The following is a 72,089-nucleotide window of genomic DNA, read 5'->3' as shown; positions in this document are numbered from 1 at the left end:
GAGACAGTCATGTGCATACCCAATGTTTGAAGTTGAGGTATCTCAAAATCATGTGTTCTTGCTGCATCTTTTTGTGTCAAATGTACACTAAACTTTCCTCCATTTTGTTGTTGTATTGAACTCCATATTCCTTAAAGATTGATAATTTGCCATGGATTTTGAATCAACATTGTGATAGGTTTGAAAAAATTTTGGCTTGTTATTTGTTGCATGCAACAAATAACAAGCTGGAATTTAGTGTGTGACAAGTTTCCTATAGCAGCGTTTGTAGACAAGCATTTGCCATCTAGCCTAGAAAAAAAAAGGGTTATAACTGCATTTTAAAAACGTGGCTATAGGTGATAGCTATAGCCGCATTTTAAAAATGTAGATAAAATATGTCTCCCATGCGGCTAAAACACGTTGGATAGGCGGGTAATGTATAACCTATAGCCGCGGTTTAAAGACCTATAGTCACGTTTATAAAACGCAGCTATAGCTGTCCCCTGTAGTCACTTTTTATAATCATGGCTAGAGTATGTCCTATAGCCGCGTTTCTAAAAACACGGCCATTTGTCCTAACCTATAGTTACGGGTTTTAGGCCACGGTTGAAAACGCGGCTAAAAAAAACGCAGCTATAGGTCGAATTGTCCTATAGCCACGTTTTAAAAACACGGCTATAGGACTTTTTTTTGTAGTGCATGCCTCAATTCCATTGCCAGAGGTGGTATTTTGGAGCACGATGAGATTCCTACTAGAACCACCTTCCCCCATGAGCCCAACCCTAATGGGTTTTCCCCATCCAAATTCGATATCATCAAAACCAAACGTCAACCAACAAGCGAAATAAAAAATTTCTGGGTTTTAAAAACCATTGCTGCCTTCTGGTATAAGTACTTGATCCTAGTTGTAAAACCTTCATGACCTTGTCGAATTATCACATCACTGTCAATTTTCGCCACAGCTTCTCTTAAGGTTGCCACGAAGCTTGATCTCTGTTGACTCTACTGAGTTATAATCATTGGCTACAAATGCATACCAAAAGAGATTACCCATAGAATTATACGACATGTGTGGACTTTTTTTTTGTCGAATGTTTGCCGCTTGGACCAGTATAGATGGCCTTAGAGAACCAGATGTTAATCTAGAAGCAACTCTATCATGTATATATTGCGTGGAGGAAAGTATGCTAACAATGATGCCTCAGAAAAATTAGGAGGTACTAATTTGTTACAAGGCTTGGTTGCAATGGCAGCCTAAGTCTTGAGGAATGCACTTAGGGTTGCTCCATTTGTGATCTTATGTGACGCGCATAAACTGATTACTATTCCACCATAATAAAAAATGTTGACTTGTACAGCTAATTGGGCAACTTCCATTGGTTTTGGTTCTTTGCGAAGTTGACAACAAGGAAGAAAGTGGTTTAAAGACTCCGTTTTAGGATGTTGAAGAAAGTCAAACAGAGAGCAATGGACTCGGGACTCATTAAATGGAATGCCCTCGTTGTAAAAATCAATAAAGAGTTTGTCTTGCATCCTTCCAGAAAATGGGTAGAAGCTATTTAGGGTTTCTAAGAGTGAGTTTTTTAGGTGATCAGTTGAAGAGGTTTGGGGACTCTTAAGCTATGTTTGGAAGTTTGGAGAGAGAGAGGAGAGTAGTGGGGAGGAGAGTAGAGGGGAATGATTATCCTCCATCTTGTTCGGATGTTTTTAAAATTAAGGAAGAAGAGAATAATTAGCCTTTTCATAGTTTGTAATTTTGTTAATATAATAAGGATAAATTTGGTAATTCATTTGATCAAACATTTCTATGCTCTACTCTTTCTCTAAATCTCTCCAATTTGGATGAATTAAAAGTAACGGATTAGAAATAGTTAGAACCCCTCCAAATCCCTCCCCCTCCTCCCTTAAAAAATATCCAAATAAGGTAATTTAACTTACTCTCCCTCCCTCTACTCTACTTCCCTCTACTCCCCCTCCATCCAAACAAGCAAGAGTAAAAGAGGATAAGTGGAATATAGGTTGTAGGAGTGAACTGGTCCAGGACAGAAAGTTTGAAGGGTTTTAGATGGTGAATTGCTAGTGAAGATGGTCTAATGATTTCTCTTGAGATGATATTAATGAAAACCATCTTTTTTTAGACAAAATTTTATCTTTAACAATCCGTGGGTTCTATATATGTTTGCTTTACCTTCACAAAGATAGCTTGGACAAAGATCCTATTCCCTTTTATAGAGACTGAGAGTACATAATTTTTATGCACAAATTGCTAGTGCCTAGTTGTTAAGAACCAAATTGGATAGTAGTATTTTAGCTGGAATAATTATTGGGTTTGGCTTACCTTTGGTACTTTTTTAATTGGTTATATTATTTTATTTTAAATATACAATGACAAGTGATAGTGAGTTTTAATCTTCACCTTTTATTTAGTTAGTAGGCGATGTGGTGGTCTCTCATTAAAACAAAATGAGATTCCAATTAAAAAAATATTGGAGGTAAGCCAAACCCATAATTATTAGTTCATAGTTAGCAATTGGTAGTTGGCACTTAATTTAATGAAATTTGGCGAAAATACATTTTTGGTCCCTATATTTTGGATCAATTCCCATTTTGGTTTATAAATTAATTTTGCTACTAATGTAGTTTCTAAAAAAAGAAAATCAATTATATTTTGGCCCCTGTCGTCAACCCACTAACAAAAAATAATAAAAAATACCACGTCAACATCCATGTTAGCATTTTAATAAATAAATAAAAAGCCACTCGGAAAATTAAAAAACAAATAATGAAATAAATTTTTAAAAAAACCTTAAATCTGTTTTTCTTTTTTTAGTTTAAAAAAAATCTGATTTTTTTTTCTTTTCATTATTAAATTTAAAATAAAAAAATAAAAAAAACCTAAATTGAGTTTTCTACTATTTTCGGCTCAGGTCATTCTCAAACATCTTCTACACTCAAGAGAACTTTGGCGCAACATCTCCTCCAGTTCCAAACCTTTTAACGCCAATGCAGAAATCCTCTTCGATTTCGTCTCTCTCAAGGACCCTCATTTTTAGATTTATCACTAATCTCAATGATTCTCACCTTTTCTCTTTTGGGTTCTTATCAAAAAGATGAATAACGCTTGGATTGGTTTAGAAAAAGCTCCTCAAGGAACTCTCAAGAACAAGATGGATGCTAATGTGATATTTTTATTATTATTTTATTAACTATGTTAGCATCTATGATCTAACATGCCACTTATGCACTATGTTTGCCATGTAGGACTTTTCTCTTAGTGGGTTGATGGCAGAGATCAAAATATAATTAATTTTCTTTTTTTTAGGAACTATATTAGTAACAAAATCAACTTAGGAACTAAAATGAGAATCGACCCAAAATGTAGAAACCAAAATAGTATTTTCACCCTAAAATTTTAGCCGGAATAATTATAACGGGTCGGTGTGGCATGAATAAGGTCCATTTGATTAAAAGGCTTAAAGCCTTTTTGCCGTATAAGGAATCCAAACTCCCCTTGGATTCAAAGATTGTGTGCCGTACGGCACCTGTGCAGTAAGTTCAAGAGTACCTATTAATTAGTAGAATTAATAGAATTTTAGTAGAATTTTAGCTGGAATAATTATTAATTAGTAATTGCCAGTTGCCACTTAATTTAATGGAATTTTAATCGGAGTAACTATTTGTTGAGTTGGTGAGGCTTGAATATGGTCTACGTAATTAAATTTAGGCTTAAAGCCTTGTTGCCTTTAGGAATCCAAACTCCACTTGTATTTAGAGATTGTGTGCCTTACGGTACTTGTGCAGCAAGTGCCAGCCGACCTATGCTAATATAAATATACCATTAGAGTAATGTTTTTATTTTATAGTGGAACTTTTTTTTGTCACATATGAATTGTAATGTTGTTATTTTATAGTGGAACTTTTTTTTTGCCTCCACCTATGAATGTAGCCATTTATCTGTATCACGCAAATTCAGAACTTGTTTTTTTTTTTTTTTTTTTTTTTTCTTTAATTTTGTGTAAACATTTATTTTCACAAGACTTGCCTTGATTTATTTTCACAAGACATGTAGTGATGTGTTTTTTTACAGTTTTTTATATTATTTATAAAATTAATATAAAAAATTTCTTAAAATAGTTTATGAACAAATGTTCTAATGGCACATGTTAACCGGGCTTAATAAAAAATACAATTTATTTCAGTGGAAACATTAACTTTTAAATGTTTTAAGGAATGGCTTGCTCAAGCAACAAGTTTCGAATGACGATTTAATATTATTCTAGGAAATGATACAAAATCCAATATTTAACTCATCCAAATGTAGCATAAATTTGGTTTGCATGCTTTGGTTTGTTGGAGACACATTGTTCAATCAAAAAGTGGATGAGATATGAAATACCAGAATTTTTTTTAGGGAATATAACACTCACTACTCTAAGGAATCAACCTAAAAAATACAGCGAAATAAAACTCATCCCCTATCAAAATCCACAGAGGGACTAGTTTTTAACAAGAAGAAATTCCTTCTTCTCACAAGCCAAAGTCTGAAAATGATACTCGACATTCTGTCTGATTTCTATAAACCAACTTGGAACGTTCCAAGTTGGTTTAATATAAGTTCTAGCATGAAGAATGACAACTTACATTTTCAAGACCAAAACATTTAATTAGACTAAAACGCTTGACCAAATAATCAAAAAACAACTAATAAGACCCATTAACAAGACTTAGAAATCGTAAAATATACTTCAGAGAAAAAAAAAAAAAAAAGCCACAACTATAAGTCTCTCAAAAGACCAAATTTATTGTTTTTCAAGAATATTATGCTGCCAAATTGTTTGTAGTAAAATAGCCATAACGCACCCTAAAAATGTTGAAAAGTAATTAGTAATTATCAAATGGCTCTCTAGTTGTCAAAGAAAGAGGCAATTCAGTCTATATGTGCCACCAAAATGAATGGAAGCAACGTGAAACTTACACCTCAAATGGCTGGGTGTCATTCAATGAGAAATTAAGCAAATTTTAGAGTTTGTTTTCCATAGTATTGCTGAAGCTTGAAACCGATCTAGTACTTCTATAGATAGATGTAGTGAAGCAATGTTATATAGAATTCTAATGAAATGAATTAGTAACAAAGAATTTGAAAAAACCTTTTGTTAATACTGTATTTTGTCCAGTTTCAATAAACGTACTCAAGATTTTGATTTAAGTTTTAAAAAGTAAAAATTATGTTTTGAAATAAGAAATTACACGGAAAAAGTCTATTTATCCCGATTGGACGTTAGATAAATCATTTTAATGCTCCAAGAGTTCAAATTCCAAAATTACTAGTATTTTTAGCCAAAATTGATCAACGTTGACTAACCCTAATTAGGACTAGTTAAAATGTTGACCAAAAATATGACCGTTTGATTGAGATAATTTTTTTTTTCCATCCTAAAGATCATAAGACTTCCTTCAAAATGATATTTATTGGGCCAAAATCAAAATTTAAATTGATGAAATTTAATAAAACATCAAAATTCTAATTAAAAATACTATTTCTTTATTTTTTTGTAAAAATGCTTTTTGGGGGCTTTCTCGTGCAATAAATTATACAAATCCAGCCATAATGGGTGCAAATAACCTAGACCACATTAATTTATGATGGATTATATACTCTACAAAAAAAAGGGCTAAACAATTTCTCCTATGGAGTAGGAAAAATTAATTTTTCAAGAAAAGTGCTACATAATTTTTTGCACTACATCACTTCCCTTTTTAACTCGATATCTCAGCAATTGTATGAGGTTAAAACCTATGGAAGTTAGATATCTGGACCTTTCTAGCAATGTCAAGTTTGAAGAAACTAGAGCTTTGGAAGACCTCTAAACAACAACACAAAAAATAGAATTGGATAGAGGGACAAAACCAAAAACTGAGAAAGGAAAGAATAGAGGAGTTTCTAGAAGGCTAATGAGGTGGTGATAGGTACACACCATAAGTAGGACCCCCTCTTAAGGCTCGTGCTCAGATGGTAGACTTTCGCAATGCATTATATCTCCTCGGCCAAGTACCCCGACTAGTTCTCCTTGGCACAACTATCTCTCCTTGAGAGGGATAGTGCAGATGGAAGGACTCTCCTTAACATAATTATTCATGTTATGGACTTGTTTGGGCCTTTCTTTACTATCTATTGGGCCCTAAGCCTTGGGGCAATGATGTAACGTTATTCTGGGCCGATTAATGCCCACCCACAATATTAATGCCCACCAACATATGCTCTTTACATTATGCCATTTAATTTATGCACTTTAAATATATGTCATTTATTTTTCAAGTCATTTAAATTCATTTTCTTTTAAATTATTGCATTTATTTTCTTGTTTGAAGTTTAGGTTTTCCTTTATATTTGATATGGGTATATGCTATGTGTGAAAGTTTTAACCTTCTTTAACACATAGACATACTACATCTCATGGATCTAAAGGAAAAACCAACCTTGCATCTTGTGAATTATTATTTCATATATAGTGAGTGGAGGCTTGTTCTTGTGGACCACCATTTTTATTTATTTATTATAGATATAAGAATTTAATTAAGGTGGGACTTCCTAGTCTAAGCCTATATCCTAAATCAATATGGTGTGTGGAGGGGGAGAGGATCACCTCCAGTTTAGAAATATGTAGTTTTCTCCCATTTTAAAATGGATGAGTGACACATGGAAATAAAATGATCTAACGGCTGGAAAATAAGTAATTTGTTTTATCAAAAATAGAAGCAAAGCAAACCTTTAGGCTACAGTCATCAGAATCGGAGCAAGAAAAAGGCAGTGACTTGTCGGATTAGGAGCCACAGTCAATGACGACGGCGCGTGGATTGACGGTCAAAGTGCATATTGCGCTTGGAGGTGCGTGATGTCGATGATGGAGGCCGGAGTCTTGGTTTTTGCATATCAGAGGTCAACGAAGAGATCTAAGGCAGTGACAGTCTTGGGTTGAACGATGGATGTGGTGAAGGTAGGGGTGGTTCAGAGATGGTGAAGGGAGAGGTAAGTGAGAAATGATAAATTGTTGGTTTTTTATATATATATTTTTTATCAGTTAGATCATTTTATTTCCATTTGTCCCTTATCCACTTTAAAATGGGAGGAAACTGCAGATTTCTAAACTGAAGGTGATCCTTTCCCATATGGAGGCTTGTCCTTGTGCAACACTATAGCGCCCTGGTTTCTAAAGTGTGATTTGGAAGAAGCTTCAGGGGCTAATGGGTAATTTACTCACAAGATATTTTTTTGGCAAAATTGATAATTAAGATTTTTAACTTAAGTCATCCCCCCCCCCCCTTTTTCTTCTCATTTTCACGTTCATATCTCTCTCTCTCTCCCTCTCTCGTTTTTCTTGTGCTACCAACCTCTCCCTTCCTTTCTCCTAAATCTCTCTCCCTCTTCATCTCTCATGATCAGCCACCACTAGATCATCCCTCTAGCCACCATATACTCTCCATTATTTGTGCCCTTTCCCAACAAAAATCTAAGGTAAAAATCTCCAAGACCCACCTTTTAAGGTCATGGGTATTTATCCTATTTTGTTTTTATTGCTCTTTGATTTTATGGATTTTGTTTTGGAGTTGTTTTATTGAGTTGTTGGGATGTTTAAGACTTTATTTGGAGGCTTTTTGATTTAATGAGTTAAATTGGATGTTTTGTTTGGCAACCATGTGAGTTTGGTTTCTTGAGAAATCATATGGGTTTTTGATTTATGCCAAGGATTGGGATTGATTGGGTTCTTGGCATTTTGGAAAGATTTTGACATATGTGAAAGTTGATGGCATTGACTATGAAATTGTTCAATTGATATGAACATTATGCTTGTTGCATGCCAAGTGTTTGATAAATTGCCTATTTGAGTTATGGGATTGAATTTCTCACTTGTGTTGTGATGATTGTTATATGAGGTTATTGGTTTCATTCCTAGTTTTTAATATGTACTAACACATGTAACTTTGAGGTTAATCAAGTCTTGAAGCTTTTGGCATAGTATTAAAATTATAGTAATTAAATTTCTTTTGGGACTCTAAATCTGTCCCTGACAGATTTGAGTAAGCTGCACTACGTGATATCTTATAAATTATAGAAAAATTATTTTGAGCCAAATTTTTGGTGGTACATACTAGACATATAAGGGCTTCTTCCTATTTAATTTCAAGCTTTTTGGATAGCACTAAGTAGACCAAACAAATTTACTAAAAAGAACTGACCTGTTGCAAATTTAATCGGAAAGTATGATTAGAATGTTGGGTTTTAAGGAATTACTCCAAGCTTTTATTGTGTGGTTTATCTTGTAAGTTCATATGTGCTTTCTTTGACAAGTTTTTTACTTTGGAAAATTTTATCACTGAAAGTTCAAATATGTGTATAAACACCTTTGAACGTTTAAACCCCCAATTTACAAATTAACCAATTCAAGCTATATGTCAAACAACTAGTGTGCGGAAAATGAACATAAGCTATAATATGGAATTGGAAAAACTATCTAAGCCAAATTAAAATCACAACCCAAAGCAGATAATAAAAGGCAAAGATAAAAGGGAAGGAAGATGCAAACACAAAGACAACATGCGATGTGTTATCGAAGAGGAAACTGAAGCCCTCGGCGTAAAACCTCTCTGCTGTCCTCCAAGCGGTAAACAATCCACTAGAAAATGTAGTTGGGATATATGGACAGCAATAGACCCTCCAAGCCTAATCTACCCAGTGCACCTAAGCCCTCCAAGCTTCTTGCTCCAACGAGGTTGCGCCGAACCTTTTTCTTTTCTAGCTTCTCGGATTCCGCTACTAGACCATAGCATCAACCAATGTAGATTGGTTCCTTCCTAAGTGCTTCCCAGAAAACCAAACAGCCCTCTCATAGTGATGAATATGGTGAGAACAAGGTTTTGGTAAAATGCGTCTCAAGGATTTAACAATGGAGAGGAAGAGAGTTGAGGAATTTGAAGAGACTCTAATGTATAGATTGTAGGTAAATCAATCTTGTTTTTCTTTGGGGTTTCTCTCTCAAAATTCTCTCTGGAAGCTCTTTTTCATTTGTGGGTATAAGGGGTATTTATAATGGGGAGAGAGGAGAATGTGAAACGACAGGATTTACAAAATAGGGGTGGCTCGCGGCTTGGTCTCGCGACTTGACTGAGTCGCGAGATCCAGTCGCGAGATAACCGCATGGCCAGTTGTACTGTTTGTCCTGTAGTGCTCTATCTAGCATGACTATTCACCTTCTGGCACGCTTGGCATGTGTGCTACGTCTGGTGACTTGAATCCGCGAGCCACCCGCAAGAACAAGCCGCAAGTCTCTATTTTCTTGCACACTCTTGAGCAATCAACACTCTATCTCACTCACTACCTTTACAACAAACCCACCTAAATACAGGGTTACTAAATGTTGAAATACAAGCAAATTGGCACGGAATAAAGTCAATAAAATGGTTGATTAAATTCAACCTTACAATCTCTCCCTGTGGCTATTCCATGACAAAACTCTAAAACAGACTCTAGACTTAACATGTGAGTTGGGAACAGTTGAACAAAACTCACTCACACCTAACTCTAGAAGTTGTGAAGCACTTGAATCATAAGAACATGAAACTCCTAAAACACAACAATACATCATGATCATTGTATGCAGAAAAGCATGAAATGCATATGAAACAAGCTTAAGATGATCAAGTAAAGATGAGGAGAAGTTTCAATACATGGCTTGATCAACCAAGTAATCATCACAAGGTAGTGATCACAGTGCTCATTCACACTTGGAATGAACACTTGAACATACAAGTTAACAAGAACAAAGCAAGATACTTGTATGCCCAACACTCAACCAATGCATAATACACTAAGTATATGCATCTAGGAACAATCCTACAAGGGCATAAGAGTGACAGTACTTAAAAAAAAATGCAAGACATTTAGATAGAAGTATTGATTTAAACAAAGCATAAAAGACTGCATTAAGCAAGGTACAAACCATAAAGCCTACAAATATGCATAAAAACATAACCCTAAAAGCTTACATAAGCAACATGGGTACAAACACAAAATATACTGAATACCATCAACAATGTATATAAAAGATTAAACAAAGTTCAAGTTATGAGTTAGAAACAAATATACACCAAAACCACAGTGAATCAACCCCATAAAAAAAAACACTAAATATCCAAAAAAATATAACCACAGATAGATAATGTCTGATTTTGACTGCTCCCCCTCAACATATTACTCCCCCTTAAGAGCTGCTTTTCTACTTCTCATCAACAAAAATCTCCCCATTTTTGACCGGAATGGCCAAAGGATCACTGTCCATGCTGGATGGTGAAGCTGTCAAGTTTTGCAGACAGAATATCAATCTGGTCCTGCATGGCTGCCATCCTCTCAGAGTGCTCAGTCTGGACCCCTCTGATTCCATCAAGTCGTTCCAGAATGACTTGAAGTGCATCTGGAGGTGTATTTGAAGAAGTTAATGCTCTAGTCCTTTCGCCACTCCTCCTGGGTGTTGAGGTTGATGCATGCCCTGCTGCCTCTGCCTCAGTCTCCATTGGGACACCCTCTCCTTCATCACCTTCATCTTTTTCACCTGGAAGCTGAATACTTATCCTTTTGAAGGTTAGCTTGTTAATTGCAGAGGGTGTGGACATGGGACTGATGTCTCGAGGGATTGGAACACCCTTCTTTCTAAAGATCCTCATCAGCAGACTAGTGAAGATCAGTTTAGGTCTAGAAGCGCTTCTAGTCTCATCCACAATAGTGTCATATATGTGGGAACTGATGTCAATGAATGTCTTTTCTTTGAGATCCATCAGAAAAATTACTCTTGCACAGTTGGTTGTAGTCAACTTCCTTATGGGATGTAGGTTAAACATCATGATTATAGTGAGACACCTCATGTCTACTGGAAAAGCTGTGGTATTCAGACATTTCCCTTCTCTCTGTCCACCTATCCTCTGTTGAACAGTTTCAATAGACACAATCCTATCTTTGTAATTGACAAACTCCTGATCTTCTAATCCTTCAAGACCTAACACATCATCAATGTCATGTGCATCCAAAGTGAACTCTTTACCTCTAACCCAGCAGCTTAGATCATCCTCCCTTATCACAGCATTAGAATGAAACTCCCTAATTAGGGGTACACACAACTGGGAGATCACACAGAAGCTTATCTCATCCTCTCCCTTTAAAGCAGCTGGGGATAAAAGTGTCCCTTAAATCCTCCAAATCCACAAATCTTTCTTGAATAATTCCTGCTTTTAAGAAGAAGTCCTTGTATCTCTCAAAGTGAGAAACAGACCTAAACAAGTTAGGGTCCATTTTCATTCTCTTATCTGCCTTCTTTGCAGGTGTTTTCTTCTTTGGGGATGAAGGTGCCATCTGTGAGCAATCAGAAAAGGCCACAACAACATAGAACAATACATGTGTAGAACTAATCAGTACTATGTAATTAACAAAAAAATTGCAGCCACACAAATGAACTTAAACACTTAAACCTTATGCTACTTAAATCAACCACACGGATGGACAAGCCTAAAAGAGGATACATAAGTTCAATAGGTAAAATGCAGGGTAGTATTAAAGCAGCAGAGATTGAAAACATCCTAAAGACAGATATAGGTCAATGAGACATACATTATGATGAGAATGACATGGCTCAGAGAACAAAAGACAGATTCACACAATAGAGGAACAGGCACATTCAACATAGTACACCATACATCCAAAATAGGAACATTATGAATCAACATATCAACATAAGATCAAACAAGATGAGTAACCAATTAACAAACCCTAGTTAAGCATATAATGAAGAACAAAACCCAACAACTAAATTAAGCTCAAACTAAATCAATAGCTTCCACAGGCTAAGCATGGACAAAGAGTAACTGCCGAAACAAAAACCCATCTCAAAAACATAAACAAATGCTAATAATTTAGAGGGAAAAACACAAAATCAAGTAAAATAGAGTTCAAGAAAGAAAACCTATACCTGTTACTTGAAGATTTTGAGAAGAAATGAAGTACCAAAGGAGTTTGAAAATGGGTACACGGAGTGTTTGGGAAGGAGACAGTTGAGAAAGAAAATGAATAGTCACAAAAGTTCGAGAGAAAACTGAAAAAAATTTAAAAACTGCCCCTATTTTTGCCAAACACGCGTTTTTCGCGACTTAAGTGAATCGCCAACAAGTCGCCAGGTCAAGCCGCCAAAACACTCAAAGACAGAATTTTGAAAAAAATTTCTAAGTGTTTTTCGCGACTGGAAGGTCTACCCGTGAGATAGTTGCGAGCTGAGCCGTGAAAATCTCTGAGTAACCCTCGCGACTAGACCTTCCACTCGTGAACAAGTCGCCAAAATTGACCCGCGAACTCGTGACTGAGGCCCGCGACTTGACTTACCCGCGACTGAGTCGCCAAAACAGGGCAAAAATGAATTTTTGAAATTTTCAGATTTTTCTAACAAAATACTTTCCAAAAACACTTAAAACACTCAAAAATCTTTTTGTGCTTGAATCAACAAAGATTGAGCATGTGAAAACACATTTCATCAAGTACAATCACACAAATGAATATGGTATTTATTGAACATAGACTTGTGTGTTGTGTGTGGATATCAACAATGAGATAGTCCTTAGTCTAATGTGAAGTTTCAACGATCAATTCAACCAAGGCATACACAATTAGCACTAGATCATGTGATCCATCTTAATTATAGAAGTATGCATATATGACCTCCCACAAAGCTTGATAACATAACTTGGAGCTTTACATTTGACTCTACTTTCAATCATAACATTCGATCTTTTTGATCCTTTCAAGACGATCACTCTCATTGTGAAAGTGATGATAGATATTTCACCTTGATGAGATAGCCTTTAGTTTTTTGAATAAATTTTCACTTTAATTTTTGGTCGCTTTCCCTTTTTCCTAGTCAAATACTAGTATGTGCGACAGGTTTTTGCAGCTCAATATCTCTTTTCATTTGGAGATTTACATTTGGTGAGCTCTTTTTAGCAAAAAAATAAAGAGTGGGAAGATATATAGACACAAGTCTATGCATATCTCAAGATCATAATAACCATTCACTAATCATTTATGACAAGTTTGAAGATCTATTTACAACAATCACATAAATTTCAAGATTTCTCCCACAGTGATAAGAGTGTAAAGAAACAAGCTATGCTCGAAAATGCACAAAGCCATTAGCACAAAGGTACAAGGCAAAATAAGTTTTGAGACAAAAACTCAACAATGTCAATCAAACTTTTTGATTTTCTAATTTTTATGTGATTTTTGGATTTTTGATACAGGAAGAAAAAAATTGATCAAAAACAAAAACAAAAACAAAAAATATGCACAAATAGACAAACAAACAACCATCAACATAAACAACAAGCAATCAATCAAACATCATCACAAAGCATAGGAAGTATTAATATATGGACATGTTGTAATACTTATACATGAGTACCCTTTTTCACCCACACGTCACTTGTGTTTGGGGTGATTTCCTTATAGGATTGGGTATGGGAGTTAGGGCTTTCAAACCTTCGCGTGAAGCTTTCCAAGCAGTTGGTGAATGCACCAATCATCTTCATCACGTTCATCGTTCTGGGATCACCATTTTGATCTCTCGATGATTCTACTGGCCAATTTCTTCTATCATTTTTGGGTCCTCGTGACCTTTGAGGAGTTGCACTATTCTTTGCTCTCAGCTTTTGACAGTTTCGAGTATATCCTTGAAGTCTGTAATGATGACACACATAATTTGATTTAGGACCTCTTTGTGGTCGTAGACGAGACTTGGTTCGAGATTCAGACCTGCCCACAGATTGATTACGGGAATTCAACAACCGTTTATTCCCCCACATTTCTCTTCTCCTCTATCTTGAGCTTCTCAATAGTAGGACCAACATCAGCTGATTCTTTGGCCTTTATAAACTTCACTTCTTTAGTTATATTTTCAGATGAGTTACTTCCTCCAGCATATCCCAACCCGGATTTGTCTAAAAAGCTCTTTTGAGATGAAATAACATCATCTAGCTTCTTGGTAGTAACCCTCTCTATTTTAGCATTTGTTTGCACAATCTCTTACTCAAGAAATCTCACTTTTGTGTAAGCTTCTGACAGCTCACCATTCCGTGTTTCTATCTCACATTTGGCCTCCCTATATCGGATTAGGAGACTTTTATAATCCTCATTTGCCTTCTTCATTTTTCTTACAACTGCCTTAGCCACCCTTGTGTACTCACCCGACTTCTTCAAGAATGAGTTATAATTCTCTTAAAGGTTGGCTGTGCTTTCATCTTCTTCAATATCTGATTCTTCAACAGTTCCCAGTGATTCTTCATCACTGTGTTCTCCAAGGTCTCGTACAAGCAGATTCAATTCGTCTGAAGACTCAACATGGGCAATAGTCATAAAATCTGAATAGTTCCCCTCTCCATCATAGCTTTCTTCAAATTCTGAGTCAGATGACTCCGAGTCACTCAATGTCGTGGCATACACTTTGCCTTTCAATTTTAAATAATTCTGACATTCTTTCTTAAAGTGTCCATATCCGTTACATTCGAAACAAGTGACACCTTGTGTAGATTGGGATTCTTTTCCATCTTTCTTTTTGAATTCCTTTTTCTCCCATCCTGAACTTTGAAATTTTCCTTTATCACCAAATTTGCCATTATTTTTGAATTTCAAGAATTTTCTGAAATTTTTTACAAGGTATGCAACATCTTTGTCAACCACATCTTCTCCCGATGAGTCATGATCTTCCAACTTCTCATTAATGGTCTTAAGAGTAAGAGATTTACTCTTCCGTTGATTAGACAACGACATCTCATAAGTTTGAAGAGAATCAACCAGCTCCTGGACTTTGATGTCATCAAGGTCCTTGCTCTCTTTAATCGCTGTCACTTTAGCATGAAAACTTTCCGGCAATGATCGAAGAATCTTCCTTACAATCTTAGAATCCTCTGTTTTCTCTCCCAAATTGAACTTGCTTACAATCACCTCATTCAGCTTGCTATAGAAAGAGTCAAAGGACTTATCCTCACTCATTTTTAACTCCTCAAACCTAGTGGTTAGCATTTGCAGCTTGGTGTCTTTTACCTTCTTCGTGCCTTCGTAAGTGGTCTCCAATATCTCCCATGCTTCTTTAACAACGGTAATGTGAGAGATCCTGTGAAATTCATCTGGAGACACACCACAGAAAATAGCATTGAGTGCTTTACTGTTAGCATTAGATGCAGCAAGTGCTGCCTTATCCCATTTGGATTTGGCTTCCTCAGGCCTGGTCCAACCTATCTCAACAGCATCCCAAACAGATTCATCAATAGAACACAGAAACGCTCTCATGCGAACCTTCCAAAAAGCATAATTACTACCATCAAAATATGGAGGTGCATTTAGGGATTGAGACCGATCCATCTCAAAAGGGAGTCAAGGATCACACAATAGTAATGAAACCACTAGGAGTGTACTCGCTCTGATACCAATTGAAAGTTCAAATATGTGTATAAACACCTTTGAACGTTTAGACCCCCAATTTACAAATTAACCAATTCAAGTTATATGTCAAACAAATAATGTGTGGAAAATGGACATAAGCTATAATATGGAATTGGAAAAACTATCTAAGCCAAATTAAAATCACAACCCAAAGCAGATAATAAAAGGCAAAGATAAAAGGGAAGGAAGATGCAAACACAAAAACAACATGCGATGTGTTATCGAAGAGGAAACCAAAGCCCTCGGTGTAAAACCTCTCCGCCGCCCTCCAAGCGGTAAACAATCCACTAGAAAATGTAGTTGGGATACATGGACAGCAATAGACCCTCCAAGCCTAATCTATCCAATTCACCTAATCCCTCTAAGCTTCTTACTCCAAGGAGGTTGCGCCGAACCTTTTTCTTTTCTAATTTCCCGGATTCTGCTACTAGACCATAGCATCAACCAATGTAGATTGGTTCCTTCCTAACTGCTTCCCAGAAAACCAAACAACTCTCTCATAATGATGAATATGGTGAGAACAAGGTTTTGGTAAAATGCCTCTCAAGGATTTGACAATAGAGAGGAAGAGATTTGAGGAATTTGAAGAGACTCTAATGTATAGATTGTAGGTGAATCAATCTTGTTTTTCTTTAGGGTTTCTCTCTCAAAATTCTCCCTGGAAGCTCTCTTTCATTTGTGGGTATAAGGGGTATTTATACTGGGTGAGAGGAGAATGTGAAACGTCAGGATTTACAAAACAGGGGTGGCTCGCAGCTTGGCCTCACAACTTGACTGAGTCGCAAGATCCAGTCGCGAGATAACCGTATGGCCAGTTGTACTGTTTTGTCCTGTAGTGCTCCAGCTAGCATGACTGTTCACCTTTTGGCACGCTTGGCACGTGTGCTGCGTTTGGCAACTTGAAGTCACGAGCCACCTGCGAGAACAAGCCGCAAGTCTCTGTTTTCTTACACACTCTTGAGCAATCAACACTCTATCTCACTCACTACCCTTACAACAAACCCACCTAAATACAGGGTTACTAAATGCTGAAATACAAGCAAATTTGGCACGGAATAAAGCCAATAAAATGGTTGATTAAATTCAACCTTACAATCATGGTTTGGTAGTGACATGCTTTGTATCAAGTTGGTAAATACACATTATTTGTAGTAGGGAAATTAAAGGTTTTGGTTGTGTCATAGCCCTGTGAGCTTCTTGTATGCTTGTTTGGTTCCCATTTAGGTTGGGGTACTTGTCTTGGGACGGTCAAGTTAGGCTTTAGGGCATTAGGTTTGATTTTGAGGGGATCCTTTCTTATTTATGGAGGCAAATTTAATAGTGTAATTTTTAGTAGACCTTGTTATTAATAGGCTTGATACTTGTGTTTCTAGGTTCCAAGGTACTTGGTGATGGATTAGTAACTTGATTGGTTGAATGCAATGCCCAGTTAAGGTAAATTTGGATTGGACTTCTGAGGTAAGTGACTTCTTAATGAGATTCTTAAAAAGAAATCATTATTGCACTAAAGTATTTTATGGTTAAACCCATTTTGGAGCATTATTCATGGTTTTCCTAAAATGCACTGTGTGTACTATTATTGTTAATCATTTATGTAAAACGCATAAAGCATTCAAAGTGCGTTATATTTCTTATTACATATGGGGAAATGCATGGTTTGTTAGTACGAAAAAGACTAGTATCTTTGATTAAATTCTTGAGAATGGATTTTATGGATAATTGGAAAAGTTGATACAAAATCTTCTTGACAAGGAATAAGTTTGAAGGCTTTGAGAACCTTGTGATATTTTTTGATATTAAAAGGTTTTGTAAAATTACTTGGAAATTAACTGTGTTTTGATTTCATGTAAACTGTGAGCTCTTTATATTTTACCTTTATGCTGTGACTTGTGATTACCTAGCTAAATACTATAGTATGTGTAACATTGGTATTTTAGCACGTCTTTGTAATTATTATTTAGTTCAGGCTGGTTTTGTTTGTGTGTCGGCTATGAGTTCTGTTTTTGTGATGGCAGATGAATTTTATCTTTGTGATGGCATTATCATGTGGCCATGGGTTGGATTTTCTAGTTTTGGAATGGTGTTTTATAATTGCTTACAGTATGTACATTATGTAGTTTCAGGTTGGAATATTTTGAAAAATTATACTTATGTAGTTTCATGTTGAGATATTTCGAAAAAGCTTTTTGCTATTCTGTTTCAAGCATTCTTGTCATGTTATTACTAATATTGATTTTTCATAAATCAAATGGAAATTCCCAAAGTATAACATGTTTTGAACAATGCTCATTATCATGAGACTTGCATTCCCCCCCCCCCCCCCCAAATTAATTATGCTACTTATTGGGTTTTAGCTCATTTCACTCTTTCACAATCTTACAGATTAATTAGCTACATCTTAGGAATAGAGTTTCTTTATGTTGGTGGTGATTGGAGTTTTACACTGAACTGGGAGACTTACATTATTAAGAGTTGGTGATTCAATCTAGTTGTTTTTTATGGAAGCAATAGTTCGAGATTTGTTAGCCAAGAATTTTATTGGGGTTGCATATTTTGAGAACATTGGAGTTTTATGTTAAATCATTTGGTGTTTAGAATATTCATGTAAATTTTGGAGGCACATGATTTGTAGTTCGTATTGTTTGTATAAATGTTATAGAGCTCTGACTTCTATTGTGGAGAGATCAATATGTTTATTTATTTATCATATGAAAAGAGAAAAAAAAAATCCCCCACAATTTCTCTTGAAGGCTTGATTTCTCATGTTTTGAACTCTTTTAGGTTTGGGGCGTGACAACCACTATATTTATTTCCCACAAGTATAAATGTTTACACAAGGAAAATTTATATTCCTCTATGCCTTTAAATGTATGTCCTACCTTTAATTTATATCTTTATATTCCTTTACTGCTTTAAGTCTTTAATTTATGCCTTTATATTAAGTTTTATTTATTCGCCTTGTTAGCTTCTCATGGGTGCAAAGGTTCAAAGGCCCTAGCTTTCTAACTAGCACCATGAACTTTATTTTTAATTTTTTTTTAGAGAATTTTAATTTATGGCGTTCGCTCTTAATGATAGCATTTTACCATCAAATGAAAACAAAAATTAGTTTTTAGTGTAGGTGAAAATTGAACCCCAAATCTTTTATTTAACTATTAAAGATTTTACCAGTTGAGCTAACCAGAACCTACCAACTAGCACCATGAACCTTAAACCACCATACAATGAGAAACTTGATTAATTTAAGTAAACCTTTAGAAAAATGTGTTGTTGAAAAGATTTTTTTTTTTTTTTTTTTTTTTTAAAAGGCTCTAATGGCCATCCCTTTTCAAAATAAGACTTTTTATGTAAAAAAAAAATGCAAACTTTTTAAGTTTATCCTTCCACCGCGAGCATTTTTAAATCTTCAAAAAATGTTATTTTCAAACTTTTTTTTTTCAAGCCAAGTCTTAAGAAGTTAAAATAGAACCTTTTTCTTTAAAAGATGAACAAAACTTATGGTTTTTCACTTCCAAAACTATCAATTTTTTTTTTTTACTAAAACCATGTAAACCATTTTATTAAAATAAAACTCTATCTATTAATAACCTTGATGATAATCTTGAATATGGTTTAAAATGCATAGAAACCTCTTTTTCTTGATATAAATTGCTCTCTCCTCATGTTTTCCCATTAAAAATAAATAATTAAAAAAAAGGCCTTTCCATAAAAATTAAAGAGAGAAGCATTTTTTCAAAACTCTTATCCCAAAATTTTAGAGCCTTTGTTTTAAAAATAAGTATTTTCCCAAAGAGTAATGAGGCTTTCCAAAGGAAAATACTCATTTTTCAAATTTAAATAAATGGTGTTTTCTATCTTTTGTTTTCAACCAAATTCCTTTTAATAGCACAATTTTTAAGGAGGTTGCTATGTATCCATAATTCATTTCAATTGAATTAATGGCATATGGTCAAGGTAACATATCCCCTCCCCCTTACACTAACCATTTTGGTTTGTTGTGTTTATGCATGAGAATGAAAATTAGAGAATAAATTGGCTTATTGCTTTAAAGTGCATAAGGTGAGATCTTTCCTCTCCATTTCTTTTTCTATCATGTTGTAAAGTAGTATATATTCACATGCTAGTTATATGTTTTCACATACTATTTATGTATATATTCACATATATGCTTGTAAATATTCTTTGTAATAATATTCACATGTTATATAAATATGTAAATAAGATATTCACATGTATGTATATGTAATGTTTGTACAAAAACTCTTTCAAAAATCACATGCCAAGCATCTAATATATTTTTCTAAAATGTGAACATTGTGATTAAATAAAAATAAGGTACTATATTTTGAATAAGTGATGTGGGTTGCCTAATACTTTTCTCACCCATAACTGAATTTCCGAATCCAAGAATCTTTAGTTCAAGACATCAGTGGATGTGGTACATTATAACTAATAAGATATCATTTGAGATTATCATTAACATCACTTTTATTATACATCAATCACAAGCTATTACTTCAACGATTGTGAAAAAGTTGAGAAATTTATTGTCTCATTAGACTGCTTATTGATTAATTTTAGTCCAAAATTAATACTATTATTTGATCGGGGCCAAAAGATACGGATGGCAAGATACGCGTTTACAAAGGCTGTGGGAGAAATGATGATCGAAAAATTGAGAGGAGAAATATATAACGGTTGACATTATTCGACCTAGTGTTATTGAGAGCACTTGCAAAGAGCCCTTTCCCTGGATGGATAGAAGGAAATAGGTATTTCTTATTCAGAATTTGTATTAACCAGTAGATTAATTACAAAGGCACTGATACAAGCAGAACTGATCATATATATCTCTACTGTCTCTCACCAGATAATGGATCCTATAGCAATGTACTGTGGAAAAGGGCAGCTCACAAGTTTCTTAGTTTGGCCCAAATGGAGTACTTGATGTAATATATAAATATTTGTATCTTTTTTTTTTTTTTTTTTGGGGTGTTGGGGGGGGGGGGGGGGGGGGGAATGTAAATAGTTGTATTACTAAACTATTAAAGATGAATTTGGTTGTGGTTTTTGTCTAGTCTGCCTGTTCATTTTAGTCATGGAAAAGAGAGATTAAGGGAGATGTTTGAAGAATATTATTTACAAGTTCAATTTGATTCATAAAACAAGTTAACATGTTGCTCCTTTGACATAACTGCTTGCAACCCTGGTTGCTCTATTCAATTCATGTAACATGCACGGTTTTTAATGCAACCTCGGCAGCCATAGCCTGGACATCGATGTGTGCCAGATTGCTTCATCTGTTGTAAATCCACTAGTTTTCCATGACCTGGTGAAACTGCTTTATGAACACTACAATTCGTCTCCGTGCATGGACTCAAAAGGATAGGCCAAGCAAAGTTCCATCTATGGAGCTATTTAGATCATATCCATGGAAGAATTCTCCACTCACCTTTGGGGAGATGCTATTTGGCGAAGTGAGTTGACAGCTATACCCCCTTCAAAAGGGAAATCGTCTCAGAAACTCGAAACTATTTGCAGAAAATCAGAAGAACAAGCGAAGTACCTAGCGAACATGTACGAGCCATACACATTCTATGGTGGAAGTATTTAAGTTAGCATTCATGACTAATGATATCGCACTGTAACTATTACATGACATTAATTAAAGTCAAATAAACACATTTTTAACAAGAATATCAAGGAGCACATATCATGTGAAAAAAAAAAAAGAAAAAAAAAAAAGAAAAGAAAGATAGTAAGATTGTTGAGCATATACTTATCTAACTAACTATTGCGAAGCAGGTTTGATAACAGCAATACGGAAAGATTGATGAAGAGCACGTCCGAAGAAGAAAACAAGAAATTTGGGTTTGCTGTGAGCAGCATAGATTGGTGTTGCCTTAACGGTAACCTCTTGGTGTACTTTATCTATAATCAACGCCCATGCGTTCTTCCAGTTCTTTAATTCTGCATGGCATCAGTTGGGTCTTTTAGTACTTCAAGATCCGGTACAAAACTTAGATAAAGTATTAGAATTTTTGTCTTGCACGTGTTTTTAATTCTTCTTTTATGTAAATGAGTCTGATGAATGTATTATATCCCTACGTCATATATTAATAATTCTAGAATACATTTTATAAAAAATTGAAAAATTTGTCAATAAAATTAATTATTTATTTATTTATTTATTTATTTATAAAATAGTTTATTAAAATTCTATATAAATCTAATGTTTATTAAAAAAAAATACACTGGAATCTTTCTCTATTTATTCTTTAAAGGTTTTTTTTTTTTTTAGAATTCTTTTCTTTAAAAAAGATGAGTATTATTAATAGATGAAAATGGAAAAATTACCATCAATTTGCTAAAAAAGATATACAAATGAGTGACAATGAACGTGATTGATAGATTTTAACAATATGATAAATGGATGTCTAACTACACACAACCAGCTCAATATAGTTTGAGGCAATAAATTTTAGTGTAACTTTTTATATTTAAATACTAATTAAATAAATTTATTCCAATACTAACCAAAATAAAAAAAATAAAAAATAAATTTGGAGGGGAACTATAACAAAGTTAATGGATGAACTAAACACATAAATTTATGAGTTTATAATAAACGAACCGATGAAAAAACTATTTTTCACCCCGATACAATAGTGTTGCAGATTAAAAATTAATTACCAAATAATTTAGTTATGTCAATTATCAAGTCAATCAACAAAATTAGCAAGTTGCCAAAGAAAATCAATGGAGAACATTCCATAGAAAAAACCATTACAAGGGTATCCTTTCCTCCAATGAAGCATATACATTAACTAATTAATAGAATTAAATTTTTACATTATGAGATAAACCTACTCAATACATAAACTTATTGATGTGACCCAAAAATTTGCTTCAGATCTAATCTAAATTATTCTATTATAAATATCTTTTACGAACCGCATCCATGATCACAATCAGTCCAACTAACCAATTCTAAGGATCAACTTGAAGGTTTCAGTTTTGCAATAACAACAGGGAATAGGATCCTATGACTTTGATGTGAGATGCAGAAGAGTAAAAAAACAGAACATGTCTACTTTCAGAAAACAAGAAACAAAATATATTTGCTTCTGAAAATAACTTCAAATTCACGAGAGTTCCTTGAATTCACAAGGGTCATTGAATCCACAAGAAGAAAGGATCTAAAATCCACAAAAAAATAAAGAGACAAAAATTCTGAAATTTATTAATTGAATAATTGTTGAAAAACTTGTACAAACTTAGGAGCCTATTTAAGGGCTTCATAAAACTTGACAAATAAAAAATATATTCTAAAATAACTTTTAATTGATATTTAACCATAACGGGAACCAAATTTGACTTAACAAGCATTAAAAGCACCGAAAAAAAAGGAAATAAATGCCCTAAACCTAAAATAACGTTTTTTTTATACATAAAATACCAAAATTAATAAATTAAAAAAATTAAATACTAAATTATGTCCTACGTCAAACCCCTCCACTTGAAACAAACTCGGCATCGAGTTCATTTTTGAAATCTGAAATCTTCCGCTTCAAATAAACAAATACTTTGAATTCTTGAGCCCCTTGATCTTCATCCCATACTTGCAACTCATCAATATATGGAATAAACAAATCAATTTAAATTTCTTTTTCCTTAGTCTTCATGTAATTGATTATTTTTTGAATTACATGAAGACTAAGGAAAAAGAAATTCAATTGATTTGTTTATTCCATTGATGAGTTGATATGAGTAGATTCGGGAAAAAGAAATTCAGTTGCTAAAAAAGGAGAGAGCTAATTATGTCAAGTAGTATTGATTGGGCTAAAATAAAAAATTGTCAGTTTTGATCTCATTTAAAAATGACATTAAATTACTCACAATATACCACGTAACAATTATGAAATTAACTGTGAAATACGCCAAAAGTTGGCTTGTCGTGAGCACATTCTAAACTTGTTTGTAACTAGTTTTTTTTTTTTTTTTTGATAGAAGGTTTGTAACTAGTTATCATGCATGTAAAGTGGAAACATTATACAATAGTGAGGATGTGGTGGTTTTATTTAAGTGAGTCAGTGTCGGCTCAATGGGTGAAGCAAATAGGAAACCACTTAAGGAGAAATTATAGAGTCCTCTAATGGACCACGTCACTTGTCCACCATTCTACTAAAAAACTTCCACTTGTTTAAAATTGCTGAGTCAGTAATTAATTTTTGTTTAAAACTTTTTTCTAATTAATAATTTTAAACAGGTGAAAGTTTTTTAATAAAATGGTAGATCACGCCACTTGTCCACCATGTGAATCTTATAATTTCTCCCACTTGAGGCCCCTAAATTTTTACCAATATAGATATTCATGTATCAATGGAAGTATTAATTAATTAAGTCCCAAAGATTCACCAATAAATAAAAAATAGTTTTTTATCAATGAAAAATTAGTTAAAGAAAAATCTTTTCATTGAATGTGGCAATGACTATTTGTTTTTCTTAGTTTTAGAGTGTAGAACTCATTAATCTCTCACACACAAATGCGGAAAGAACTCGTTAATCTCCCACTAGTAAATAAATTTATACTCAAATTTTATTTAGAAAGATCAAATATACAACTTAAAAAAAAAAAAAAAAGAATCATAGCATTTTTAGTATTTGGTTGCTTCACTCAATAAATAATGGTTATTTAAGTTGAGTAGTCATTGAGTAATACAATCGATTAGTTTTAATTCGTAATTTTACATCTAAAAAAATAGATTTTAATTAGAAAAACCAAAAATTAATAAATCTTTTATTAATATTCAAAATATAATAATAGACCCCGCTTAAAGTAGTCGCTTAAGCCCCACAATGTCTTAAGCCAACACTAAAGTGAGTAAGGTGGTCATCTTGGTTTTTAACTGCAGATTATGAATGGATCACTAAACACTAAAATTAAGAAAATTAGACAACAATTAAAAATTAATTTAAATTCTAATTATGTTTTGACTTAAAAAAATAATATATATATATACATACATATATATATATATATATATCATAGGATTCCAAAACGAGCTACAACTTTGTGGGAATACAAATCCAAATAGTCACTAGTCAGTTAGGTGATTTGCTGTAGAAACTATTCAAACCGGTGCAACACCTCTTGTTAAAGCCACATGCATTAATGCATACGCATGAACAGGTCACATTTTGACAACTACCAGATCCTTGAATTGTTTGTAGCTAGAAAGATAGGTTGTAAAGTTAATGAATATTATACTAGTGAGATTTAAAGCCACGCATAATGAACAGGTCACATTTTGACAACTAGCTAACCTCGTTATGTTTCTAGTTAGAAAGATATAGGTTGTATTGTTAATGAATATACTAGTGAGATTTATAGCCACACATCTCACTATATAGTTAATGAATATACTAGTGAGATTTATAGCCACACAGGATCCTTTGTGGCTATAAACCTCACTAGTATATTCATTAACTACAGTTCTAAAGCATCTTTGAAGTTGCGTTTTTTGAGATTTATAGCCACACAAGATCCATGAATATACTAGTGAGATTTATAGCCACACAGGATCCTTTGTGGCTATAAATCTCACTAGTATATTCATTAACTACAGTTCTAAAGCATCCTTGAAGTTGCGTTTTTTGAGATTTATAGCCACACAGGATCCATGAATATACTAGTGAGATTTATAGCCACACAGGATCCTTTGTGGCTATAAATCTCACTAGTATATTCATTAACTACAGCTCTAAAGCATCTTTGAAGCTGCGTTTCAAGCTAAATGTCTAAGCTGCGTTTACCAAACGCAGCTCCAGACTTGTAAACCAACTGCGTTTAACTAAATGCAACTCTAAAGCATCTTTGAAGCTGCGTTTTTTAAACGCAACTCAAGCTATACTACCAAAAAAAAAAAAAAAAACGGATGGGACTGAAAAACGCGGCTTTAGTCCTTGGGAGCTAAACATTGCCTCACTTGGGCAAAATGCGGCTTCATTGCAGGTCTATAGCCGCGTTTAGTAAACGCTGCTATAGGACTAGGGGTGGAGCCATGTTCTTCAAAAATGCAGCTCAAAGGAAAAGCTGTAGCCGCGTTTTTGAAAAACACGACTATAAAACGCATCTTCAGAACGCATTTTTTGTAGTGGCAACTGGTCTCATTTTGATAAAACTACCATAGCTAGCCTCGTTATGTTTCTAGTTAGAAATATAGGTTGTATGGTTAATAAATACTTGGGAATGTGCCTAGTACGAGAAAACCTTTTAGTGAGTGTTTGGATCCACGGCGCATTTTCAAGTTTGCATTTTTTTTTTTTTCTTCTTCAGCGCATATGAACAGTAACGTCACATGGATTTACTGTGTAGAAGACAAAGTGTACTGTTTACACACTATTCATGTACTGTTCACGCACTGTTCATGCACTGTTCACGCACTGTTCATGCACTGTTCACGGGTCCCACGACACTATTCACACATTTAAAAATTATTTTGCTACAGTATTTTCAGTTTTCATTTTCAACAAAAATAAGTTGTATCCAAACGAACTCATAGTACGAGAAAACCTTAGATAAAGTATGAGAATCTATGTCTTGCACGTGTTCTAATTCTTCTTTTATGTAAATGAGTTTGATGAATGTATTATATTCTTATGTCATATATTAATAATCCTAACAAATATTTTATAGAAAATTAAAAAAATTGTCAATAAAATTAATCATCTTTCTTATTTATTTATAAAAAGTTTAATAAAACTCTATATAAATCTAATGTTTATTAAAAAAACACTAGAATCTATCTCTATTTATTCTTTGATTTTTTTTTTTTTTTGAGAATCCTTTTCTTTAAAAAAGATGAGTATTATTAATAGATGAAAATGGAAAAATTACCATCAATTTACTACAAAAGACATACAAATGAGTGACAATGAATGTAATTGATAGATTTTAACAATATAATAAATGGATGTCTAACTACACACAACCAGCTCAATATAGTTTAAGGAGGCAACAAATTTTAGTGTGACTTTTTATATTAAAATACTAATTAAATAAATTTATTCCAATACTAACCAAAATAAAGTTTGTTTTTTTTTTTTTTTTTTTTGAGGGGAACCACAACAAAGTTAATGGATGAATTAAACACATAAATTTATGAGTTTATAATAAACGAACCGATGAAAAAACTAGTTTTCACCCCAATACAATTGTGTTGCAGATTAGAAATTAATTACCAAATAATTTAGTTATGTCAATTATCAAGTCAATCAACAAAATTAGCAAGTTGCCAAAGAAAACCAATGGAGAACATTCCAAAGAAAAAACCATTACAAGGGTATCCTTTCCTCCAATGAAGATAACATTAACTTATTAATAGAATTAAAGATTTACAATATGAGATAAACCTTGGCTCTATACTCTACTCAATGCATAAACTTATTGATGTGACCCCAAAATTTGCTTCAGATCTAATATAAATTACTCTATTATGAATATCTTTCACGGACTGCATCCATAATCACAATCAGCCCAACTAACCAATTCTAAGGATCAACTTGAAGGTTTCAGTTTTGCAATAACAACAGGGATTAGGCTCCTATGGCTTTGATGCGGGATGCAAAAGTGTCAAAAAGCAAAATACATCCACTTCTAGAAAACAAGAAACAAAACATGTTTGCTTCTGAAAATAACCTCAAATCCACGAGGGTTCCTTGAATCCACAAGGATCATTGAATCCACAAGGAGAAAGGGTCTAGAATCCACTAGAAAATAGAGAGACAAAAAGTCTGAAATTTATTGATTGAATAATTGTTAAAAAAAAACTTGTGCAGACTTAGAGGCCTATTTAAGGGCTCCGTAAAACTTGAAAAATAAGAAATATATTCTAAAATAACTCCTAATTAATACCTAACCATAATAGGAACAAAAATGGACCTAAAAAGCATTAAAATCACCTAAAAATAAGGAAATAAATGTCCTAAACCTAAAATAATGTTTTTTTTTTCCATAAAAATACCAAAATTAATAAATTCCAAAAATTAAATAGTAAATTATGTCCTACATCAGACCCCTCTACTTGAAACAAACTCGTCCTCAAGTTCATCTTTGAAATCTAAAATCTTCCACTCCAAATAAACAAATACTTCTAATTCTTCTACTCCAAATAAATAAAGACTAAGGAAAAAGAAATTCAATTGATTTGTTTATTCCATTGATGAGTTGATTTGGCAAGTAGTATATAAGAATAAGTATATTTAGGACAAAAAAAAATTCAGTTGATAAAAAAGGAGAGTGCTAAATATATAAGAATAAGTACTAAGATGGCAAGTAGTAGTGATTGGGCTAATATAAAAAATTATGTTGGTTGTATTCTCATCTAAAAATGAGATTAATTACTCACAATATAGCGTGTAACAATTATGAAATTAACCGTGAATAACGTCGAAAGTTGGCTTGTCGTGAGTACATTCTATTTGTTTTTTTAGACCCCTTAAAGCAAATTATTTAACCTAATATATTAGCCAAGTAATTACTTAGGTTAATTATGAGATCTAGGTTAAACAAAGAGAGATCATATCATGCACAACAGTGAAAAAATAAAGAATACATCGATATGATTACCTAGGAAAACCAATAAAACAAACCGTCTCAATGTAAAAACCTAGAGAGGATTTTACATAACTATCCTCAAGGTAAAATAAATCTACTATAAAAGAATTGAAGTTTTTATAAAAGATTTAACCCTAAATCTATTGCTATCTCCAGTAGTAACTTACTAACATGACCACATGCAAACTTTGAACTCACGAACTCCTTCTCTCTTGGATTTGCAGAACACAAACTCTCATGTTTGTGACTTTGAGATCTTACTCAAAGGTTTTAGATCACAGCTTGTTGATCTTGCAACAATTAGATTCCACCAGCACTTGATTGTAAATCTTGTTCCGATAGACACTTGTAAAATTAGAAGGTATAAAACCTCTTAGATCTCATAGGAGTAACTCACAAGTCTTCCAAGAGTCTTCAAAATGTAGTTAGAATTTTCATTTTATACTTAAGAATGTTAGACTGAAATCCTAAACGTTTTCGCGGGCTTGGGCCTGATTTAAAATTCTACATAAATTATTTTTCTACGATATTCGATTGGTCGAGCCTTATTCTTCAATCGATCGAGCTTCACAAAATTTCAATTATTTTTCCTGTAGCTTGAATATTCTTGAGTCTTGACTTGAAACACTTTGAGCAATGTTTAACACCTATCCTAGGCCTAGACATGTTTTTGTTCTCGGTTTTCCAACATATACAAATTGAGACTCTAAATATTTAATCCTAAATTTTTAGAACCTAACACATTCTAAACTGGTTTTGTTTTCTTTTTCTTTTCTTTTTTTGACAGAAGGTTTGTAACTAGTTATCATGCATGGAAAGTGGAAACATTATATAGTAGTGAGGATGTGTTTTATTTAATTGAGTCAGTGTTGGCTCAATGGGTGAAGCAAATAGGAAACCACTTAAGGCCCCCAATGAAAAAGGCCCCCAAAATTTTACCAATATAGATATTCATGAATCAATGGAAGTATTAATTAAGCCCCAAATATTTACTAATAAATAAAAAATAGTTTTTTTATCAAAGAAAAATTAGTTAATGAAAAATCTTTTCATTGAATGTGGCAATGATTATTTGTTTTTCTCAATTTTAGAGTGTAGAACTCATTAATCTCTCATAGACGAATGCTGAAAGAACTCATTAATCTCCCACTAGTAAATAAATTTATACTGAAATTTTATTTAGAGATATCAAATATATAAATTAAAAAAAAAAATTGAATCATAACCTTTTAGTATTTGGTTGCTTCACTCAATAAATAATATTTATTTTAGTTGTATAGTCATTGAGTAATACAATTGATTAGTTTTAACGTAATTTTACATCTAAAAAAATAGGTTTTAATTAAAAAAATAAAAAATTAAATAAATCTTTTATTAATATTCAAAATATAAGGATAGATTCCACTTAAAGTAGTCGCTAAAATCCCACAATGCCTTAAGCCGATAGTAAAGTGAGTAAGGTGGTCATCTTGGTTTTCAACTGCAAATTATAAATGGATCACTAAACACTAAAATTAAGAAAATAAATTCGAAATTTCAAATAGGTAGTAGAAAATTAGACAATAATTAAAAATTAATTTGAATTCTAATTATGTTTTGAGTTTTATAATATATATATATATATATATATATGTCTCATAGGATTCCAAAACGAGCTACAACTTTGTGGGAATACAAATCCAAATAGTCACTAGTCAGTTAGGTGATTTGCTGTGGAAACGATTCAAACCGGTGCAACACCTCTTGTTAAAGCCACATACATGAACAGGTCACATTTTGACAACTACCAGACTTGAATTGTTTGTAGCTAGAAAGATTAGGTTGCAAAGTTAATGAGTATTATACTAGTGAGGTTTAATTGTTTAAAGCCACGCATAATGAACAGGTCACATTTGACAATAACTAGCTAGCCTCGTTATGTTTCTAGTTAGAAATATAGGTTGTATGGTTAATAAATACTAGGGAATGTCCCTAGTACGAGAAATCCTTATTGAATGTGTTTTCTATAATTGTGTCGTATTAATGTATATAAAAAATCATAACTAATCTATCATTTTTAAAATAAAGCTGGTATAAACCTCGGACTAAATTAGACAACCAAACACAAACAAATCGCTTCTCTAAAAAAATTAAAAAAAAAATTCAGATTTATTAACTAATTTTAAATGTAATAAATTATAAGAAAAATACTTTACAAATCATATTCAATGAATATGAAAATAAGCATCAGTAAGTAAATTGCAAAGCATAACATTTTAATACATCATAATGATTTTTTTTTTAAATTTAAAAAAGTAAATGCCAGCTAAAATTATACATTCAATCTTCAATTTAATTAACAATTAATGTCCATGGAATGAAGTCATGAGTATCAACCTATTTTTCTTGCAAGAAAATTATTATAAAAACGTTCAAAATCATATGGTACATTGATACTACAATAAATTACATTAAAAAACACAAATTTATCTTTGCAGTAGTGTCGTCAATGTGTGAGAGTTCGAAAACGAAAAAAATAATAATAAAAAAAATCATTAAAAAAAATTATAAAAAAGAAAGCCACTAACAGGTTATGCTCATATGTGGTTTCTATTCCGCACTCCATCACTATTATATGTTCTCAAGCTGTATATCTTCTAACATATAGTGTTCACAGCTCATTATTTTGATATTAAATTCAGTTCGGGTGTTAATGGCTAGCTATGTGTTTTCTTGTACAAGATTTTCAAAGTTTTTTTCATAAATGAAAAACAACAAGATTCGTAAATAGATTTGGAGAGGCAGAAAATTTTACACATTTCAATGTAGTACAAAGATGTCACGGAAGCTTGAAGAAAGCACACACGATACTCTCTTAATGGAATAGAAATTAGACTATTAGCTTCTAGTATTAAACCTCAAATCCATGAGGGGTTTCTTTGAATCCATAAGAAGAAGAAACTAAAACCCTAATTTGCATTAATTACGCAACTAGGTGACAAAATACCAAAATTTACCAAAATGGAAAAATTGAGTAAATGCAGAATCATAAACTACCAACTTTAAGGGTCGTCCCGAAACAAGCAGGATCTTATTCTTTCTTTTGAGTAAAAAGTTTTTAAGGAAACAAATATTATTATAAACGGCAAAATCACAGTTTTCGAGGCCTAAATGAAGGAATTCGCCATTTTCAAGGGGTGTCTCGTGGAAAAACAACGACTATTGCTCAGAAGGCCGTTTCGCTTCAGCTTGCCAAATTTCATTCGATTCTGAGTCCGAGACCCATGATTTCTACTAGTGCCTTTTTGCCTTGTGTATTGATTTTAGGCGCACGTGAAAGTTCAAGAAGGTCATGGCGGTCTACATCATACAAAATAACAATGTTGTAAATTTGATTATATATAGCATTGGGTTCTACATAACTCAATTTGTAAAGATTTTTGTGTGGGGTTCAAACCTCAATTACACTAAAAACCAATTAGCGTTTTGGCTTGATAATAATGAGCAATCATTATGAAACGGACGTCATATGTTAAAATATTATTATATCTATAAAAATATAATGATAAAGGAGTAAAATCTATCACAACAAACAAAATATACAAAAAAAAAAAAAAAAAAAAAAAAAAAAAACAAAACAAAAAAAAAACAAAATGTAATTAAGAAAATCAATATATATCAAATCAGGCCATAGGGCTTGAGCGTGGACAAAAAATCACAAAACCTCTGAAGAAAAAGAAAAAGAAAAAAAAGGATCAGGAAAAAAAAACTCACCTTAGGTTATTGCTACCACCAAAACACTATTTATCGCTTGAAGTATCCATTGCAGTTGTGGGGTTGTCACAATTCCCATGTCAATGGCAACCACTCCAAGAATTGAACTGATTCCCTTAAACTGAATATAAAACATAAACAAATAAAATTTATTGACTAATTGAAACACCCTAGGGAGAAATATTACCTTTCCTCAACACTTTACAAAAGTTTAATTAATGAAACCATTTGAAATAGAGTGACCCTAAAATTGAAACAGGCACACGCATACACACACACAAAAAAGGACAATTTTTCAACTAAGAAGCAGAACACAAATAATATCACAAAAACACTCATACAATAGAAGATTAAAACTATATATATATATATATATATATGTGTGTATATATTGTGTTGTTTAAGCAATGGAATATTTACTTTTTTTGTTGAATAAAAAAGGAGTCTTCGGTGTGGATTCATTAACCTTACTTCACCTTGCGATAGTAGAATATTAACTAACTCTTAAAAAAAATTATTATACATGTTTGGAAAACATAGTGTTTTTTTATATGACAAATTTGTTTTTGTTCATGCAAATTGAAACATTTTTTGCTTTATATTCAATCTTTTTTTCTCTAATACCAATTCATTTGATGAAAGTAGGGCTCACAATCATCCATTTTCCGAAAGGAAGAGCATTCCACCTATAAGTACTAATTTTAGTTCCAATTTCTAATAGAAAATTGATTGTAAATTTTATATTTTAGGAAATTAAAATATCTTAAGACGTGTTGTGTTGGTCGCACATTCAACATAGCGTTCAGGCTCATGTGCCTTCCAAAACCAGGGATCTTCAAGCCTGTTACGTATGATTAGCCAGTGCCATGCTCATTAGGTTAGGGAGTTGGGAGATAATAGCTCCTCTGCATCCGAAAGCGCGCTGCCCTCCTAAGCATACAACACTAAGTAATCCAACCTAACCCACATTACTGACTAATGGTGGATATATATATATATATAAATATATATATATATATATATATTTATATTTATACAAGATAGAAATTCTACTCTAGCATAATTTAAGTGTATATGTGTGTGAAGCTCCCTCTTGGAAACTTAAACTCTGGCCCTTACCCCCCCAACCTCACAAGCACTTATACTTGTGGAGTGACCATCGCACCAAGGGTTTGAGGTGGTACTAATGGTGGATAATTAGATTTCTTAGAGGTAAGTATTTTTTTAATGAAGTAGTAATTATTGGGTATTCCTTTCCCATTAATGAATACAATTAAAGCCTTATAAATAGGCATTTTTTAAAATAGTTTGATAGTTTTTGCTCAAGGGTCCTTCCACATAAGGAGAGAAGAAGCCTCCTCAAAAAAATTGAGTGGGTTTCTTTGAAGAGTAATTTGGTAGATTTTTGGGTTGAAATATACCATTGATGTGTTGAGAGTTTGTTTATTTGTCACTGTGAGAGAATTATTGGGGTGTATTGAGGGTTTGGGATTGTGACTTTATATTTGTGAGGTTTATGAGTATGTGAATTTTTGAGGTTTCATTGAAAGTGGTTGTAATTTATATCGTTGATATTGAGTTTTGGACCTTTTGATTGATGTTGCCTGTGGGCATTGGCTTGGAGGTACTAGAATAACATAAAATATTAACGTTTTGTGTCGATGTTTTATTTTATTGTTTGTATGAATGCGTTTTCATTAGCCCCATATTAGAACAATTGATATTAGAACTTTCGCTATTGCACAACATTATTGAATAACATTTCATTTAATATAAATACAAATGAACTAATAAATAGTAAAATTAACTTGAGGTTCAATTGTTGATCAAATAGACCCAATTAAATACCTTGTACAAAATACTTGCTTTGGTACTAGATCAATTCTACCTTTGGTAGAGAATCAGAGATATAACTAACTAACTGTGCCGCAAGAAACTTTTACTATTGTAACTATTATTTCAAGAATTTATCATATAAATTGTTAAGTTATGATTTCTTACATAACATTTATGTTGCCTTTATTTCATAACAAAAAAAATGTTGTAATTGTATTAATTTATTTCTTAGTATTTTGTGGGATTTATTGTAATGGGTTTAGTATTAAGTTGGTGAAGATTGCTCAAAACAGTAAAGTTTGCGACTTGCTCGCGACTGACTTGTGAGTGGATGACCTGCGAAAGGTCATATAAGAAACACATGTTGAAAGCTGAAGAGTCAAGTATCAGGCTATATTTTGTGAGTCACTTCGCAACTTGGCTAACTCGTGAGTGACCCGCGAAACTCTCTCTGCCTAGATAATTTTAAGTATGACTCTAATACTCTTCATCCATACTATATATACCCCTATAACTTACAAGATTGAAAGGAGGCTATTTAGAAGAAAACCTAAAAAAGGTTTCTACAACATATCCACCTTGTTAGAGAGAACTACTCATTCACAATAGAGAAATCCTTGTAGTCTCTTCTCCTCCCCTCTCCCAATTTTATACCTTGAGAAGATATTCATACCCAAACATAACCCACACCTATTCAGAGTGTAGAAAGTGTTTTGGGGTTTGGGAAGTATTGGGTATATGCCAAAAGAAGCCAGTGAGGTTTGGTAGTGTAATCGAGCAGTATTGTGGGATCTAGATAACTAGTGAAGACAAGACTCCGAAAAATCCATTTGTAATTGGAGCTTAGAGAGCTCAAGTACTTGAGGTAAATTAGGCTTGGAAGGTCTTTTTGATATCCTTGTAGTCCAACTTACTCACTAGTGGATCATTTCGACTTGGAGGGTCGTGGAGAGGTTTTTCGTTGAGTTCTTCAGTGTCTTGTTCGATAGCACATCACTGTGTTATCTTGGGTTTTCTATTCTTTTACCCACTACCCTTTCCATTTTAGCATTGCACTTATTTGGAGTCTGAATACAATTGTTGAGTGTTTTGATTAATTAATTGGTTAATCACATATATTCCGCATCAAGTATGTTTAGATTAAAATTAATCAAGCCGTAATTAAGAATTTGGAATCTAAACAAGCTATAGTGCTTCGCCCTATTTGAGAGCTTTCATAAATAAAAATTACTTAATTAATTAAAAGCTAAATGTGATCTTTAACTAAATATGTAAACAATTCTAAATATCTAAAATAATGTACAATTATCAAAATTTAAGCAGGATATCTTAAGTCAGACTATCACAAATAGTATATATTATTAGCCTCATCTTTGAAGAAATGTTACAAGATAAATGATAATGAAAGCAGAATAATATATTTTAATGATACCAATCAACAATCAAATGCACGTTAACTAGTAAAGTTTCTTATCGTCTAATACATAAGAGATCTGAGGTTCAATTTCTGCTTACATCAAAAACCAATTGGTGTTTTGGTCTAATGATAAAGAGTAATTATCAAAAGCGAACGCCATAGGTTGAAAATATCTCTAAAAAAAAAAAATACACATTTTAACTCTACAGTAATATTTGGCTCACCTTTAACACTGTGAGTCCTACTAAATCATTTGTTGTTGGAGGAAAATGATGAACATGAAAAAGGTACAATACTAAAGTTCTCTATGATAATTTTTTAAGTTAATATATATCTAAAACAAACCCTCTCTCTGCAAATAATTATTATTAAAATAGAATATCCTTAAAAGGCCACTATTTCCCTCTCTTTGAAACCTAAATAGTTATCTTGCTCCCACCAGCACACACACACTTGAGAAGCAAAAATACTTTCTGTGTTATTTTTAATTTTGATATGTTTATGGGATTACACATACTTGAGACGCAAAAATGCTTTCTTTGTTATTTTAAATTTAATATGTGTATGGAATTGAAAAGATATTGAAATTCTTTCAAATTTAAGGATAATTGTTTCTACAACAAGTGTAAAAGCAAAAATTCTAAAAAAATTATTTCTTTGTTATTTTAAATTTTGGTGCATATGGATCACACACACAAACACTTAGAGAAGCAAAAAAGCTTTCTTTGTTATTTTAAATTTTGATATGTATATCTATTTGAAAAGAACTTGAAAAACATTCAAATTTTAGGATAATTATGCCCTAAAACAAGTTTAAAGCAAAAAAATGATTTCTTTTTTATTTTAAAGAGAAGTGCTATATTCACAAATAATTTTATAACACTTTCACAACAAATCATAGGTGGTAAGTTATTATTAGTTCTAATTTGAAAATATTATTGAAATTACTTTTTAGTCCACTAATAACAACCTATTTCTTAGGATTTGTTGTGAAATATTGTGAACATAATATTTCTCCATTTTAAATGTTCTGGATTTGAAAAAAACTTGAACAATATTCAAATTTTAGGATAATTTTATCCGACAACAAGTGTAAATATAGTTATATAAGACCCACAACCAGCTGTTATGCAAATCCATTATTATTTTTTCAAGTTTTAAATTTTTAATATGCATAATGGTTTGAAAATGAATAACTTTAAATATTATCCAAATTTTAGGATAATTGAGTCCTCACAATATAGGTATATATATAATTATATAAGTAAGATATTTCACAAATACAATTTGTGAAACATATATATATATATATATATATAGAGGTATTATTCCAATTTTACAATGAATCATATAACTGTTGGGTTATAAATTAATCCTGATTAATTAATTCAATTACCCAAATTAATTAATTAATCAAATTACATGTGAATCACGTGGAGGCACAATCAAATCACCAAACTAAATAGAGTGCAACTTAAAATAAATTTCACACGGCAATTTGATCACATGAAGAAAATCATTGCAGACAAAAATCCCACCAAGTGAATTTCAAGTCACTACTCTCAAAAAGTCCACTAATTAAGAAACAAATAGTTACAAGTATAAGGAATTTTATCCTAACTAGACTATCCCAAAATACCAACCTATAGTTGAATCTACTGACCTATACTAGTATCAGCACTAATACCCAATTGGATTTGTTTTTGTAGAGACTTCTCCTTTGCGCAAATCCCAGTATGTGACTAATTAATAGCACAACAACTTGATTGTTGTTGTGTGACAGAGTTCTTCAATCCACACTTGTAGATCAGGAAGGAGCTTAGTACAAAACCCTAAGGTGCACAAAAAGTTGCAGTAGCTCCTATAAATTAAACGTGTATCTCTGTAAACTCTCTAAATGTCTTTGTGTATCTGATGGTGGCTATGAAATATAGCTTTATATGCCCTAGAACCCTAGTGCACGAAACCTTAGGAAAGCCATGTCATCATGGGTTGAAAATAGATCTAAAAATTCAAAATCCTCATAGCAAGATAGATTCAGAGGTGTTGAGCTAGGTATTAAGGTTCATTAAATCTTGATAGATCGATAGGTATCGAGCTAGGTGTTGAGATCTATAGTTCCATTTTTTTTGTACTATTTCTTGAGTATTCTTCATGACTTCAATAATACTAATTTTTTGACACTAAATTAAAATGATATTCTTGAATATATTAGAACCAAAAAAATCAATTACAAGTAAAAGATGCATTTTGTCTCTGGATATGCCAATTACAAATTTACCCTTACAATAACTAACAATACTTACTTTTAGGCGAAACTATACTGTTGTTCCCTCAAATTTATCATGTGTGCGCAATTGGTCCCTTAGATTTCAAGTGAGCACATTTGGTTCCTCGAGTTTTCAAAGTGAGCAATATAAGTAATTCTATTAACTTTCATTAGTAGTATTTCTTATGTGACTAATGGAATAATGACCTGTCATTTTTTTTTTTAAATGATGTGGCTTTTCTTTTTATTTAGAAAAATGATTTTACACGGAAAAAAAAAAATGTAACCATGGCAAATGCAATTGGGTACAAGAAGCAATGGAAGGTGAGAAACTAACAACACTAGTGTGCACAGTGTTACCCATAAACCACAATTTATGCTACAAGGTTTGCTCTGTATGTGGTAAAGGGTTCAGTTTAACAAGTGATTTTAGGCTGAAGTTTGCCAAAGGACCTCAAAGGTTGGTAGTGGTGGATGAGTTTAACAACAGAGACATTCTCATTCCTGCTAGCCCCACCATTCTTGCTATTCCTCTTGATATTCGTTGTGATATAGGGGATAAACCTCGCTTCAATTTCGATGTTCTTCAATTCAATCAGGTTTCCCTTTTTTCCTTTTTTATTTTCTTTATTTATTTACTTTGTTGGGTTCTAAGACTTTAGGTTTAAATGTACTAGAACTTCAATTTGTAATGTTGGCAAATTATGATCAAAACGTTTTGGTCTTTGTTTTAGACTTGCCCAAAGTATGTTTATATATAAAGTTGGAATCGAGTTTTCTGTAGGATTTACTGTGTAAATCTACTTGGCTCGATCGATTGAAAATTAGACTCGATCGATCGAAGCTCATGCAGATTGTTTTTCATAGAATTTTCCAACTCAACCCAAGCCCATTTGACATGTAAGGTTTTATGTTTTGTCTTAAGTATAAAAGGGAAAATTCTAGCCACGTTTTAGGTTGCTCCTTATGTTGTGTGTTTGAATCTTTTATGAAATCAAGAGGTAGTTGCCTTCACACATACTTAGGGTTTCCAAGATTCAAGATTATGTCAAGAACTTGGTGATCGATTCAGTTGTTGCATTCAAGAGCTTAAAGCGGGTGTGCTTATGCTTGCTAGGAATTCAAGAAAGAAGTAGTCCGTGGACTTGGAGCTATTACGTGGTCGTGGTAGTAAGTTTCCTACTCGAGATAGTAATAGGATGTTAGTGGTCTAAGTCGCTATTGTGTAAACTTCAATTCTTTCATAATAGATTCAGTTTTACCTTGAGGATAGCTAGGTTAAATCCTCCCCAGGTTTTTTACCGGTTTGGTTTTCCTAGATTATCATATCGTTGTGTTCTTTATTTTCCACACTTGTCAATGATATGATTTGTATGTGTTAACCTAGATCTGCATAATTTACTTAAGTTAATCACTTGGCTAAATAACTAGGTTAATCTGGTTGTGTTTTAAGGGGTCTAAAAACAAACATACTTTACCATGGCATTGGCAATATGATAAGTCTGTTCTTCTTCTTCTTTTTTCTAATCAAAAAATATCTAAGTAAAAGCAATGCTCCAATTATGAAATTAGAGGACATTTCTGGATAGGATTCTATGTACAGTTAATTAATTTTGATTATGGGTCTGATGATTAATTTTTTGGGAGGGTAATCGTATATTTTTTGTAGGAGCCTTTTACGATCCCACTTGTCTTTGCAAATTCTGCAACGTCAATGCCCTCAATTCTGTCTCCTCTGATTCCAAACTCTTCTTCCGTGTCCTCGTAAGTCACCTCTCAAAGGACCCAAACCAATTTCCTATTTGTTTTCAGTGAAAATAGCCAAATACTACGTTTTGGCAAAATTTGTGGCAAACTAGCACTGTTTCGAAAATATTTAGCAATCTACCACTTTTTTAGTACTTGAGTTCCACAAAATCGAGTTCTAAATAGTACTCGAGTTCAGTGAACTCAAGTTCTTAGTAAGTCACCAGCATGGCACTGCTGACCTGGAATTTGTGTAATTAAAAAAAAAAAAATTAATGTGGTACTCGATATTACTAAAATCGAGTATCTCTTTATAGTAATCAAGCTTACTGCAGCCTAGTACTTGGATTCCCCCCCCCCCCTTTTTGTTTATGTTGGAATGACTTGAATAGTCAAACTTAGTGACTTGACATTAGCCAAAAAACCATTAAATGGCTTACATGCCCATGTCAAGACGATGCATGATATTCAAGAAGTTTCATGCGTGAAGAAATGCAAGAGCTTGTATTAAATGTTCTTCATGAATTGTCAAAGAAGATGGCTAGGAAGAACACCTGACATACAAACCAAATTCATGCTTCTTTTCTTTGGCCATAAATGCTTGCCATTTTCTTTGACTTGACAAGTTTCTTTGTCTTGCAAGAGTGAGTTCCTACAGGAGATAAAAAATATTTTTTTAAAAAAAGTGTGCCTCTATGTGAGACAGGGAGATAGAAAAGAACTGGACAGTATGAAAAGTAGAAAAAGGGGAAAAAAAAAAAAAAAAAAAAAAAAACAAGGTACTTGATTGTATGAAGCTTGAGTACTATAAAGAAGTACTCAATTTTAGTAATATCGATTACCACATTGTTTTTTTAGTTACACAAATTCTAGGTCTGCAATGCCAAGCTGGCGACTCACTAGGAACTCGATTACTCTTTAGAACTCGATTCTGTGGAACTCGAGTATTAAAAAAGTGGTAGATTGTTAAATATTTCTGAAACAGTGCTAGTTTGCCACAAATTTTGCCAAAACATGATATTTGACTATTTTCGTCATTTGTTTCCATTGAAATTACTTGAATTGGAATTGTTCAGATTTTTATTTTTAACGTGTAAACTCATTTTTGTAATCTTTTAATAAAAAGAAATGCCACATCATTTTAATAAAAAAAAAAAAAACAAGTCACTATTCCGTTACCCACGTAAGTAATACTACTAACGAAAGTTAATAGAATGACTTATATTGCTCATTCTAAAAACTTGAGGGATCAATTACGCTCACTTAAAACTTGAAAGACTAATTATGTACACATAATAAACTTGAAGGATCAACAGTGTAGTTTCGCTTTACTTTTATAAGAGTATCTTCTATTACTAATAAAACTGATTTTAACTGTTAGCACAGTTTTCATTCAATGTAGCAATTAATGTGCTCACAAATTATTTTAGCGAGGGCAAAATCTGTTACACACTGTGTATTCGTAAACTGAAATCGTGAGTTGATTTTAGTTATTGAAACACGCTACAGATACTAGTATAGGTCACTATTACACACTGTAATAACCATCCTCCTTTTAGTATAGCTCACTAGCTTTATTAGCTTGATTAGAATACAATCATCAATGCATAAGTTACGCAACAATATAGATACTAGTACAGATCAGAGGTGGATATTATCAAAGTATAGCCTCATTGGCTTATCACACTTGGGTTTAAAGTAGCTAAGGCGAGGAATTCAGCATCGTCCTCCAATATAGCCATAACGTTTTCATCTAAGGTCACCCATGCTTCAATTCCTTTGCCATAGATAGCATTTTGGAGAATAGTGAGTTTCCTACCGGAGCCTACTTCCCCCATCAGCCCAACCCAAATGGGTTTTCCCCATCCAAAATCGATTTCATTGAAACCAAATGTTAACCAACTGGTGAAAGCAAAAATTTCAGGGTTTTCTCTGGAGAATACTACCGTTGCAGCCTTTTGGATTGCGTACTCGATCAAGCCTATAAAACCTTCGTGACCTTGCAGAATTCTCACATCACTGTCGATTTTTGACACAGCTTCTTTGAGGGTTGCCACCAAGCCACGCATCTCGATCTCCGTCGACTCTGCTGAGTTATAATCGTAGGCTGCTAATGCCCACCAAAAGATATTACCCATAGAAGAATCCGACAAGCGTGGCTTTGCTTTTCTCCGGATGCTTATCGCTTGGGCCAGTATAGATGGCCTTGGAGAACCAGATGCTAATCTAGAAGCAGCTCTAGCGTGTTTACAAATGAAACCAGACAATGATTCAACTCGGGTTGGGTTTTCCACTCGTTCACTCCTTGCTTTTGCCCTTAAAGTAGCTATGGCCTTGGCATCAAACACAAATCTCCTTGTCTTGTACTTGCCTTCCCTGAACCAAAGCCTTTCCACTAAAGGTTTAGCAATATGAGGCAATATATTTTGTGGAGGAAAGTGTGATAATGATGATGCCTCGGTAAAATTAGGACTTACTAACTTGTTACTGGGCCCGCCTGTAGTGGCAGCCCAAGTGCTGAGGAAAGCACTCAGGGTGATTCCATCTGTGATCTTATGCGACGCGCATAAACCGATAGCTATTCCACCACAATCAAATATGTTCACTTGTACAGCAAATTGGGCAGCTTCCATTGGGTTTGGTTCTTTGCGAAATGGAGAGCATGGAAGAAAATGGTTTAACGACTCCGTTTTAGGATTTTGAAGAAATTTAGACAAACAGCAATGGACTCGGGCCTCATTATATGGAATGCCCTCTTCATAATAATCAATAAAGAGGTTGTCTTTCATCCTTCCAGAAAATGGGTAGAAACTATTTAGGGTTTCTGAGAGTGAGTTTTTTAGATGAGCTTGGGGATTCTTGGAATGAATATGGTTCTTGGGGTAAAAGAGGATAAGTGGAGCATAGGTTGTAGGAGTGATCTGGTCCAAGAGAGAGAGTTTGAAGGGTTTTATACGATGAATTGCTGGTGAAGATGGTTTGATGATTTCTCTTGAGATGATATCAACGTCCATCATCATTTTTTTTTCAAACAAATGTTTATCTTTAACTAAACCACTGCCTCTAGATATGTTTGCTTTACTTTCACAGAGATATCTTGCAAAATGATCCTATTCCCTTTTATAGAGACAGAGTACATAATTTGTACGAACAAATTGCTAACGCTTGGTTGTTAGGTACCTCAAACTTGCTAGTTCAAATTTAGTTGGAGCAATTAGTAGTTAGTAGTTGGAAGTCTTTTTTTTTTTTTTGTGGGTAAACAGTAGTTGGAAGTTGGCACTTAATTTGATTAATGGTGATGTTTCATGTTTGGTTGGTTTATAAATGTTGGAATGTGTTTTGAAGTTTTCAACCATCAATAATCAGTATACGTACGGCTAAATCTAATAATAATAATAATAATCAGTTATTTCATTGAAAACATTAGCTTTAAACATTTTTAAGGAATGGCTTGCTCAAGAAACAAGGTTTCGAATAACGATTTAAAACTATTCAAGGAACGGATATAAAATCCAATATTTTGCTCATCCAAATGGAGCATAAATTTGGATTGCATGCATTGGTTCGTTGGAGACACTTTGTTCAATCAAAAATAGAATGGAATATGAAATATATATGTACCCGATTTTTTTTTTTTTTAGAGGGAATATAAGTACACATTCACAATGATAAATACTAATAGACTCATCCCCAAAAGAATTCACGCAAGAAATATAGAGTAAAGTATAGGAACACTCACTACTTTAAGGAATTCGCCGAAGAAATATGAACAAGAAACTCAGCGCCTATCAGAATCCCCCGAGAGATAAAAGTTTTTAACAAGAAGAAATTCCTTCTTCTCACAAAGCCAAAGCCTAAAAATAATACCCAATATTCTGTCTGATTTCTATTCACACGTGAGCTAGAACTTATGTTAAACCACTTGGAACAACCCTCTGAGCATGAAGAATGAAAACTTACATTTTCAAGACAAAAACATTTAATAAGAAAAAAAAAAAAAAACTTGACCAAATACTCAAAAAAACAACTAATAAGACCCATTAACAAGACTTAGAAAATGGAAAATATACCTTAGAAAACAAATAGACAAAACTATAAGTGAGATTCGAAATTCATTTTTTCTCAAGTATATATGCTAGACCAAACAATTTGTATTAAAATAGTCATAACACCCTCTAAAAATGTTGGATATATTTCATAAACATTTTTTTTTTTTTTTGGTGTGATTATGTAAACAAGAACAACATATAGATCTAATCATAAAAAAGAAAATTTAAATTTAATATACAAGAAGAAATCTGTACAATAATTAAATAACTCACAAACCAAATGCGTCAAAAATATTAATAAATAATACAAAACTAATCAAGTCTTATGTTTGACACAATTTTCTTAAAGCATATATTGCCCATTTCACATTCAATGGTGCTTACAAACCCAGGAACGTCTCTCAAGATAAATTGATTAACAGCATGGAGAAGAAGAAATGCAATATCCGTGCTCAATGAACTCAACTATATTGCTTTCTCACTCTTTTGACTCCATGCAAAGATGTATGCACGAAAATATTGTTCCGGAAAAATTGTTGGGCACAGATTTAATTATTAACTCAAAAAATAAAGTAATAAAATATTTTATTTGGACAAGAGTGCCAACTTCAATATTCTCAAAATATATATATATATATATATATATATATATATATATACTACAAAAAAAAATCAGTTACAGTCTTAGACGTATTAGTATTAGATTGCACATGTCCTTTTGTAATTTATTGCTATATATATATATATAGTTATTAGCAAGGTTGTTAAAATCGAACCGGACCGTATGGTTAGACCTAATCAAAAACTGGTTTTTTTTACATAAAAAACCGGAATTCTCTCTTTTGCAGTGAATCCCGATCCAGCCGTATGGTTGAACCATGCACGGTTTTTCCGATTTTCTTCCCACAAAATTTTGCTAAAAAATCTCAGTCTTGATCTTGTTTGTCCACCACCAAAAGCTCCACCATCACTGGATCTGACCGTTAGAATGATCGATCTGTTTGTTTGGAGATGAAAGACCGAGAGAGGCGAGAGTGATAGAGAGAACGAAGTAACAGAGAAATAGTGAAGGGAACTAATAAAGAATAGGCGGAGTGAACAAAGTAACAGAGAGAAGAGAGAACTAGGATTTGATATAGGGAATAGAGGAATGGTTTTTACTTTAAATTTTTTCCCTAAAAAGTCACGCCTCGCCCTCTTTTTTTTTTTATAATCATTCAACAATTTCTCCAGCTCTTTATTATCACCTTTCCCATCACTTAGACTAGTTGACTTTTTTCTTTTCTCCCTTCTTTATAAGAGATATTTTATAATCTTTGTATTAAATTACAAAAAGATCATCTATCTATGTTTTACCCTTTTAAAATATTAGGGTAAATTTTATTAACCATCCCTGAAGTTTAACCAAATACTAAAGAGGTTATTTATTTTATTAACTATCCCTGTAATGCCGTTATTAATTTTAGTTCTCTCTCTCTCTCTCAAACCTTTCTACTCTCTCTCCTCACTCTTTCTTCTCACTCTTTCTCTGGCTCCCTCATCCCTTTTTCCACTCTCAGACCACTCTTTCTTCTCTCACACACACACTTTCTCTCTCTCTCTCAGAAAGAGAGAACCAAAAAAGAAGAAGGGAGAAATGGCTACGGTGACTTCCTTCTCCAGAGGATTCGCTTCGGGATCTGAGGAAAACGAGGTCACCGGCAGTGGCCCTGGTGGCTACATGGCCACCATCAAAGCCGCTTAGTTGGGTCTCGAGACCACTTGTATTGAGAACCGTGGTGCCCTCGGTGGCACTTGCCTCAACGTCGGTTGCATCCCCTCCAAGGTTCGATTCAGTTTTACATATTTTTTTTCGTTTATGGCCTGTTTGGATGTTTAAAAAAGGAGGGAGAGTAGAGTAGAGGGAAGGAGAGTAATTCAATAATCTTGTTTGGAAGATTTTTAAGGTAGGAGGGGGAGGGGTTTGGAGGGATTTGGAGGGGTTTCAACTACCTCTAACCCCTCATTTTTAATTCCCCAAAATTGGAGAGATTTGGAGGGAGAGTAGAGTAGATAAATTATTAACCATATGAATTCTCCAATTTACCCTTTCTAAATTAACAAAATTATAAGTCAATTATATAAATAATTTTTGTTTGTTTCATGAGAAAATAAATAATTTAATGCTAAACTTTTAGAAAATCAGAACCGGAGAAGCCACCAAAAACAAACTCACAGAGCACCCAAACAAAAATTAAAGCCACAAAATTTCAATTCCTTTCCCTTTTCCTCCATTTTCAGAGCACCCAAACAGAAATTACTCACCAACGCTCTGCTTCAGCTACCCATTTTTTTGGATTTTATTTCCGAATTTTTTGCTATATTTTGTTGGCAAATTGATTAATTATTTATTATTGATTCATAGTCAAAGATTCCGCATATGCTAAAATTTGTGTGGTTCCTAGTTCCACACAGAAATACGAGCTGTCAAGCTGGTCTCTGGATGTGGTTTCTGGATCTGGACCTGGGTTTCACCGGAATCGGCGTCGATGAGCACGCATTTACACCGGCATTCTCCTCTCCGCGGCGGCGGAGATCCGAGACACTCGCTGGTTCTGGCGACGAACTAAAACGACGACGCTATCCTCCGTCATCTTTTTAGTGGCTCCTCTGCTTCCCGCTCGGCACGTACCTCTCGCGTTTCCTCCACCTATTCCGCACATTCTTTGCTATCCTCCATCGACGGAAACTCACTTTCTTTCATCTCTTCAACCACTCGATCCTAATCTTGATGACCTTTCTCTGGCTCGAGTTTTCGCAATCGTTTCAAGTTCTCACGATTCTACTAACGACGTTGCTGTACTCTGTGGTTTACGGGTACCGTTTCTGGACCACGATTGGGCTACCCATCGCGTGCTTCCTATTCGTCATGAGCTGTTTGGTCGTTTTGCTTGGCTGCAACTTGTGGGAACTGTTTGTTTCTCAGGAAAGTTGAGGGAGGTTTTTGATTTTTTATTATAATTTTTTTTAGGTAATAAAAATTATTTTATAATTCTCCGTAGTTAATAGTAGTTTTATATCACTATTAATGGTATTAGATGGAATGAAAATGTTTATTAAATAATTATTTAATCTAACAAATTAATTATAAATTAATGTTACAAGTTTATTTTCAAATAGGGATAAATTTGTCTATTTAAATCATTTTCTCTACTCTCCTTCCTAATTTTTAAAACATCCAAACAAAAAAAATGGCTAATTACTCCCTTCCCCCTTACTAATTTTAAAAACATCCAAACAAGGTAAAGGGGAACCATTCCCCTCTACTCTCTTCCCCACTACTCTCCTCCCCTCTACTCCATTCTACTCTCCTTTCTCTCTAAACTTCCAAACAGGCCATTAGTGCTTCTGAGATCTAATTGGTTAATTTGTTGTAGAATTGTAATTTTTTTCGGTGTGAATATGTGTTGGCTCTCGTGGTCTTTGTGGTGGCGTCGTGCTGTGGGTTTCTAGTGGTTCGTGGGTGTGGATCGGCGTTGGAGGGTTTGGGTTATTTGTGGGTTGGCGATGGACGTTTGTGGATTTTGGTTTGGATTGATTGTGGGTTGGTAGTGCGGTGGAGGCTTGTGGATTTTGGTTTAGATCATTTGTGGATCGGCGGTGGAGGTTTCTGGATTTTGGTTCGGATCGGTGGTGATGGGTTTGCTTTGGGTTTTTTTTTTTTTTTTTTTGAGTAAAAAGTTTGAGTTGGTTTGAGCAAAGGTTTTGTGGGTTCTTATGAATGGTTATGTTAAGTGTAATATGGGTTCTCAGGCTTTGAGGGATATGTTGGTAAGTGGAGTTGAGCTTGATGAATTTTGTGTAAACTGTACTTATTGCTTGTGCTCAAACTGGGGCGGTTTTGCAAGGGAAATAGATTCATGAGTATGTTAGGAAGAGGAAAGGGGTGGAGACAGTCTGACAGATGTGTTTGAGGGAGAGAGAGAGAGACTAAAATAAATAACGGCGTTACAGCCCGTTTGGACTAAAGTACTCAAATGGCTAGTTTTGAAATCTTTTGGACCTCCTTGGTATTTAGTCAAATCTCAAGGGTAGTTAGTGAAATTTACCTTAAATTTTATTTTGGTTAAGATTGTTGAATTTTCTTCATGTATTATATTTATTTTTATATTAATAAATTAATAAAACAATTGTTACATCATCACGGTCTGACCTTGATCGGACTTGAATCTTAAAAACCTTAAATCTCTTTTTTTTACCGTTCATTGAACCGTCTGGACCTAAAAACCATGATTATTTGATTAACCTTTCATTATTTGTTTTTTCATTTTGCACTTGTTTTATGTTTTGTAAGAGCACTCACAGCAGTGGTGCTATATAGGTATAATGCTATTTTTTAGCTCCAAATATCAAAAATCCTTCACGCAGCAGAGGAGCTAAATCTAAAAAATTTAGCTCCTAGATTTAGCTCCTCAGCTACAGTGCACATCTATCTTTAGATGTGTACTGTAGCTCAAAGCTAAAAAAAAATATATTTTTTTATTACACTCTCTCTCCTCTCTTTCATTAAAATATTCAATTCATTTTCTCTCTCTCTCTCTCTCCGGCTTCTCCTCTTTCTTCTTTCTTCCTCAAATTTTTTTTTCTCTCTAGCTCATTGGTCTCTCATCTCCCTTATCCCTCAGCTCACCGATATCTCCATCTCGCCAGTCTCTCCAGCTCGCCGGTCTCTCCATCTCGCCAGTCTCCCTCATCCTCATCTCGCCGGTCACTCCTCACACTGGGCTGGGCTGAGCTTCGGTGGATTTTTGTACTCGTGCTCATTCCTTTTGAAAGCTCATCTCGCCGGTCTCTCTCTCTCCAGCTTCGGTGGATTTTTGTACTCGTTTTTTTTTTTTTTTTTTGCTGTGGATTGTCGGTAGTGGTGGTGGTGGTGGTGGTGTTGGTGTTTTCCGATCTGTTGTGGGCAAGTGGGCTTGTGTCTGTGTTTGTGGCAGTGGGTTTGTGCTCGTGTGTGGGTTTTTTTTTTTTTTTGCTGTGGACTGCCGGTGGTGGTGGTGGTGGTTGTGGTTGACGGTACAGGTGGTTGAGATTGGTGGTGTAATATTTTTGTTGGTAGGGGAATATATTATTTTATTGTAGTGGTTATAATATTTTATTGTGATGTTTATATTATTTTATTATGTTGAAAGAAAATAGATCCACTGCTGCAGCATGTGTGTAGGTAAAATAGATAAAGTAACTTTTGGTGGAGCTAAATTGCTAAAAATTTAGCTCCACTGCTGTGGATGCTTTTGCTATTCATTTTCGTTTGGGCATTGGTGTAACCCATGGCTATTCATTTCCTTTTGCTTTTTAGTTTACTAGTTTAGTTCTTTGTGTAAATAAAACAAGCCTTGAAAATTAGGAAAATAAGCAGTGCCCATCGTCCTCTGCTCTTCTTTTGTATCAACCTTGAAGTGAAGCATCAACTATTTCTCCTTCAAATTCGTATTCCAATTCTTCAATCTATTTTTTTTGTTGGTAGATTGCTTAGAGCATCCACAGCAGGTGTGGCAAATGTGTCAAATGCCAAATATTTGGCACATTTGCCACAACAAACACCAAAAATCCCTTTTATCAGATGTGCTAAATCTTATAAAATTTACAACATGTGAATAGTACCGTTGCAAATTTGCAACGGTACGGACGAAAATGCTAAAAGAAAAAATAGTTTTTTATTCACTCTCTCTCATCCTTTTTTACTTTCTCTCTTCTCTCTCTTTCTTTTTCTTTTTTCTTTCTCCGCAACTCCATCTCTGTCACTCTCTTTTCCTCTTTTCTTCTTCCTCTTTTCTTCTTCTTTCTCCAGAAGCTTCACTTCCGTTGGACTTTTCTTCTCTTGCTTTGTTCCACGAGTCAAGGCGTAATTGTTCCCAGAAGATTATTTTTTTTAGATATTAATTATTTTTTTTTAATTTTTCTGGGTTCTGTGGACTAGAAGAATCTGGTGGGTGATTTCAAATTTGTCTTTTACAGCTTACCGAATCTGGGTTTTGTTGCTTGGACTGAACAAAGAAAAAGGGTATGTTCTTTTGCTTCTGAATCTCAGCTCTATTGAGATTTGATATTTTGTTGCTTTTGCTTTTGCCAATCTCGCCGCCGATGGTTGGTTGAGTTTTTTCATTGATTGATCTGTTGGGTTGGAGTTTTGTTGAAGATTTTGAGTTATTTATTTATTTATTTATTTTATTTTGTTGAGGTTTTTGGATTTGGAATTTGTTGGAGGATCCGGTGATTGTGGATGTAGTTTGTGGCGGTGGTTGTAGCGGTGGTTGTTGTTGTGGCGGTGGTTGTAGCGGTGGTTGTTGGTTCTTGGGTGGTGGCGACTGCCATTGGTTGTGCATTTGTATATTTGCTGGGTTTTGGATAAATATATTATTTTAATGTGTAGTAAATATTATTTTAATGTATAAAATCGAATGATAAAACATCTGATAAATGGGATGTTGTAAAATGATGTGGTAAAATAATAAAGTAGGCTCTTAGTGTGGTAAAATGACATAATTTATACAACAGCTGCTACGGATGCTCTTATATGAGCTAATGGAAATCAGTTTCATCTTACTCCAAGTTTTCGACGAAATGGGTTAGGCTTGGACACAAAAAAAAAAAATAAATAAATAAATAAATAAATACATAAACAAATGTTGTGCCGCATCAATGGCTAAAATTGCGCTATAACCTTATGAAAGTGGTCATTATCCTCATCGTGAAAGCAAGGCTGGCTAAGCAAAGAGGAAGATCTCACCTTCCGCAAAGGGTTTTTTTGGTTTTTTAATAGCTATTATTCAAAGTTCTTTCCTTCATACGTATTTACCTATTTGTCTTTGCAATGTTTTTCGTTCTATTTATCAAGTTTCTATACTTTTGTTCAATCAAAGAAATTAGGGTGCATATTGGAATTCATTAAGCGAAATCAAAGTTGAACATTTTCAGTGATCATGCTCAGGTACAAAATTTGTACTATTTATTTATTGATGCTATCTGCATGTTGTTTCCTTTTTATTTTTGTTGGTTTACCAAATTTCCATTGTAGGTAGCAGCCTCTGGTTTATTAAAATTTTGCTTTCCATATGCTCCGCAATTTATGTATGAGAAAGAAATGAATAGTTATCGGTTTACGCCATGGAAAGTTATAGATATACACATGTCCTCTAAAAAAAGAATTATACATCTTTCAAAAGACTTAAAAATCCCATTTTCAATTCATTTTCATTTGAATTATTATATATATTATATTACATGCATGAGACCACAATGGTGAAACCAGGTAATTTCTCCAAATAAATTCTTTTAGTAGTCCAAATAAAAATAAAAATAAAAATAATAACAATGACATGAAAAATATAAAATCTAATGTTTTTGGTAGTTCAAGTAAAAACAGTATTTACAATGAAACTAGAAATGTGTAATTATTTTTTAAATGGAAAATATGAGGATGCATGCATGCAATGATGACACCCATGCTTTTCTCAAACCGTTTTGCTTTCCTTGATTATACTTTTAAAAAAGTAATCCTTGATTATAATTAAGTTTGAGTTATTTACGATTGTTACTTCTACTCAATATTTTTAAACAACACTACTTGCATAAGATTTTCCAAGCATCACAATAATAATAATAGTTATAGTAACAGGGAAAAAACTATAAAAACAATAGTACTGCAACACACAGGCTAAATACTAGTTATATAAAACAATGGTTAAGGCAAATTTAAACTCACATATTAATTACTAGCCTCTATGCATACGTGTTGTGCATGTTTAGAGACTCTTTTAATTTTTTTTCTAAAAACATAATTTTCATATATATTAATATGAGGTTATTACATTATCCAATTACCAAAATTCCTAGGGCCGGGAGTGAGATGTGAGAATTTTTTTTTTTTTTTTTCAAAAAAAAAGAAGATAAACGTGGTATGTGTGCGTGCGTGTGTGTATATATATATATTTTTTCAAACAAATAAAAAAGATAAACTTTAGAGATAAATAATAACTGTAATTTATTTTTTAAACGTATATTTAAAAGTGATGTCCTGGGATCTATAATAATAATAGAAGTGATACACACACACTAGGCTTATCACATGCACGATTTTGTAGCAAAAACAAAAAATGTGTTTTTATTTTATATATATAATTTATATTATGAAAATTTAATTTATAAGTGGATAAAACAATTTGAAAATCAACAGGAAACTGACCCAATTTTTTTGGCAATGTTTTAGTAGGAGTTAGAGTTGTATTTTTACCGAACTGTCCTTTAATTTTGTCTCTACTTAAAAATAGGGACTTATGGGCATTTTAGAATCATGAAAATGAGAAATTCAAACAGAGAAAACCCCTTAAATAATAGTATATGAATATAGAAAATATTGGGATAAGGCTAAGTAATTCTTTTTTGAATGAGTAATATTTTTTTTTTAAAGATGCTACGTTTACAACATGTTTACAATAAATTACAAGTGGTTAATTGTTATAAGTTCAAATTTAAACCTAATACTAAGATTACTTTTTTACCCCAACAATAACAACTAGTAACAATCTGTCACTTAGGATTTATTGTAAAAATGTTATAAAAATATTGTGGATATATCTTTTTTTAAAAACAAAAATAATCTAGAGGTATTTTATTTTGGATGAAAAAGGAAAACAAAGGGCTAAATTTTTTATTTAACATTAACGTACCTATTTTTAAGAGAAGTTACTGTTTATTTATAAGGGTATTTTTTAAATCACATAAATATCCAGTTCAATAAAGAGATATTTTTGGAGAATAGTGTGACATTATCGATGATAATGACCCTATTTCTAAACTATTTGTAAGAGAAGTTATTAAATACTGGATGAGGGTATTTTTTTACCATAAAAAAGTCTAGATCAAGTAGTTGAATCCTCTTATAAATAATATAAATTACACAAACAAAATATATAAACAATTTAATTTTGAAGTGCTTAAAAATATTACATTACAAGCCAACATTATAATGTATTACAAATATATACATGTGCTTTCAAAAACTTTCCATCATAATGTTGAGTAGAATTGATGTCCAAATTCGATAATGTACACAATATGAAGTTCAAGGTGAATATCATTTGCATAGAAACTCCATATAGTGGACATGTAAATAAATCAAGGCCTTTCACATGAATATCTTTGAACATTAGAAAGATAAAATGATAAAGGTTTTTATTCATGGTGTGGCTTCTATTTCCCACATAAGGATAGCAACATTTCTGTTTCTCCAACACCACTTGTAAAACCACAGTCCCCACTTCCTCTGCTGTACCCCAATTCAAATTAAAAGTTGTTCTAAGATTCAAAGAAAATAAAAGGAAACGCATGGACATATAACACTTTGTATTCTTTAAATGAAACCACATATATACATACATGCATGCATACGTATATATATGAGCATTTTGTATACATTCTATATATGAAAGGTCTCTCCATGTTTTTTAATAAATTTTAACCATAAAAAATATTGCACTTTGAACTTCAAATTGCAATTCAAAATGGTAGCCTTTTGCATACATCATCTCTCTCTCTCTCTCCCTCAAAAGTGAATCAAAATTTCTTCCTAGAGTGAGCTTGTCCAATTGGAATTTATAAGAGTAATCTTTCCAAATCTAAGAATGTAAGCAAATACAGAATGGCAAAACTCTTAATTTTCCATGAACCTACACGAAACAATTTTCTCATAAAACTACAAAATTCGTATTAAAGTATATAGAAACTAGAAGGACCAATCACCATATAAACATTATGAGTCTCTAAAAAGCAAAGAAATTGTAACATCACCAAACTTGTGCATGGTAAGAATATGAACAAATCCTATTGCTATTTCTTAAGTAAATTTTACGCCTCTTCAACGTTGGATTATAACAACTAGGACAAATTACAACTTACCCACCTGTGGTGATGTGTATGACAATGATAATGCCTCAAAAAAAATTAGGATGTACTAATTTGTTACAAGGCCCGCCTGCAATGGCAGCCCAAGTATTGAGGAAAGCGCTCAGGGTGATTCCATCTTTGATCTTAGGTGAAGCACATAACCCAATTCCAATTCCACCACAATCAAATATATTGACTTGTACGGCTAATTGGGCAACTTCCATTGGTTTTGGTTCTTTGCTATATGGACAAGAAGGAAGAAAGTGGCTTAAAGACTCCATTTTAGGGTGTTGAAGAAAGTCAAACAGACGGCAATGGATTCGGGCCTCATTATATGGAATTCCCTCGTTGTAATAATCAATAAAGAGATTGTCTTTCATCCTTCTGGAAAATGGGTAGAAGCTATTTAGGGTTTTTGAGAATGAGTTTTTTAGGTGATCAGTTGAAGATGTTTGGGGACTCTTGGAGTAAAAGAGGATAAGTAGAACATAGGTTGTAGGAGTGAACTGGTCCAAGAGAGAGAGTTTGAAGGGTTTTAGATGATGAATTGGTAGTGAAGATGGTCTGATAATTTCTCTTAAAATGATATCAATGCCCATCATCATTTTTTTCAGACAAAAGTTTATCTTTAACAAACCTTGGGTTCTATATACGTTTGCTTTACCTTCACAAAGATAGCTTGGAAAAAGTATCCTATTCCCCTTCATAGAGACATTGAGAGTGCATAATTTAAGGTGCCTGAGTAGTAGAATTTTAGCTAGAATAATTAATTAGGTGCCTGAGTAAGTTCCAGCCGACCTATGCTAATATAATTATACTATTTGTGTGCCGCATATTAGGTAAGAGAAAAATTGGAGAGGTGCCCCCACACAATAGGTTTAAATACAAATAGAGTGTCTGTGTTTTTATTTTAAGGTGGAACTTTATTCCTTTTTACCTTTTTTTTTTTTTTTTTTTTTTTTTGCCGCATGTGTATTTAGTCATTTATCTGTATCACATAAATTCTATCTATTTTTCTTCTCTTCTTTAATCTTGTGGAAACAGTTTATTTTTACATCACATGTCATGATGTGTTTTGAAGTTCTTATCCATCAATGATCAGTTTCATCTAATTCTAAAAATAGAAAAATAAAAAAATTAACAAATGTTTTAAGAGAGTTGGTTTATGAGAGATTTTTTCGAAACTTTTTTCTACAATTTTTTATATTTTCTATGAAAATAGTATTGAAACTTACTTAAAATAGTTCATTAATAAATATTGTAATGGCATCTATTAACTCAACTCATATGCCTAGGTGGAAGACACCAACTCAAGTTGCCTACCTATACTCATTTTTTGTTCATCCCAAAAATAAAATAAAATAAAATCTCTCAACTCAATAGAAAAAAAAAATACAACTTATTCATTCAATGGAAACATTAACTTTTAAATGTTTTAAGGAAAGGCTTGCTTAAGCAACAAGGATTCTGTAAGGACTCAATTTGTAACGATCCCAAATTAGTGTATTGGGTTCGAACGTTAAAAGCCCAAACAATAAATTTGTAGAAAGTTGGCTAAAATGCTAGGCTTTGGTCACCGGATAGTTGTTAGTCATGGTGTTCATGATGGTCACGTAGAGGTGAACTGAGTTTGTCCAAGAAAACGTTCTCCTCAGCACGGCCTCAATGGCTCTAGTTCTTGGCCCTTGTCCAAGGAGTTTTATGTTCTTATTATCCCTTTGTGCTGCCCCCCCCCCCCACCCCTTTGGCGATACATCATTTTCCTTTTATACTAGCTTTTCCCTCCCCTCGAACGTCCACGTGTAGGTTCAGCTTTATAAGGCTAATACTTGTCTTATCAGCCCATACTCAAAGTGGTTGGAGGTGGTTGTAAAAGCTGAAGAGCATAGCTCTGTCAGGCGTAGAGTATTTAATTGCAGTAATGACAGTTTTTCCCTTATTCTTCGTCGCCGCACTATTCAGGGGTCCTTTCCCCATTAAGGAGGTCAGGGCGTTTGTTGGCGCATTCAATGCGGAGGTGACAGTTTTTCTTGAACTGCTCCTACAATGTACTCGCCCTTTCTTCTGGGAGAGCTCTGGGGGCCGCCTTTGATGGCATGCCGTCCCTTCCTTCTAGGTTTTGGGACGCCGAGGACAGGATCATCCTGGGCTATAACTTTAAGCCATTTGGACTTTCGTTGCATGTCCTCGGTAACACCTCTCCTCGGCGTGGGCCTTGGGCCCTAATGGAAAGTGGGTCAGGATCACAAATTCTCTGGCCCCACAGATTCCATTGACGATTTAAAATTATTCAAGGAACTGATAGAAAATCCAATATTTAATTCATCCAAATGGAGCATAAGTTTGGATTCCATGCTTGGGTTAGTTGGAGACACATTGTTCAATCAAAAGAGGATGGGATAAGAAATACCAGAATTTTTTTTAAGGAATACAACAGTATAACACTCACTATTCTAAGAAATCCACCTAAGAAATACAGAGAAAGAAACTCATCCCCTATCCCTGTATCTGATCTAAAATACGTGTCTAAAACAAAATAGATGCATAAAGATGAAAGTTACATATTCATAAAGCCCCCCAAACCTTTAAAATGACTAAAATATCCTAAAATCTTATGTAAATACCCATTAATGTAAAGCCAACAATAGTATGATAGTATCTCTTTCTAATACCAGTAGTAGAAAATACAACAAAGAAGCACAAGGAGAGCTACCCCTATTTTTTGTCCATCCTAAAAGTTAATTTGATAACGAATTTTACAAAAGCATTTTAAAAAGACAAAAAATTCAAGAGCAAACAAAGTCAGAATAGATAAGTATAATCACATATTAAACTCAATGGGTCAATGAGAGAGCATTCTATACTCTTAAGGTAATAACCTTAGAATTTAGAAATTTGAGAAAAAGAAAGAAAGAGAGATAACCCCATCTTGTCTGTAACTAAATTTCTATTTCAATAAGCATCCTTAGTACATTTTACCCAGGAGTCATCCTTAGTATAAATAAAGTTGGACCTTAAATTTTTTTTGTGATTGTGTCAATTTGACTATTCTATCTTTCGGCAAGTGTACCTCTTTATTAAAGGATTTCAAATTATTTTTTTTTTCTTTTCTTTTTTCTATTTAATTAAACTTAAGTATTAATATGGGTTTCAAAAGCAGTAACAATGCTACGAAACTAATTTGTCTTTGCACTAAGTTTTAAGAAAAAAAATTCATAAAAAGTAAGTTTTAATAAATTTAAATTAATGCTAATTAAAACCTATATACTGATTATTAACAAATTCTAAAGAATTACATTAATCAAAGCTCAATTGCCAAAGGTACTAAGAAATTTAAAAGAAGACTTATTATTCATTTTAATTTATACCAGTTAATAGAGTGGACCTTAGCCATTAAGCCAATGCCTCCTGAATATATTAATCATCCAGCATAATTTGTTTTGTTTTAACAATTAAATTTGGCTCGTGCATATCGTTTGTTCTAGCAAAACTCTATTATAAATGTTTGCAAGCAATTCAAACACTAACTTGGTTAAAACTTAGTGGACCTAAGTTTTAAGAAATTTAAAAGAAACTTATTATTTTTTAATTATTTATATAACTTATTATTAATTTTTAGGTTTGATGCAAATTTTGTTTTACAAAATGTTCTGTCACCACTTTACATAAAATAATTTTTGTTCTTCTATTTTTAATTACTTAATATTTTATTATTTTATTTTAATTATATCATTAATATTGTATTTTTTATTATTATTAAACCATGCATCGCACTGATATATAACTTCTTTATTAAATTGTGCATCAAATGAATATATTACTGGTTATACTAAAAAAACTAAGGTGGAATTCTATCAGTTATACGAGGAGGTTTAAGGAGGGAAACAATATTATTACTTTCCTATTTGTATAACCTTGCCTTAAAGGGAATAAAAGCCTCTCTTTTTTAATGAACAAAAAAGAAGAGTAATGGGCGCGACTGGAGGTAGCTTTCCTACCCAATAGTAGCATTCTACTCACAATGTTTAGTAAGTGCCAATAATCTATAGGTATGCTTCCCGTTGCAAGAGACAAACCCAAGACTTTTTTGCTTATTGCCCTCCAATAGGGAAATCCTAGATTGTTTAATTAGCTTGAATTAATATACTCTTAACATCACATTGACAAGAACGATAGATGCAAAAGCAAAAGTGTCTTGCATACTACTACCATACAATTTTAACTTGTAAACATGAAGATTGGAGATTCCATACTATATATCTTGGGGATCAATCGGTGTCTTGAACCTTATGATAAAAAGTAATTATTATAAAGCGAACACTATAAATTGAAATTCTATTATATTTATCAAAAAGTAAATTTTTGGGAAAAATATAACCAATTATGAATCACCCATTCACCAACCAAACAAATAGGAAAAAAAAAAAAGCACAAATAGGGAAAAAAAAAGCTCAAAAAAATAAAAGGAAAAAATCTTCCCACTATTGTAGATTTGTAGTCATAAATTAAAATATCCACTTACCTTTATAACTAAACACAAAACAAGGCGAGCAGTTTCAAAATATCCAACCACCTATTGTCTGTTGATGTGTGCTATCGTGAATGATAGATTTTGGTTAGAGTGGTGTCCATACATAGCGAGTCACCTAACTGATTTCGGTTTAGCTTTGGATTTCTATTCCTACATAGTTTTGACTAGTTTGGATTCCAATCACTACCTAGAGTGGTGCCCATAACGAGTCACCTAACTAATTTAGATTACGCTCCACGAAGTCAACTTTGCAGTACATTGTGCATTAGCGTATGTATTTGGCTCACTATTCCTTCCTTAAGTGTAACCTTGTTCACGCTTTCTTTTTTTTTTTTTTTGCCCTCTAAAACCTCAAACACACGAGTCAATAAAAATTGAAAATTTTAGCACAGGTCATGCCACAAACAACAAGAGAGCCCAAACATAAAAAGACCATATCAAAAGGGGTCCAATGGAAAATTTAGCAGGTTCAAGTCTGCCACAAATCAGAAATGGGCCACAACACAAATATATCAAACTCGCAAAGAGAATTTATATGGATAGCCCAACAAAGTAGCTCAAGCCTGCAAAGGAGCACTACCCGTACCATTCAAAACCCACAAAGCTAGGAAGTAGGAAGGGGAGCCAAAAATACTTAGAAGTAGTTGTTTGCCACGCCTTTTGAGTGTTATGTTTGTAGGGAAACACATACACACCAAAAGGACGTAGGTAAGTCGGTCAATATGTGCACATCCAGTCAATTTACACATTCTTGAACCGATCACCCACTGAGTTGGCCCATGTCATGTACATAATCCAAGCATGATATTTTTAAATTATTACCAAAATGAAAAAAGTTATTAGATCATGTACTATTAATTAAAGTTAAGCTTATATTTAATCCCCATCCCCACCCATATACAAGTAAAACTGACATATATACTTGCCTATCTATATCACCCTTTCTTCAAACCATGTATTAGATTTGCTTCTCTTTGAGACTTTGACTATATATATCATATCATGGCTGATTGCATGTCCAGTTGAAATGATTGTAAATGCTAGCTTTAGCTTAGCAGCCAATGCAACGCATGGAAAGGTTGTAAAAGGAGACCTTAACATCTACTAGGTTGCCTCTTCAATAGCTAACCCTCTAATTATACAAGACCTTGTTACATTTGGTATGAACATACTTCATTTTTTCACCTTTCATTTTTCAGGTACCTTCAGTTGTTGGGCGTGTGGGCAATTTACTCGCTAACAATTTTGTGCATCATCAGTTACATTTTGGGATGAGCACTTCATTTCTTCACCTTAAGATGGACGCCATATAGCGATGTTAGGTTTTAAAGATTTAGGATTAAATGTTTAGGATTTCAATTTGTATGTGTTGGCAAACCAAGAACAAAAACATGTCTAGGATAGGTGTTAGACATTGCTCAAAGCTGTATAGGTCAAAAGTCAAGAATGTACAAGCTGCAGGAAAAAGAATTAATTTTCTGTGAAGCTCAACCAATTGAAGGATGAGGCTCGACCGATTGAGAATTGCAAAAAAATAATTTCTGCAGAATTTTTAAACAAGCCCAAGCCTGCGAAAACGTTTAGGGTTTCAATCCAACACTCTTACGTATAAAAGGAAAGCTCTAGCCACGTTTTGAAGACTCTTGGAAGACTTGTAAGTTACTCATGTGAGATCTGAGAGGTTTTGTACCTTCTAACTCTACAAACATCTACTGGAACAAGATCTGCAATCAAGTGTTGGTGGAATCTAGTTGCTACAAAGATGAACAAGCCGTGATGTGAAACCTTTGAGTGGGATTTCAAGATCACAAGCGTGGGTGTTTATGTGTTGCAAATTCAAGAGAAAAGGAGTCCATGGATTCGAAACCTACACGTGGTTGTGTCAGTAAGTTACCACTGAAAGTAGCAATAGATTTAGGGTTAAATCTTTTGTAAAAATTTCAATTCTCCATTAGTGGATTTTTTTTACCTTGAGAATAGCTAGATCAAACCCTCCTCATGTTTTTACCTTGAAATTGTTGATTTCATTGGGTTTCCTAAGTCATCATATTGTTGTGTTCTTTACTTTCCGCTACTTTCCATGATATGATATATTATTGTTTACCTTAAATCTGAATAATTAACCTAAGTAATTACTTGGCTAATATATTAGGTTAAACAATCTGCATTAAAGGGTCTAAACTAACTAACAAGTGGTATCAAAGCAGGTTAGCTCATGTTTGGGTAGTTTACCTTGATCCTTGACCCCGTCGACATGAATTCTAATGTCTTTCCTTTGCGTTCAATTAAACTGAAAATTGAATGTGTTTGGTCTTGGACTAAGTGGATTTTTAAATATGCTAACCCTATTCTAACTACTAGTTCTAGTGGTCCAATCACTGGACCTTCTACACCAATGGTTTCTATGTTGAGCCATTAGTTTTGATGGTTTACTTGAAATATTTTACTTGTCATACTAAACACCTTAAAATATTTTAATGAAAATGTTAACATGTAAAATATTTTACATTTAAAGATATTTTACTTCAAAACAAAAGGAGTGTTAGTAAATAATGTTTTCACATGCGATAAATGTATATATTGTCATATTTTCTTGTAAATATTCTTTGCCATAATATTCACATGTTATATAAATATGTAACTAAGATATTCACATGTATGTATATGTATTGCTTGTACAAAAACTCTTTCAAAATCAAATTCCAAGCATCTAATATATTTTTAAAAAAATTTGAACATTTTGATTAAATTAAAATAAGATACTATCATTTGGATATGCAGTGTAGGGTGCCTAATATATATCTCCCCATCCGTAACTGAACTTATGAGTTTAAGAATCTTTGGTTCAAGATTTTGGTTGAGGTGGTAGATTATGATTAATAAAATATTATTTTCATATGGGCTACTATTGACATCACTTTTATTATACATCAATCACATGTTGTTACCTCAATAATTGTGAAAAAAAATTGAGAAATTTATTGTCTCATTAGACATATTGATTAATTTTAGTCCAAAATTAATACTTCATTTGTTGGATTTCTAATATGAAGCTAATTATTATATTATGAGGGCCAAAAGATACGGATGGCAAGATACTTACGTGTTCGTACAAAGGCTGGGAGAAATGATGACCGACAAATTGAGAGGAGAAAGTTATACCGGTTGTCATTATTCGACCTAGTGTTATTGATAGCACTTGCAAATTAAGAGCCTTTACCTGGATGCATGGAAGGAAATAGTTATTTTTATTCAGAATTTGTATTAACCAGCTGTAGATTACAATGGCACTGATAGAAGCAGTACTACTAATCATATCTCCACTATCTCTCACCGGAAAATGGATCCTATAGTACTGTACTGTGGAAAGGGCAGCTCAGAAGTTTCTTAGTTGGCCCAAATGGAATACTTGATGGTAAGTAGTGACTAGTGTAAAATAAAAAATTATGCTAGTGATCATCTCATTTTCACAATCTACCACATAACAATTATGAAATTAATTGTAAAATACACTAAAGTTAGATTGTCATGAGCACATTCTAGAGTGGGTTGTAACTAGTTATCATGCATGGAAAGTGGAAACATTATATACAATAGTGATAATAAGGTGGTCTTACTCTTATCCAGGGACGGAACTAGGATCAAAATTTAGGGGGGGCCAAAACCTCAATAAAAAAAAAATTCTTTAAAATACAAATTAGCATATATTTAGTGTTAAGAAAATATCAACAAAAGAGATGAGAAACAAAATAACCATTTATTAATACATTTTAAATTAATAATTTAAAAATAGAATTCAACATTCTTTTAAATAAATAAAAAATTATCTATAGTTGATTTTGTACTAAACTTTACAACAATCTCCCTTTCAATCTTAATTTCTTTTGATTAATGATACATGAATTTATAAAATTTATATAATAAAATTTGTAATACTAATGACTATACACTACACATTAGCACCAATTTATTAACGCAACTATTCAATTCTATAATACCCCACATAAAATTAAACTAATTTACTAATAAACAACCAACTAGTAAGTAGTAAGTTAAAAAAAAAAAAATTAAATGTTTTAAGTTAAAAATTAATAGCCAAACACACCTGTCATCCCACCCCACACATTGATTAATGGCCACCCACTCTCACTCACTACAAGTACATTAACTTGGTTTGTAATTAGTATTCATCTATCTTTCTTCTTCTTCTTTTTTCTTTTCAGTAAAAATAGTCATTTCTTTTTCACGAAAATTCAAATAGTCAATTTTAACACTCATAAAAAATAAAAATAAAAATATATCTTGAATCTACGAAGAAAGAGTAAGAAACAATCAACACAGTGACACAGATGTTGTAGTATAGTTGTTTGCGAGTTGGGTAATTGGGTTATCATTTTCATGGGCCAATTTGTAACTTATTGGGAGGAGGGGGGCCAAAAATAATTATTTTGGACTCAATTGTTAAACTATTCGTTGAATCCCCCCCTCCCCCCCCCCTCGGCCCTTACTAGTTCCGTCTCTGCTCTTATCTAAGTGAGTAAGGAGATCATTTCGGTTTTTAACTGCATATTATAAATGGATCACTAGACACTAAAATTAAGAATAAATTCAAACAAGTGGCAGAAAATTAGACAACAATTTTGAAATTAATTTGAATTCTAATTATGTTTTGACTTTTTTTGAAAAATATATATCATGAGATTTCAAAACGAGCTACAACTTTGTAGGAATAGACTAGTCAGTTAGGTGACTTACTGTGGAAACGACTCAAACCGGTGCAACACCTCTTGTTAAAGCCACACATTAACAGGTCACAATTTGACAACTAACAGCCTTGATTTTTTTGTAGCTAGAAAGATAGGTTGTAAAGTTAATCAATATACTAGTGAGATTTAAAGCCACATGTGAACAGGTCTCATTTTGACAACTACTAGCTAGCCTCGTTATGTTTATAGTTAGAAAGATATAGGTTGTATAGTTAATGAATATATGTACTGGTGAGATTTCAGCAAAAGGAATGTATACTAGTGAGATTATAGGTTGTATAGTTAATGAATATAGAAGTGAGATTTAAAGCCACACAGGAACTGGTCACACATTTTGATAACTTCTAGCCTCATGTTTCTAGCTAGAAAGATATATAGGTTGTATAGTTAATAAATACTATGCAATGACCCGCACGGGAAAAACTTATTGAATGTTCTATAAATAGTGTCGTTTTTTTCTTTTTTAAAGAAGAAAGACTGCCAAACTTTTATTGAGTCAAACCGGCTATAAATAGTGTCATTGTACTTTATAATATATTGCATTTAAAAGATTGTACCGTATTAATGTATAAAAGTCATAACTAATATCTTTCTCAAAAAAAAAAAAAAGTCATAACTAATATATCATTTTTAAAATCAGGTGATGTAAAACTCGGACTAAATTAGACAACCAATGAACACAAACAAATCAGATTTATTAACTAATTGTCAATGTCAAAAATTATAAGAAAAATACTTTATAAATCATATTCAATGAATAAGAAAAAAAGAATTATGTAAATTGCAAATCAAAACATTTTAGTACATCATAATGATTTTTTTTTTTTTAAATAGAAAAGCAAATACAGCTAAAATTATACGTTCAATCTTCAATTTAATCAACATTTTCCATGGACGGGAAGTCATGACTCATGAGTATCAACCTATTTTGCTTGCAAGAAAATTATTTTAAAAAAGTTAAAAAGTATATGGTACATTGATACTACAATAAATTACTTTAAAAACACAAATTTATCTTTGCAGTAGTCTCAATGTGTGAGAGTTCAAAAACAAAACAAAACAATCAAAAATTAATCATCAAAGAAAAATAAAAATTATAAAATAAAATAAAATAAACCACTAATAGGTTATGCTCATATGTGGTTTCAATTCGACACTCATTATTAGGCCAAAATGGGAATATACCCCTTTCTATGAAAGTTTCAGCAAAATACCTCTTTTTTGAAACTATTTAGAGATATGTCCTTATTTTGAAACTCGATTTTTTAAAAATCACATTTCAACGTAAAACTCGATTTTTAGATAATCGAGTTGTAGCCAAATTAAACTTTTAAAAAAAAAAATAATTTGTGGAACTCGAGTTCCATGAACTCAAGTTCCATTGAGTTCCATGAACTTGAAAATTTTCAAGGAACTCGAGTTCCACACTAAAACTCAATTTTGATAAAATCAGGTTTCAAAACAGGGGGATATCCCTAAATAGTTTCATAAATAGGGCATTTTGCTGGAACTTTTCATCGAAAGGGGTATATCTCTATTTTGTCCCTCATTATTATATGTTCTCAAGCTATATACCTTCTAACATAGAGTGTTCACATCTCTTTATTTTAATATTAAATTCAGTTCAAGTGTTAATGGCTAGCTATTTATTTTTATATGATTTCAAAGTTTCATTCATAAATTTTTTTTCAAAAAAAAAGGATTTGTATATGGATTTTGAGAGGCAGAAAACCTAGCGCACTTCAATAAGGTAAAAAACAAAAATGTTATAAATTTGATTATAGTGGTATATTTCAATTAACTCAATTGGTAAAATTTCTTGTTGTCAAATAAAAGATTTAAAGTTCAAACTCCAACTACAACAAAAATCAATTAGTGTCTTGGCCTGATGATAGTGAACGATCATTATGAAGAAGATGCCATATATATGTTGGGTTCAAGTTACACCTGATGTAATTTTAAACAATGTTACACCACCCAATAACATGTTATTGAATTCATATTTTGAAAATCTCACTGGTGTATTATATGTTCTATATGTTCTTAGCATTCATGTCGATTTTCATGTCTATTGGATGTTATTTACCATCTGATCTATAAACTCATATCTTATAAATTATTTTAAACTATAAAAACTTGAATTTAAACAATTAATTGATATAATGGCCATTGACTACACAATTTGTAGTTGTCTAACCTAATTTGGTTAATTCATGGATAGTTTTCTAATAAATTGATAAACATGAGAGTTTGATTTCATGTTTGTTAACATCGGCCGACACTGATAACATACCCATGGGGTTTTAGTGACAGCTTTTAGAGGATGAGATGATGTGCACTAATTGTTCTCGTGGTGGGGTTCGATGTAGATTTTGGTATATTTTAGTACTGCACTTTGCGATGTAGTTTGGCCAAAACCTGATTGCAACTCAATTTTGCAGTTACATGTATGGTTCAATGTGGTGTACAAGGTGCAGTTTGGTCGATTTTCAAAATTTCATGACCAATTACTAGTTTACAATTAATGACCATAAAAATATGATAGTAAGTTTCAAAAAATGAAAATAAAACCTATATAACAAATAAAGTAATACAAATATAGATGTAGCTCTAGCTAGCATGTCTACAAATGAAACTAGACAGTGATTAATGACCATAACAATATGAAATTTGAACATACTAATATTGGGTTGGCCACATACTTCATATAATATTAAATTTTATATGTATATATGGATGTGGTGCGATACGGTTTTGTACAGTGTCTTATAATAAAACCTCACACCACATCGTATAGTGCGGTGTAGTGTAATTACTCTATTTTAGGAGCAATTTTGGTAGGTTTGGATGTGGTTTGATGAACATCCTAGTTAGTACAATTTCTATTCAGTGTAGCAATTAATGTGCTCACAAATTATTTTTTGTATGGGAAAAATTTATTACACGTGTATATTCATAAACTAAAATTGTGAGTGAAATCGTGAGTACTTTAACTCAATGTGTTATGTAATAACCACCCCCTTTTTAATATAACTCGCTACCTTTATTAGTTTGATTCGAACACATAAGGTATGCAACAATATAGATACCATACTATTATAGAGACAGGTATTATCGAAGGTATAGCCTCATGGCTTAAAACACTAGGGTTTAATGTAGCCAAAGCAAGGAATTCAGCATCCTGCTCCAATATGGCCATAACGTAATCATCTAAGGTCATCCATGCCTCAATTCCATTGCCAGATATTGTCTTTTGGAGTACAGTGAGTTTCCTGCCAGAACCAGCTTCCCCCATAAGCCCAACCCAAATGTTATCCAACTGGTGAAAGCAAAAATTTCTGGGTTTTCATTAGAGAATGGTACCATTTTAGCTTTCTGGATTGCGTACTTGATCATGCTTGTAAAACGTTCATGACCTTGCAAAATTCTCACATCAATTTCTATTTTTGCCACAGATTCGTTAAGGGTTGCCACCAAGCCACGCAGCTCGATCTCTGTCAACTCTGCTGAGTTATAATCACAGTCTGCTAATGCCCACCAAAAGATATTACCCATGGAAGAATCTGACAAGCATGGCTTTATTTTTCTCCGGATGCTTATCGCTTGGGCTAGTATAGATGGCCTTACCAGCGTTAATTATCTAGATGCAGCTCTAGCATGTTTACAAATGAAACTAGACAGTGATAAGTGATTCAATTCGAGTTGGGTTTTCCACTCGTTCACTCTTTGCTTTTGCCCTTAAAGTAGCAAATCTCCTTGTCTTGTACTTGCCTTCATTGAACCAAAGCCTTTCCATTAAAGGTTTAGCAATATAAAGTAATATATTTTGTGGAGGAAAGTGTGATAACGATGATGCCTCAGAAAAATTAGGATGTACTAATTTGTTACAAGGCCCGCCTGTAGTGGCAGCCCAAGTGTTGAGGAAAGCACTCAGGGTAATTCCATCTGTGATCTTATGTGACACACATAAACCGATTGCTATTCCACCACAATCAAATATGTTCACTTGTACAGCAAATTGGGCAGTTTCCATTGGGTTTGGTTCTTTGCGAAAGCAAGGAAGAAAATGGTTTAACGACTCCGTTTTAGGATTTTGAAGAAATTTGGAAAGACAGCAATGGACTCGGGCCTCATTATATGGAATGCCCTCTTCATAATAATCAATAAAGATGTTGTCTTTCATCCTTCCGGAAAATGGGTAGAAGCTATTTAGGGTTTTTGAGAGTGAGTTTTTTAGGTGATCAGTTGAAGAGGTTTGGGGACTCTTGGAGTAAAAGAGGATAAGTGGAACATAGGTTGTAGGAGTGAACTGGTCCAAGAGAGAGAGTTTGAAGGGTTTTAGATGATGAATTGCTTGTGAAGATGGTCTGATGATTTCTCTTGAGATGATATCAACGTCCTTCATCATTTTGTTTTAGACAAAAGTTTATCTTTAACAAAACGCGGCTTCTGTATATGTTTGCTTTATCTTCACAAAGATATCTTGGAAAAGAATCCTATTCCCTTTTATAGAGACAATAGTGCATAATTTTTACGAACAAATTGCTAACGCCTGGTTGTTAGGATCCTCAAACTCGCTAGTACAATTTTAGTTTGTGTAATTATTAGTTAGTAGTTGGAAGTTCTTTTTTTAGTAAGTAGTAGTTGGAGGTTGGCTTTAATGGTGCTGTTTGGTTGGCCTATACATGCCTGGATATGTTTTGAACTTTTTAACCATCAATGATCATTTACGTCTAAATAAAATTAAAAAAAAATTATAATAATAAAAAAACTGTTATTTCATTGAAAAAATTAGCTTTAAAATTATTAAGGAAAGGCTTGCTCAAAAAACAAGGTTTTGAATAACGATTTAAAATTATTCAAGGAACTGATGCAAAATCAATATTTAGCTCATCCAAGTGGAGCATAAATTTGGTTTGCATGCATGGGTTTGTTGGAGAAACATTTTTCAATCAAAAAGAGGATGGAATATGAAATGCGTACCATATTTTTTTTGAGAGGGAATATAAGTACACATTCACAATGATAAATAAACGACTCATCACTCAAAGAATTCACCCAAGAAATATAAAAGATAGGAACACTCACTACTTTGAGGAATCCACCGAAGAAATATGAACAAGAAACTCATTACCTATCAGAATCCACCGAGAGATCGACGAGTTGTTAACAAGAAATTCCTTCTTCTCACAAGGCCAAAGTCTAAAAATAATTCCCAATATTCTGTCTGATTTCAATTCACACGTGAGCTAGAACTTAGATTAAACCACTTGGAAGTTTGGAACAACCCTCCGAGCATGAAGAAAGAAAACTTACATTTTCAAGGCAAAAAACGGTTAATAAGAATAAAAATAAAAACTTTGCCCAAATACTCAAAAAAAAAAAAAAAAAAAAAAAAAAAAAAAAAAGACAACAACAACTAATTAAAACGACCCATTAACAAGACTTAGGGGCTGTTTGGTTTTTTTTTTGGTCATCACTCATCACTTTCAAAAAAAAAAAAAAAATAGAATTCGGATTTACATACATATAATTTAGATATTCGAATGGGTTGCCCGGGACTCGAACCCGGAACTAGTCGGATGGAGTAGATAATTCACTTCTTTGTGCAGTTTCATAATGTTCTTCACCAACGATCCAAGGTTGGAGCATAGTTGAAGTTGAATCTAAAGGATCGACTGCTGGATAGATACCCTTGGCAGCTAGAGGAAATGCATCTCAAGTACACCAATTAGTAGGTATGAGAGGGTTAATGTCGGATCCACAAGGACAAATGATCAATTTACCCATTCAAAGCAATTTACGTGAAGGACTGTCTCACTTAAAATACTCCAATTTTCCAAACCCCCCATTTGGCACCTTATCTCATCACCCATTTTCAACTTCAAAATTTGCGGCTGGGTTTCACAACACACAAAAAAAATAAATAAATAAATAATTTTGTCATCACTTATCACTCATCACTCATCACTTAAAATACCCCAATTTTCCAAACCCCCCTTTGGCACCTTATCTCATCACCCATTTTTCAACTTCAAAAGTTGTGGCTGGGTTTCACAACACAAAAAAAAAAAAAAAAAAAAAAAAAAAAAAAAAAAATCTATTTGTCAAACATTGCGGCTGGGTTTCACCAAAAAAAATATAAAAAATAAAAAATCAATCGGTTTGTCAAACATTGCAGCTGGGTATGTAGGTTTAATTACGAAAAATCTCATTGGAAACTAAGACTTAAAAACTAAAAACATCTCAAATATGTTTTCAGTTTCCATAACTCATCACTCAAAAATCAGAGAATGAGTGATGGAAACAAAAACTAAAAACAAATCCAAACAGATTTTTTTTTCGTGGGACCCACATATTTTGAGTTATGAATGATGGAAACAGAGTTATGAGTTATGTAAATAACAAATCCAAACAGCCCCTTAGAAATCGAAAAATATACTTACTTTAGAAAACAAATAGACAAAACTAGAGAGATTCGAAATTCATTGTTTCTCAAGTATATTATGCTAGACCAAACAGGTTGTTGTAAAATAGTCATAACACCCTCTAAAAATGTTCGATACATTTAAGAAACAATTACTTTTGTAATTATGTAAACAAGAACAACATATAGATCTAATCATAAACAAAAATATATACAACTAGATTAAATATATAAGAAGAAATCTACACAATAATTAAATAACTCATAGACCAAATGCATAAAAAATGAATAATGTAAAATTAATCAAAGTCTTGTGTTTGACACATTTTTCTTAAAATAAATGTCATCACGCACACGTTCAATGGTACTTAGAGACTCACAAATGTATGTCTCTTAGGATAAATTGATCAACAACAAAGAGAAAAAGAACTACAGTATCCGTGCTCAACGAATTGAACTATGTCTCTTTCTCTCTCTTTGACACTATGCAAAGTTGTATGCACACAAATATTTTCTCTATGAAAGTTTCTCAATACAATTAGTTTTTATGAATGAAAGATTATGAATATATATATGTTAGTGAACAAATACATTATTCAGGAAAAATTGTTGGGCACAAATTTATTAACACAAAAAATAGAATAATAAAATAGTATTTTATTTGGACAAGAGAGCTTAGTCCATACATGCCTAAAACCAATCCAATGTCTAGCCTATAAGCATATAAATTCAAGTATTATCTCTTTCCTTTTCTTTGTGAGAGTCAATAATTTTCATCGCTTTAAATCAATGTTGGTCACACATTAAGAATCAATTTTTTATCTACTTCTTAACAATTTTTTAAAACAAATTAAAAAATACCCAAATTGCGCATGGTTTGATGTGTTGGGACCTAAAGACATAGAGCTTTTTTTATTTTTTTCTTTTTTTATTTTTTTATTTTTTTATTTTTTTTATGGGAAAGACACTGCTTTTAATGGTTATGGTTGGGCCTGGCAGCTGGCTATAGCAAATTCATTCTAGATAACTGCATAATTAATTTTGAAATGACCCAAAAATGCTGACACTCCTTCTTTGATCTTAAGTAGTGCACTTGAATTATCAAGGACGAATATGACTTGTCTTAGTATAGGCTTCTATAAAGTTGTCTTTTCATGTGTCCCACACACACTCTTGTGTCAGAAATCTAAAATCATTAGTTATATTAAGCTCTCGACTAACGCCTTTAGAGCATTAGCATTACGAATCTTTATGTTAAATGTAGGGGATATTTGACATTTTAAATCCTAAAATGTATTGCATCAAAAAATGCTATTATTAGGTATTATAAATTTTTTTGCAATAGTGTTACAATGTAACTCTAAAAAAAAAAAACTAATATTTTTATTGTGATGGTGATTGGGAGAAAGAAAAAATAAATGATAGTGATTGGAGAAAATATTATTTTATTGTGTAGATATATTATTTTAATGAGTAAAATAAGAAAATAAAAATTTGAAATGCTAGAAGTATTGTAAAATGGGATGGTATAATTGATAAAATAGCTTTTTGGGGTAGTAAAATAGAATAGAGTAGCATTTCCTAATTAAGACTACATTCATTCTTTTTAAATGCTGTTGTATTAATTTTTCAAGTTTTGTTAGGCAAAAATAAATAATTCCTAAAAAAATATATATTATATAAAGTACTCTTTTGTCAAAAACTTACAGATTGTTTGGATGTGATGGAAACTAAGTTATATAACTCAATTTTCATCGCCCATAATCCAAATATATATTATATAAAGTACTCTTTTGTCAAAAACTTACAGGCTGTTTGGATGTGATGGAAACTAAGTTATATAACTCAATTTTCATCACCCATAATCCAAATATCGTAAGACCCACAGAAGCCCATAATCCAAAAATTGTAAGACCCACAGAAAAAAGAGTGTTTGGCTTGGTTTCCTGCACAAATTGCTAGTGCCTAGTTGTTAGTTGCCTAACTAGTAGAATTTTAGCTAGAATAATTAATTTAATAAAATTTTAATCAGAGTAACTTTTTATTTCTATTAACTATATAAAAAAAGGCAATGCCTAATGCCTATAGTATTAAAACTTTCTTTAAATAGTTCACTAATAAATACTCTAATGGCTTCTATTAACTCAATTCGCATGCCTAGATGAAAAACATCAACTTAGGTTGCCCACTTATACTCATTTTTTTTCATCCAAAAGAAAAAAACTCAACCCAATAAAAAAAAATACAACTTATCCAATGGAAACATTAACTTTTAAATGTTTTAAGGAAAGGCTTGCTCAAGCAACAAGGTTTCCATTGACGATTTAAAATTATTTAAGGAACTGAAAGAAAATCCAATACGTAACTCATCCAAATGAAGCATAAATTTGGTTTGCATGCTTGGGTTCGTTGGAGACACATTGTTCAATCAAAAGATAATGGGATGTGAATACCAAAATTTTTTTTTTTTTTTTTTTTTTTGAGTTAGGGAATATAACAGTATAACACTCACTAGCTACTCTAAGAAATACAGAGAAAGAAACTCATCCCCTATCCCTATACCTGATCTAAGATACATGTCTGAAACAAAATAGATGTATAAATATGAAAGTTACTGTGGGGCCCAATAATTCACGGACCAGGCCCATTTGCCCTTAGAGTCCAAAGGCCCGAGCCGAGGAGAATTACAGCCCAAGCTCTACAATGCAGAGCACCAGACAGTTTTGTGGTGCAGCCGAGGACAACTCCGTCCTCGGCAGATCCAAAACCTCACCAAAGGAGGAAGGGTAAATCCGGTATAAGGCCAAACCTAAAAGAAAATCTAAGAATATCTGGGAAAGCTGCTCTCCTCGCCATTCAATACCCTGCCCCTGACAGAGCCGTACTCTTCAGTTTTATCAACCATCTCCAACAATTTCGGGATTGGACTGATGGGACAAATGTCAGTCTTGTAAAGGTTGACCCTACACGTGGACGAAGGACATCAAACGCAGGCTAGTATAAAAGGAGGAGCAAGTGAATCTAGGGAGGGGGGGGGAATCCGACGGAAAAAAGAGACAGACTCCATAAAGGAGAACGCCGGAACAATTCATGCACGAAAAAAGGGAAAGCTCTCCGTTGGGTAACCGGCACAAGACCACAAGGGTCCTCGGATCAGGTCCGAGGAGCCCAACCCCGAAGGACTCGACGCTGCATGACTTAAATATCCAGGCCCAACTCCTTTCCCTACAAGAATCCTTCTCAA

At 33.0% G+C, this 72,089-nt stretch overlaps 1 protein-coding gene and 1 pseudogene across 1 annotated transcript; both read right to left on the bottom strand.

Annotated features, from left to right (window-relative positions):
• The window catches only part of LOC115951791, a 3,889-nt pseudogene extending 1,779 nt beyond the window's left edge, over nt 1-2,110 (bottom strand).
• Nucleotides 2,111-40,574: 38,464 nt separating this feature from the next.
• On the bottom strand, nt 40,575-65,973 carry LOC115951790 (stemmadenine O-acetyltransferase-like). The gene is made up of 3 exons (XM_031068936.1): nt 65,782-65,973; nt 65,513-65,737; nt 40,575-42,258 (listed from the first exon to the last, which is right to left on the bottom strand). The coding sequence occupies exons 1-3, from the start codon at nt 65,971-65,973 to the stop codon at nt 40,819-40,821; spliced, it is 1,857 nt and encodes a 618-aa protein (XP_030924796.1). The 3' UTR covers nt 40,575-40,818.
• Nucleotides 65,974-72,089: the final 6,116 nt, after the last annotated feature.

This window comes from Quercus lobata, chromosome 7 (assembly GCF_001633185.2).
Source record: "Quercus lobata isolate SW786 chromosome 7, ValleyOak3.0 Primary Assembly, whole genome shotgun sequence".
Taxonomy (NCBI): Eukaryota; Viridiplantae; Streptophyta; class Magnoliopsida; order Fagales; family Fagaceae; genus Quercus; species Quercus lobata.
This window is presented reverse-complemented; position numbering and strand designations above follow the sequence as displayed.

Excerpts from the sequence above, each read along its gene's own strand:
- LOC115951790 (XM_031068936.1), bottom strand. The coding sequence starts at position 65,973 with ATGGGTAATATCTTTTGGTGGGCATTAGCAGACTGTGATTATAACTCA. Across the intron at positions 65,738-65,781 it reads CAATCCAGAAAGCTAAAATG|TTGGATAACATTTGGGTTGG; the intron begins GTACCATTCTCT and ends TGCTTTCACCAG. Across the intron at positions 42,259-65,512 it reads TAATACCTGTCTCTATAATA|GATCATTTTGCAAGATATCT; the intron begins GTATGGTATCTA and ends AAAAGGGAATAG.